The sequence below is a fragment of the Filicampus tigris genome, chromosome 16, assembly GCF_054856515.1.
Source record: "Filicampus tigris isolate MCC_2025a chromosome 16, RoL_Ftig_1.0, whole genome shotgun sequence".
Lineage (NCBI taxonomy): Eukaryota > Metazoa > Chordata > Actinopteri > Syngnathiformes > Syngnathidae > Filicampus > Filicampus tigris.
The window spans coordinates 12,657,461-12,715,272 of NC_141232.1; the positions used below are offsets into that span (position 1 = coordinate 12,657,461).

General features: G+C 38.8%; 3 protein-coding genes across 3 annotated transcripts; 1 reads left to right on the top strand and 2 right to left on the bottom strand.

Annotated features, from left to right (window-relative positions):
- Positions 1–21,795: 21,795 nt before the first annotated feature.
- coa3b (cytochrome C oxidase assembly factor 3b) lies at positions 21,796–23,645 on the bottom strand. Its single transcript, XM_086055934.1, has 2 exons — positions 23,441–23,645; positions 21,796–22,091 (listed from the first exon to the last, which is right to left on the bottom strand). Exons 1-2 carry the CDS (start codon positions 23,607–23,609, stop codon positions 21,985–21,987), a joined length of 276 nt encoding a protein of 91 aa, XP_085912060.1. The 5' UTR covers positions 23,610–23,645; the 3' UTR covers positions 21,796–21,984.
- A 215-nt stretch (positions 23,646–23,860) lies between these two features.
- On the top strand, positions 23,861–27,286 carry LOC147134796 (uncharacterized). Its single transcript, XM_086056165.1, has 3 exons — positions 23,861–24,095; positions 25,071–25,164; positions 25,697–27,286. Exons 2-3 carry the CDS (start codon positions 25,075–25,077, stop codon positions 27,284–27,286), a joined length of 1,680 nt encoding a protein of 559 aa, XP_085912291.1. The 5' UTR covers positions 23,861–24,095; positions 25,071–25,074.
- Positions 27,287–27,324: 38 nt separating this feature from the next.
- nags (N-acetylglutamate synthase) lies at positions 27,325–36,112 on the bottom strand. The gene is made up of 9 exons (XM_086056166.1): positions 36,099–36,112; positions 33,693–34,119; positions 31,588–31,868; positions 30,647–30,860; positions 30,330–30,510; positions 30,139–30,178; positions 29,910–30,041; positions 28,876–29,052; positions 27,325–28,729 (listed from the first exon to the last, which is right to left on the bottom strand). Exons 1-9 carry the CDS (start codon positions 36,110–36,112, stop codon positions 28,561–28,563), a joined length of 1,635 nt encoding a protein of 544 aa, XP_085912292.1. The 3' UTR covers positions 27,325–28,560.
- Positions 36,113–57,812: the final 21,700 nt, after the last annotated feature.

Here is a 57,812-nt window from a genome sequence, read left to right on the forward strand (position 1 = left end):
AACAAGGTATCAAGGTAGCAGGTGACCTATAAATAGCCTTTAGATTTTCTCTTTATTTAGTTTGTCATGTCTTTTGCCAAAATAGGTAATATGTGTGTTTAGTGGGTTTCGCTTGAACAGACTTTGACAAAATGTAGCAATATGTTGATTATGACAATTGTAGAAATCCTCTGTTTGCCCAACTGGATCCGTGCTATGTAAATCAGGCATGTGTTTTATCTATCACTAGGCTCACTGGTGAAAAGGTCACGCACACGTTAACCTGTGAAAAAAAGTGTTAAATAGAAAGCCCACATTTTCTACCTTATTGCTCAGGCAAACAGGCATCTGCCAAAATACTTCATTAAAACTCTGCTAACATTTTAAATATATAATATTAGCTATAGTTTTTGTTGAAGAAAAATTAAAGTATTTAGAAATCTGAAGTAAAAACAAACAAAAAAATTGAGATATGAGTATAAAGTTAAATTGTTCTAATACATTTTTCCTGACAATTTGATTTTCCTTTCTAGCAGAAGTCTGCAGGTTTTTTTTTTTTTGCTAGCGCTCACAGGTATTTGGCACACTTTATAAGCTCTACCTTGTTGAAGGCCGCAGTTCCAGCGAAAGAAAAACAGCCCCAAAGCATGATGCTGCATCACTGTAGGGATGGTGTTCTTTTGGCGATGAGCAGTGTTTTGTTTGTCTCAAACATACCTTTTGGCATTATTGAATTATTGTTTCCTAAAAAATCCAACCTTGGCTTCATGGGACTAAATCACGTTTTTCCGCATGCTGTTGACTTTCCACGCTACCCTATAGCCAAGACATGCGACAAAGACAGGAGATTGTTGTCACATACAAAACAGCCAGTAAATGAAAGGATGTTGAAGAATTAAAACAATATTTGAAATGTTAAATTTAGCTGTTTTTTTCCCTCAAAAAGTGATGAGGACTTAAATGAAGTCCATCAGATTGCTATGGCGGCCATTTTTCTTTTGCTCAGTTTCTCGTCTGTCTCCTGGTTGTGGATATGTTTCACTTTGCAGTTTGTGATGCTTATTCACGATTAAACGGACATCCTATGTCACTGTCAGTCTCTCGTTGAATTCTAATTCTGTTTTATAAACTCATTTGACCTCTGTTTGAAGGAGGGAAAACGAAACGGCATACTGCCCATCCTCGACGTGGCAGAGTGATGTTGCAAAAGCCAGCAGCCAGCTGAGAGAGCGAGCAAGCGAGAGAGAGAGAGACAGTCAGACAGAGAGAGGGGGAGAGAAAGTAAAGGGAGCAGAGAGAAAAGAGGTGGCCTTTTTTTTTCCAGAGTGCATTTCGACTTCAGATGATGATCATTCAAGACTTTATCACTATTGTTTGAATATTTGATGGAGGAATAAGTAAAACACAACACACTCAATATACAGTATTACCGACTATATTATATCCCCCCCTCCCCACCCCCAAAAAAAACAAGCTCAAGAACAAAACATACACCTCTAAAACTGTCTGAAAACACATGTGACATCACTTGCCGTTATCTTATCGGGAGAGCAGGAAATCCTCACTTGGGAGAGGGTGGGGCTTACATGTGCTGCAAGGGGAGAGGAGGTGTGGCCACTGTGACTGGCTGTAATCGGATACCTGTCAATCAAGCACATCTTTCCCGAAAGGTTAACCCTTTGTTACACCCATCACTGATAATTGCAAGAGCCAGTGTCGCCATTGTTACCTTGACAAAGCAACTTATTTACTTTACTGATTACTTGGGTTTAAAGAGGAAGTCAACCCAAACATATTTTTTTTCAAGAATGTGTTCTATGCAAGCCCACTAGTTGAAACAAGGCATTCTGATAAATATTACGTTTGTGGAATATGACTTAAGCAGCAAAATCCACCCGTTTTTAGCCATCTCTGGGGCGGCCATTTTGTCACTTCTGTCAACTGAAAATGACATCACAACTCCTCAGGTCTCAGGTAACAACCAATCACAGTTGACCTGTTTTCTCAAGCTGAGCCGTGATTGGTCGTTACCTGGGCCCTGAGCAGTTGTGATGTCATTTTCAGTCGACAGAAGTGACAAAATGGCCGCCCCGAGAGATGGCTAAAATTTGAGTGCATTTTGCTGCTTAATTTATACAATATTCCACAAACGCAAAATTACTAGCCCACTAGTTGAAACACGGCATTCTGATTAATTTTGCGTTTGTGGAATATCAATCAATAAACCAATCACGGCTGACCTGTTTTCTGGAGCTGAGCCCTGAGTAGTTATGATGTCATTTTCAGGCGACAGAAATGACAAGGCCGCCCCCTGAGATGGCTAAAAATGGGTGAATTTTGCTGCTTAACTCATATACCACAAACACAATCTTAATCAGAATGCCGTATTTCAACTAGTGGCCCACCTTGGAACATTTTCTTGAAAAAAAAATGCTTGGGTTGATTTCCCTCTTTGAAAGCAACTCAGTTACAGTACTGATTACTTGCTTTCTAAAGTAACTTTAGCAGACGCCAGCAACTCCACTTACAATAAAATTGAAAACTGAATAAAGATCTATCTATCCATCTATCCATCTCTCTATCTATCTATCTATCTATCTATCTATCTATCTATCTATCTATCTATCTATCTATCTATCTATCTATATATATATATATATATATATAGATAGATAGATAGATAGATAGATAGATAGATATACAGTATATATGTGTGTGTGTTAAAGTAATTAAGGCAACAATTGTTATAAAACATTTACAGCCTTAGACCAATATTTTTTTAATCAACTTTGGAAATTAAAGCTATATTCAGGTCAATATGCAGTGCACTGACCATCATTGAGTATGACATATTCAAGTTATCTCTACTTATCTGTGGTGTAATATATTGTTCACATATAGAGAAGGTTATTTAGCATATTTTTGTGTTTACATTTTTGTTACCATTTTTGTCCTGTGAACACATCATTATCAGGCATACTGTATCTTATGTTACAATGTAATGCCTCATTTCAGATCTGTATAGGCCTAATGATTAAACAGATATATTTTTAGTTACTAACATGTAGTTTCGTCAAACAGAAATCGTTTTTATATATTATTATTTCACTTTTTTTTAATTGCATGCACATTTACATTTCTCATTGTTTTGTGAATATATGTCTACTTAGAATAATTTTTTGTTTGTTTTAATATGCGCAGTGAGTTAGGATCAACTTTTAACATTTTGAAGGACACTTACAAGGTGTATAACCACATAAAACTTTTAATTTTAACCTAATTTCAGAGAATGATCAAAGCATGTCGAGTCATATTGATAAAGCCGTCGGCATTTGATTTGGTGGTGAGGAAAGTTCTATGGATTGGTGGGCTCTCAACTTAATCGCAAGGCAAAAAAGTGAGTAACATGAGAGATCAGGAAAAAAAGAGTGAGAAAGAGTCTGGGTCAAAAGTGGAAAAAGAACATTCCCTTGCTTTCTCTCCCACTCCGTGGCAGTTTAATCTAACCAGTATGTGTGCGTCTCACACATGAGGGGGAGGAGATGGAGAAAGAGAGAGGCAGAAGGAGCGACAGTGAGAGAGAGAGAGGTTTTGCATTCTTTTCCATTGAGGTCAATTTTTAACTTTAAGTTTTCACCATGTACTGTAAAAAGATGGCAGAATCAAATATTGTTAACTTGGGCCAGATTTAATACTCATGTTGACCAACTCTGCTGTTGTATCTTCAAAATGTCAGTATTCTGCGAAGTGTCCAAAAGCGATGACTTGACCAGATGTCTTTTTTTTGTGTGTGTCTTTGAAGCAAAGCAAGCTGTTGTCTTTCCCCTTATATTCGTTTTGTTTTGGATAACTAAAGCGATTGACATTTTGAATCGTTAAATTGAATGGACTACAACACATCAAAATGAACATTTTACTTTTTTGTCTTCCTTCATTGTCCTTCTTTTTCTCCTCCCATCTGCATCTCATTCTGTCTTTTCTCTCCTCCTCCAATGTCCTCATCTGTTCAATGTGAAACCTTCGCTAATGTTTTCATGATTCAAAACCATCCCCTTTTCTTTCCCCCGAATGAGCCCACGTCATGGGGCTTCACACTGGATTTTCAACAACTTCCTTCCCTTCTTTCCATCACTTCCTTCCTCAATTTCTTGTCCCTCATGTTTACTTGGTCTTTGTACTTACTTCTCTCTTTTAAAAAAAAATCCCAAATGTCCCTTCTACCTGTAATAACTAACTTCCATTTTCCCCTCTCATCTCCACTTCATCTGCTATATTATGTGATTATCCACTTTCCTCTCTGGTGTCAGAGTTTTCTGTGGCATTGGCACAGTGTAGAGTAGGGAGGTTTACCTTGATGCAAAAAACAAAACATGTCTTTTTCCTTTTGACATCTCTTCATTTTTTTCCCCTGCAGCTTCAAAAGACATGCCGAAAGACATTCTGCAAACATTATAACAACAATGCCGTAAAATTGCACACACTGAAACTGGTGACGATTAATCGTGTAAAGAGTTTGGGATAAATTGCCACATTACTCTTCAGTATATTCTGCAACTAGCACCAGCGTATTGCCTCCAGCTCCTTTTGACATTCAGGTTTTCTAAGGGAAAACCGTCTAAAAATGTTTCCAAAGTTAAATGTTACAGAGCCGAAATAATTGTTCCTTTCCTTTTCAAAATGTCCCACAGTATTTGCTACAGTGCTGCTCTTCTGAAAACGACTACATTTCAGGAATGTAGCCCCTTTATGCTCCACGTACAGTATATACAGACTTTTCGGATCCCCAAATAAAGTAAGACACAATCATTACCACACACACATTATTTTTTTTTAATTCAGCTGCCCTATAATTTCACCGTATGTGGTCAGTGTGGATGGAACAAAGAGAGTTAACTTCTCTGCAGACGATTTCTCTGCATTCTGCTTTCTCTCACACTCTCACACACTCACCACTCCCTAACATGAGTTATACGGTCCTCCGCAAGCGTGTGTGTGTGTGTGTGTGCGTGAGCATGTGTGTGACCTTCCAGCTGTTTTTTTGAAGCCTTGTTGGAGTTGACTGTGCTGCCTCTATTTGTTTCTCAGTAATATTGCTGTTGAAATATATTCTATACAATCAATACTGTAGGTGTTCAATTATAAAGAACCACGAATGGGCTTCAAGAGGGAAGATGCAACTATATGTATGCGTCGGCCAGTTGCCTCTGTGCTTGTTTTTTTTCCCCCCTTTCACAGTAAATATCTGGTGGGAGTTTCTTTTTCTTCTTTGTCTCCCATTAAGCGCAGTCTGCCTTTTGACTTTGTGGCTCCTCTCTCTTCCTCTATGCTAAGTCGCTTCACCACGTGACTTCACCTCTCCTCCTTCTTTCTCTGTTTGTTTACTTCTCATTACATCTAAGAGTTTTTAATTCTGCCGCCTCCATCACATTATCAGTCATATTTCATCTGTATGTATTTTATTACATTGAATCAAGCTGACCTGGCAATTTGCAAGAAGTCCTCACCTCTGAATATGGTGAGGCCTACAAAACTGGAGCCAGGCTTTATGAGAGAATTAAAAGTATGTGTGAGACAAGAGGCTGATGGCAAGAAACATGCCGACTCTCAAAACGCTCAAATGTACCTGGAGAGCAGGGTTATAATAGCTTTGGATTTTACTCTGTAGTTAATTTTTATTTTGTTTTGTCTTTTATTCTTTAAATTCACTCAGTTTTAATCAGTGTTTAGAGTTTTGTTCCGAGGTTTTAACTGCAATTCCCAAATGACTTTTTTAATCTTCTTTCTTCTGCACAATAAAACCGAAACAAATACATTTAAAATAAACAACAAAAGCTGAAATTAATGAGAGAATTTTTGCTTTTTAGTTAGTTTTATAAACTTAAAAGGTAGTTTCAGTTAATTATTGTCTTTTAAAGCGATCTTGTTTTTATATTATTTTGTGAAGGAAAATTCAAAATTTCAATTTTAGTATATCGTTGGTTGTTTTGTTTGCTTCCCCTCCTCCTCGCTGAAAAGTATCATGTGATGGGCTCTCACTACTAATTAACTAACACAAATTCAGTGTAACATCCAGTTGTGTTTTTAATCATTTCTTTTCGTCGGTTTCTGTGCTTTTCCATCAAAATATGTCATTATGTGAAACTAGTCTTAAGGCACAAAAAAAGTTTGTGGTTGTGCTGAAAAAAATATCAATAACAGCAGTGCTTACATGATTTTCACTCAACTTTCATCAGATTATCCAGCAGTTGACTATATAAAAAAAATATTTCGACCTGTAAAATGTCCCTTTAATTACTTAATAATACAAGCTTAGCAAAAGATGGCTGGAAAAAGGACGATGGACAGTAAAGTGAATTAAATTGGCTATAGAACAAAATAAGAAAAACAACCATTGACAGACTTTGTATTACATGCTTTAATTTATTACTAAAGCAGAGTTGTAAAAAGTTTGAGGCATCTTCTGGTCAGATAAAGAGGAGCAGTAGAAGATGCAGGAGGCATGTTTAAAATAGGCCTTTGAAGAGGGAAATTTGGAGACAATTTAGATGAGCATCAAGAAAGAAACTTGATTTTTTTTTGTAACAAGTATACACTTCAAAATACATTCCTCAGCACAGTCCTTTGTAAAACCTGAAATTGCATGTTTCCCATCTTCCCTTAACCCCCCCCCCCTACTTTGTGAAAGCAGTTCTTTGACATTGCTGTGTTTTTTCTTGTTGGACCACCTGTATTCATGAAGCAGGTGTTTCCAATGGTGCCTTTTGGTCTGAAATATGTGACATTGTGAAAACAGAGATGGGAAATGAACTATTTGAGGTGTTATGTTCACTATGCCGCTCCACTTATTATTTTCATATATTTAGCTTGACCTGTTTGATAGCAAAAGTGTGTGTGGGTGTGAGGATAAGGTAAGGGGAAACAATACTCAAAATTAATACTTTTTGTCAAATTTGCAGTTTTCATCTCAATAAGGTCAAAAAGAGGCCATCGGTTGAAAGTAAAATTTGCATTGTGCAGTTAAAAAGCAGCAAAGACAGAGGAAGGAGAAACACTCATAGACGGTGAGAGAAAAACTGGCAATGATGATAGCTTTTGAATCGAGACTAGTCTTTTTGCGGGGAGTTATTTTCCTTTTTTTCCTGTGCGGACTTCAGAAAAACACACTTCACAGCAGAGGACATTCAGATGAATGAAAAAAATACATATTTAGCTTAAATGCTTTTTCAATTGCTCCTTATTAGAATTCTAGGAGGGAAAGAATAGGTATGACGGACCCCGGTCCGGATGCAAAGGCAGTTGCCTTTTTATCCTGGCCCAAACCCTGATCCAAATCCTAACTCTAACCCTAATCCTAACCCCAACCCTGCCCCTCTTTCCGGTAACTCTTCTTGTTCATGATTGTATGAACAGTACACCGGAAATATGCAAACCCATTGTGTGTATCAAACTGTTCAGAGAAGCTTTGTGAGTAAAGAGAGTGGGTGTGTGCGAGGCAAACAAGTGGTGCAAGGTCAGAAGTCCAATAGACTGGAAAAGAAATTGTAACTACATTTTTTAATCGGAGATGTAAGGAAAGTGTTTGCGAGGGTTCATTCAATTTCAAACAATTGTCCGATTTGTTTTTGTTTACTTTTTAATTTTTGTTGGTGCCATGTTTGGTGCTTGAGCTTGGAGTTATTTATTGGCAAAATGTGTATCTTGCATAAATAGGTATTTCTGAAGTTAGGGAGCTATTTGATGTTGCATTTTTAAAGTTAAAGTTATGTATTATATGATGTATTATTATTATTATTATGCATATAAATGTATTACTTTATTATTTCTGTTCACTATTTTATTCAACCAATTGCTATTAAACTAAATTCATCAGCCTTTGTGCATGTGAAGAATTAAGAGGATTATCCATCTTTTTTGGGATGTGACTTCAATGAATGAGCTGTCGATCCGTGAGCAGTTTTCACCAGATTCAATATGCAAAATGGCGTTGGCCATCTGTGAAAATTGATAACTCTGATTGGCTGTTAGCTAGCGATTCAGAAATGGAAAGTGACAAATGTGTTAGGCAAGGTTGCTATGCTGGGAATATTCTTTTTTTTGTTTTGTCTTGTTTGATCAGTGGTCGTGTTCTTCAGGATTAAACACAAATCTTGTGATGTTGTGATCATTTGACGCCTTCTGGGATTTGGGGATAAAAGAAAACGAACAGGCATACACGCAGATACAAAGACACTTGCTGGGATCAATGGATCCATCTCAGTGGGTATCTGGTCTTCTATTTCGATTGACATATTTTAGATCCATTTACTTTTACTCTGCCAATATTTTGGAAACTGGCTTTTGAGCTTGAACCCTGTGACTGAAAACTGTCCTCAATCTCGTCATGAAATTTAAAGGACACAAGGAATTCGTGGAATGCTGGAAGCTGGAGGAAAAATCGGAGATACAAATACAATATTAATTCATTTATTCATCTTCATCTTTGTCTTCTAAATCAACATGAAAGCGGTCCTGTCCACTTTCTTTCCTCTGAACTGTGTCATTTTCACTCAGCTGATCCAAACCAAACTGGAGAGAGAAGAAAACACAAACAGATTTATGCACAAAGAATGATTCTTTCTGCCCTCGACTGATTTTAGCGGAGTAAAGGTGAGAACAAGCGACAAGTTATTGTCATTTTAAGCACAACCCACATACTGTACACAATAAATAAACTGAAACAAACAACAGTGGCAGAAATGATATCGAGGGTATGCATTCCACTCCCAGAATGCCGTCTGTCAGTGGACGTAATGGGAAAGCATGTAGGAGCGTGTTCGTCTTAAGAAATGGCAAACAGGAGTAAAACAAAGCAGTTCCTCTTAACCTTGAGTTGTCGGACTCAGCACGGATACTGACAGCATCCAAAGCAATCAACTGTCTGTGAAGTTAAAACGTGTAGCTGAGGTTTCATTTCCACCATCCTATTTGCGGGAAGCAGGATTTTCAGCAATGATGGAGACTGAAACAAAATGACTAAGTAGACTGGACATAAGTAACACACTTCAGGTGCCATTGTGTCCCATTACCCCAAGATGTGACTGGCTTGTTGAAGAGAAACAAGCACAGGACTCCCACTAATTACGACTACTACGGTCATTGTTATGGTGAGTTGAATTTGTAATCTTTTTTTTGGTTTCTATGACGGTTTGTCAAAAATATTGCTTTACATGAAAACGGCCCCTGGTGCAAAATAAGGTTGAAGAAGGCTGAGCTACAGGAAAGAAGGAAGAGGCCTGAGACGCGTAGTGTGTAATCACGCCTCTCCATTTTCCTCCATGCTCTGTGGCGCTCGCCATTCAGGCCACGAAGGCTGCTATAAATACACAGTAAATTAGAGAGTCTCTCCGTGTGTGCGTTTTTGGAAGTTGCCCTTAGAAAGAGTGAACTTTTGAAACGTGTGTGCTGTATTGTTTCACCCATATAAGAGCTCCTTTTCATCCTTCTTTCAGAGCTCACATTTCTATTTCTCTTGACAATGGGATCCAAGCACAAAAAAAAAACATATTTCCATATTATACCAAAACAAATACTTCATAATAATATCCATCCATTTTCAGAAATACTGATAACGACCTGCGAGGTGTCAGAGAGTTCCGATTTCTTCAGTAAATATCTTGCCCCTTCTGACATCCTGTCCATCTTCCGTAAATAAACAAAGTGCATGCGTCCATCAGCACATCGACTTGTCCATCTGATCTGTGATATGCTCTTAACATACTTGGAGTTTGCTAGCAGGTGTTAAGAAGCTCTCAAAAGCCTCCAACCTTTTCATTTAGTTGCACACCCAAGAGACACTGAAGCAACTATTAACATTACTGCCACTGGTTGCCTCGTATTACGGGAAAAGATCTCTAAATCCCTATAACTTTGCTGAAAACAGATGTTGCGTTCATTCCTGCTTGTATTTTGTAGTTTGGTGTAAATATTTCAACACATCAAATCGATCAGCTGGAAATCCCACAAGAGCATGGAGTTTTTAAGGCTTGAGGTTATATACTCATATCTGTTAGTTTAGTTTGTAAAGGAGCCTTAACTCCCTGAGATCCTGCTGATAATCGGACGATCCTATTACCTTTTTCTTTGTGCTGCTAAATGGTGATGATGCTCATTTGCCTTCTGATGACGCAGCATCAGGAGCAACTGGGGGTTTCGTATCTTGCTCAAAGATAATTCGACACGGTCGTAATGGCCGGGGATCGAACCCACAACCTCTGGGTTGGGAGGCGACCACTCTACCACTGATCCATGCCGCCCCTGCATATATACTGATATATATCCTTTGATTTGATGAATGGTATGAAAATCATATGCCCAACATGGACTGCAGCGACACACTCGCAAAATCTGCGGACCAGCTGAAGCACAACAAAGCCTGGTAAAGGCCCTAAAGAGGCTCATTTCTCCTTGACATTAATAAAGCTATTCATTCTTCTAATTGGCTCACTTTTCATCCATTAAAATGTGTTGAAAATGATTTTACTGCTCCAGTGTGCATACGTGTGCGCACAGACTCTCACTGTGCCTAGTGGCCCGGGAGGCAATTGTTTTTACACAGCAAAAGATCAAGGGGGATAAGCAGAGAACCTGGTGGGATACCTGGTGGGTTTACTGCTTCCTTAGAAACCAGAAACACATACTGGGATTTTACTGTGTGTTTGTGTAAAGTCAGCGAGAAAGAGTGACAGATTACTGGAATTCGAACAACAAAACTATTTCAATCAATTATTATTTGTCAACCTCAATACCTTGTCAACATTTTCCAACGGGGTAAAGACGCGAAACGGCAAATTGATCGTTGCCATCAAGTGCAAGAGGTCTTCGTGGTATGCGGTGCAACCCTAAAATTCGCTGCACAAAGTCTTTGGGTACAAAATTGCCTCAAAAGCTTGGACCAGAACTTGAAGGTTGAACTGTCATCATGAATGACGTCATACATGCCTCCAAGCATATAATGTGAACCCTGAGTTGTATCCAAAGGATTAAACACACACGTTTTGCTTTTTAATTGGCTTTTATATGTCTATTATGTTACTGGAGAAGGTTATCAGTCACAGCAAAGTGGAAAAATGTGATGACGAACCCTAAAACTACAAATATAACTTAAAAACAGTCGTGGTCATATGCGTCCTAATTGCATCATAGCGCTCGTGTTCCATCCACCCGCCTGCTTTTACAATATCATTGCTGCATAATTTTGTGTTGGCTTTTTGAAGAGAATTCACATTTTGTCATTGGATGTCAGTGACAATAGTGTAGTGATCATTTGATACAAACGGACATTGCAATAACAGCACATTGTAACGGAGCGAGGTTATTCTTTCCCTTTCTTGCCACGCAACAAGAAAATCATGATCACGAATTCTTCTCATGTTTACCTGCTACCCAAATACCTAGTTGCAACGCTGGCATCTATAACCTCCTAAATGTCTTTATGGAGTAGTTTTAAAATCCCCCCCCCCCCCTCTAGCATTTTCCAGCATGGCATCAGGGGGCCACAAGTCACCTCTTCCTCTCCTTTCTTCTCCTCTTTTCATGCCCCTCCTTCTTTTGCTCTCAGCAATTTTTAAACAGTCCTTTCCATATTAGTGGCTCAGGAAGCCTGTTAATGTACGACGACCACCATACCCCCCCCCCCCCCCCACACACACACACAGTCGTACATCTCTAAAACTTCTGGTTCCTGTTAGCACTTAGCCACGTTAGCAGGGGGGCTTATGGATGGAGAGGTAGAACTGCTTACATTGAGCCCTGCATTGTTTTGAAGTTTTATGGTGGTCTTTTAAATTGGACTTGTGGAGCTTTCCTTACAAAATGCTTAGGTTAAAGCTTTTCCATTCTAAAATGTTCATGATGAGGTAATATGATTTTGCTGTAGCCTCTGTTTGGAGTTGGCAAAGAGTTTGATATTCAGGGTTAACAAAACCATACGATGTACCATTCAGGAATTATGTTTGACACATGATGTGGTATGCATTGGATCACTGATGTCCTTCCCCATATTTTCTACATTCGTCATTGTAATACAAGTTGACCTTGCTTTTTTCTATCCAAAGAATCCATTTTGAGAAAATTGGAGGCTCTTTTCAAGTGTTTTATGGTGAATTTTGTTCTGGTGTTCCAGGTCTTAAATGTTTCCAATCGTTTGTACTTTGTTGTAAACCCTCTGCATTTATATTTATGAAGTTGTCTCTTGATTGTGTATTCTAAGATCACTTTTCTTCTTTAGGCCAAACTCTAGGGTTTGACTATCTCTCTTAAGTGTGTTGTTTATTCCACCAAATTATGGCCTCCACCTTTTTACCGCTTTATTTGTGTTGATGTGACAAAGCAATGGAGTGCATCGATCTTTTTAAACACGTGTGATGTAATTGGCTGAGTACTACTGAGTTCCTCAATATAGAGGTACTCTGCATAGAATTCCTAAATGGTAAATGTCAAACTTCAGTGGAATATCTTAAATTCAAGGCAATTGCATCTTGATTGTTTTATTTCAAATTCACTGTGGCAGTGCGTTAAAGCAACATAAATAAATAGCTAAATAAATAAATAAATAAATGAATAGATAAATAAATAAATAAATAAATAAATGAATAAATAAAACTCTGTTGTTGTCCAGTGACTTCTGGGCATAAGGGTAGATACAAAATCTAAAATCACAGTTTTTATGCCAGTTTAATGAAAGTTCTATTTATGTCTAATGGATCTCATTCACTCTTTCAATTTCAGTGAGCTATCAACATTTTAGTGTTTTAAGAAGAGCGAAAGTTCAAATTGCATTCAGTTTTTTAGACGCAAATCACTTTGTTTCACTCAGTCAGATAAAACATTCAATACTAAAACATTTTCCTTTTCTGGAATGCATGTAAATAAGTAGAATTTGACATGTTGATCAGTAAATATGGAGACTATCTTTAAAAATGTATGAAAACAATACTTATATTTTGGCTTTGAAAATATGATTTCGGTTAGAGGACATACACACTTCGGTTTATTAACTGTTCCAGAAACATGGAATGACGTTGGTAACGGTGTTAATTTAGGGCAGCTGTGACATAAACGTGATATTGGACGGAGGTCTCTTGAGCACTGTAGGAGATGGGGTACCTAAAGTTGTGGCCAATTAGTTCTTTAAGAGCATCAGACGGATGTACTGGAACAGGGACAGGCAAGAAAAAGCACCATATGACAACCCAAAGCTCATTATAACAGATTCTACTGGATGTTAACGTAAAACTGTGAGGGTGACTATTAAAAAGTCAACAGGACATTAGAGTCATTATTGGGGAAGTCTCAGGGCACCGGAATTCCCTCTGAGCAACATTACATTGCTGCCACGACAGGCACCTTAGAGCCACAGCTCCGGTCCACCGCCTCAACAATGGCGGCACGGAAGATGGTCCACTAGGACTCAATGTCTCCCCTCTCCCTTAGAACGGGGGTGAAGTTGACTCGATCATTGAACTGTGGCCTACAGATCTTAGCTTTTCAGTATTGCGCCCTCCTGCACGGAGATGTCGGATGTTGTTCCTGATATCTGCCATAACCGTCTACCAAGTAACCCCCTAATTACTGCCCCAGTGCCTTGATTACGACTGGCACCACTGTTGCCTTTACCCTCCACATTTTCTCTTGTTCTTCCTTCAGTACTTGGTATTTCTCCAGCTTTTCGTATCGCTGCAAATCGGGATTGCTACATACATCACAGCTACTCTCTTCTGATGTTTATCCACCACCACTATGTCAGGCTGGTTGGCTATCACCAGTTTGTCAGTCTGGATCTGAAAGTCCCACAGGATCTTGACCTGGCTGTGGTGTCTGCCATCTTGATTCTGGGAACCTATAGTCTATATTTGGTACACATATTCCGGTACTCTATTCCTACTACCTGGTTATGCCGCTCCATGTATGCTTTTCCTGCCAGCATCTTACACCCTTGCTGTTATATGGTGCACCACCTCTGGGGATGCACCCGAGGTCCTGTCTGATGTGGTAGACCCAGTTTCTATTGGTCTTGTGTCTAGGGCTTGTTCTTGTGCTGCCATGATTACTGCCTCCGTGCTGTCTTTCAGTCCAGCATTTTCCAGCCAGCTTATTATAAATTGGTGGTTCTCCAAAGGTATGGGCCAGGAGTGTGACATGATAGTTCAAGTTGTCCTATTCGCTAGGTTGACCGACTTTACTTAGGCTCCCCTTTATGGTACCTAAAAACATCCAGCCGGGATGTCAAAATGTCCTGGAATCGCCAGTGTGTTTGTGTTCTGCTTTCCTGCATTGGTCAGTGAATGTCAATGGTTGTTCTATATGCAAATCATTACTATTTGGCATTTATATTTTCAAGAAACCTTTGTGCCTTCTAATGCCACTTGTTATACTTAACTGTGAATATTGCTACTGTACATTGCATTCCTTCATGGCTCCAAGATGTGAGCTTGAGAAAACAAATGGCTCTTGCAAGCTATTCAGAAACATATCCAATGGAAAGCTCACTTTCTGCAACAGCCCTCAGCAAAAAAAAAAAAAAAAAAAAGTGTCAAGGCCCCATATGATTTAAGCCTGGTTCTTGCAGTCATTTGTGGGTGGAGCACAATGAAATAGGTGGGCTCATCCAATTTCTGAAGTGGTGATTGGTTGATGCTATTTCGGCTGTACGCTATTGGCTGCTGTGGTGTTGGGTCACAGTCAGAGCTGCTGGAATTGTAGCTATGATGAGTTCTGCAGAGGATGAAAACCCCAAGTCACATAGATCCACATCATGGAAGGCCTGCACTGGAATACGTTTATAGTCTCTCACTGCTCTACCTCTTCATTGTTTATTCATCCGCAGTTGATTTTCCAAGTGTCACTATGACAGTGCAGATTTTGTGGCAATCAGATTGGGACAAGTAGCGCTTAAAGTCCATTCTAGTTCTTTCTCTAAAATGAAGTCAGTTTCAAAGCCGTTGCACATATTCAATTTTAAGAGGGAGCACTCTGTGGAATCTCTCATTGTCTGATGTCACATCCTGAAGATTTATAATAAACAGCATTGAGCATCTATCAGCTCTGCCTTCAAAAGCGGTTGAGCAGTTTGCATTGCCGTAAACAGGAAATGGAGAGGAGAGCATTTTAAATGGTCCTCGCTGCTGTGTTGGATCTCAAAAGGAGATAAAATTTGGCCCATTTTCGACAAGACTTATATCAGCCACACTCTGTTCTCTGAAACAGTAAGTTGATGTTGATGGACAGATCTTCCACATAAACCAAGATTTAAGGTCACCATGTTGTTAAGTTGTTTTATTCCGTTCATCTAAACTTTAAAGGAGCAATGCAACAACCACATTTACCTCCCCAAAAATCTTCCTTTAAACGTTTTGGACGGCGCTTCTATTTTTGGAGGAGCATGCGTGCATTCCCAGGTTTCAGTTTGAGAGGAACCAATCGTCGTAGCGGCCTCTGGTGGTCAAACTAAATAATTTCCTTCCCACAACCAGAACTCCCTGTCGCACATACAGGTCCTGTTGCTCATCCATGCCGAAGAGTAAATTAGAATGAATGAGTACTTGTCTTGATGACGAATGACTTTACTGCTGAAGTAGTATGACAAGATAATACATTAGATAACAATTAACAATCACTTTAAGGACACGTGCTGATATGAGGTGTCAGTAAAGAGGGAGGGGAAAGGAAGGGCAACTGATGGCAGGGTTGTGGACTGAACACGGGGGTGTGGTTTATAATAGGGCGGTGTTAAGAAATGATGGACTGTCTCCAAGCTAAGCAAAACACTCCAAGCTGTAGCCAGATGTGCCATTTTGTTTTGTGATGTAAAATGACCTGTAGCAGAAGCTAAAGTCACTCCAATGAAGCAGGCAGATTTTTCACTAATTTACTTTCTAAAACATTCATGGCAATGTCTCAGAGCACCAAGGACCTGCGGCTCTATTTTCGTAGACCGCGCATTTGCGGATCCAGATTTTTGTATCTGCGCAAGGCTCGCTACGCATTTGCCTATTTGGCAGGCCAGACTTGGCCAAGCTGGGCGGGCCAGTGCAGCAGAGGGAGTGTAATAGGAGATGCGCCTGGCGAAGAGACAACTTGGTGGCTGGCAGAAATTCGATCTAGACACTACACCCGCTCAGACCACGTCATGGGCTAATGTGATATACTTCATTCAGAAATACGTGAACAGCGGGCATCAAATCCTCGCAACCAATTCGTTGAACGCATTTTTATTTTTATTATTTTAACATTATGGCTTTGACATGATGCAGGGGAAACCATGATAGCGTTTCTCTGGATGTCACTTGAAAGTGGCTCTGGATCTTCATCCAGCATCATGTCATGGGTGGAGAAACTCTGTGTAAGGGTGGTTATTATGTAAATTAGCCCAACTGTTACGCAACAGTGGAGTGGAAGTGCAAAACGGCTTGCTCAGTGACATATTATCAGAATCAGAATCAAGCACAACCAAAATAATTATGTGGGGTGTTTTTTATTTCACATGTGACAGGTGGGCAGACACTCCAGAGACCCAACTATTTCTATATAAATTATTGAAAAGTAAATTCTCCATAATACTTCCCTTTAATGGATAATGATGACAGTCATCTCTGTTTATATCCTCCTATTTATTCTGAATATTTGACTTACCGTCCCTACTTTTACAATTATATTGGCACCAGCACAAAACCAATCTGTTTTGTATTAATAACACTCATTCATCCTGAGGCTTACAGTCTTTCCAGTCATTCAGTGAGATGGACACAAATAGACAAAAACAACACACAATCACACTCACGTTCGACAGATGGAGACTTCAAATAAAATACCAAACCTTTACTTTTACTGTTGGAGGAGAGGAAAAGATACAGGGAGATATAGACTAGGAACATTAAAATTAAATAATTCATTTTCATTTCTCCCATAATTCGAGACATGGATGTACTGCATTTATCGCGTGTTTTAACCCTTGTCCCGCATCACTCATGTATGATGATTGCCATGTTTTTTTTTGTTGTAAGCACCTTGAGGTACAATAGCTTACACTGTTACTTCTTTCTTTATTGCTAATTCACACTTCTCTGCTAATAACAATAAAAGGGTACAGCGTTATTTTTTTCTGATTTTTCATTGTATATATATATATATATATATATATATATATATATATATATATATATATATATATATATATATATATATATATATATATATATATATATATATATACACACACACACACACACACACACACAGTCTGCTATTGATGCAGATTAGCAAGCAACAACATCGGCACACCAGATGTGTGTGTGTGTGTGTGTATTTGCATGAAGAGGGTGGAGTTGAAGGAACTGGAAGACCTCTGAGTGGACGTGTTTGGATGACGTTGCGATTCACTGAGGTGTGCTTTTGGCATTAAATATTCCTCTGCTGCGTTCATCCCCTCTATGATTTTCCTCTCCCCATTTGCTCTTGTCAGGCATGTGTGGGTGAGCGGACACACTCAACACACACGCTCCTCCTCCATCTGTCCACGCTGAATGGAAAAAGCAGATTCACTCAGTGAAATGCTTTTTGTGGAGGTCCCTTTCTCTCCATTTTTGGATGGAATGACAGATAAAAAGTGTGTGAAGTACTTTATTTTGCTTTTTTCATTGGGTGATGATAATGTAAAGAGGGCTTTTATACAGGGACCTGCCACAAAGGCATGACCATTTCATACTTTACTGTATAATGAAAGGTGTGAAAAAAATAGTTGTTTAACCAGGGTTAAGGGTTTCTTATCAAAAGCATGACTATTAACAAATTTCAGGAACTGACAACACTTCACAAAAAAGCCGCAGGCTGTTACAGGTGCAAAATCTGTGTGAATGACAATAGTGAATTAGAAACAATACTTTCAATTTCCTCCCTTTCCTCCAACATGTTGATTGCATTAGCTTCCCTCCAAAAGTCTTTATTGGGGTTATCGATTATAGTTATAGACTGAAAATATTTAGTTTTGCTTGACATCAAAAGTTGAATTTGAGACAAATGCAAAGATGGACGAGTGGCTTTCAACAACTAAAGCATTAAGAGGTTCAAAAGAGCCATGATGAAAATCTTTGCTCCATATGACAGCTGATTAAAACCATTGATTAGGCTAACAAATGTTTCCCTTCTTTGTAGCTCCTCAAATATTGATTCAGTTAAATGACCACAGGGGGGCTGTTCAGTACTATAACACTAATTAGTATGGGTCTTTAAATATACATATTTCATGGCAAAAGTACACAAACTCTGTAGAAGTACAGATTGATATACTCAAAAGAGATTGTGGTAAAAGTAGAAGTACTGATTCAACAAAAGGTACAAACTCTAAAAGGTACTTAAATATATACATTGTGGTGCTATTACTATATTTTATTCATTCAATGAAATTAGTTCTGATGATTCTGAGTGATTTTCCCACGCTGTTTATGCATATGTTTATGAATGAAACACAATAACCACCATCACATGACTCTGTGGATGTCTGCCTGCTCCTTGATCAAATACACCAAAATTACGTTCAACCACCTGCGCTACCACTTAGACCTGCTTTTAGATTTCACCTACCTTTTCCTCACCAAATTGTCAGATGTGCCAGGTGAGCGTAATTAGAAAATGCCCTCAGTCCACCGGGTATACCAAATTCACAAACACACTAAACTAGACGTCACTCGACACAAAAATGGAGACGGGCCCCTTTTTAATGCTGAGCGCAATCTACTTTCTGTGACCAAATTGTCAGGTGCCCAGGGGGCGCGGTAACTCCATGAACTGGAACAACCAGTAAGGCGCAAGGCCGAATGCTAAGTTACATAATAATAACAACTGGAAAATACACCTTACTTGTATGTATTATTTCAGATTATGCAGAGAATTTTGGAACATCAGAAGCTGGTGGTTTTTAGACTATTAAAACAAAACGCATTCGTCGCAAATCATTCTCACAGCCAACAACATCAAACAATTTTCTTAAATAAGGCCACAGTTGGGGAATAGCTTGCTTCTCTGAATATGTTGTCATTGTTTTTAATGTTTCTGGTATTACTTTGTGCCACTGCTATCCCTGTTCATACTGACCACTCAGACCCCAAATCTTAATCCTGGTTGAACAAAATAACACGCCTATTTTGACAAAGTAAGTAGGGAGTACGGACATCTACTTTCAAATGTCACCACACAAACACAATATACAATAATAATCATACAAATCTCTTTTAATACTGAAGTACAGATACCTGAAAAATCCATTTGAGTACAGTATTGAAGTATTTATCATTTACTACTTCCAAACTCTGCTCTATATACACACATGCTTTGAGACACATGAAGTGATGCATATTTGACCATTGGCTATACAAAGAGACAAGCCAGTACAGGCCTACATACACAGTTATAAGCACAGCTCCACTCATTCACAGGGGGGGGGGGGGGAGTTTGAGCTGCTAGCTATGACCTTGTTTGTGGGAGGCGGGCAATACGAAGATCGAATTGTGATCCAAACAACAAGAAGTTGACCCACCATTCGGACAATTGAGACATGAGAGTACATTCAGTGAAATTATTGATTAGCAGCTACTGTATGTTAGCAAGAATAAGAAATAATGTAGTCAGAAAGTGCAAACAGGAGATACTCCCCAGAAGTTACTCTTTGGATTTTAAAAGCGTGTTCATTTATAATCAGGGTACACCTGAGAACTAGCTGGGTGGCCGTAGCTTTGCACTGGTCACTCTGATTCAGAGTGCTTGCTAGGCGGCCGTGAGGTCACGTGGTGTCACCATGGAGATGGATTTAAAAAGGAGGAAAAAGTCAGGAAAATTTAAATGGCAAAAACTGTCACACACGATATCTCCAGAACTGAGTAGCTACTACATAGTTCCACATGTTTTCTAAACATGCATAAGATATTTAGGCACAGCATTCTGAATTCACTTTACAGGGTCTTTAACAACATCAAATAATTTGCCTCAATAATGCCATGAATGGAGAATATCTTGCTTCTCTGAATCTGTTACACCATCAAAGTTACCATTCCTCGGTTTACTCTGTTTACCTTTATCTGTTTACAGCTTTATTAGTTCACTTTCATTTAGCAGTTTGAAAAATAAATATAGAGTCTATTTTAACAAAGTAAGGACTAGAAAGAATAGATTAAAGATAGATCGATGTGTTTTTCAGGGCTGATACCGGTACTAATTATTAGTAGTCAAGAAGGCAGCTAACCGATATTAGGAGCTGATATTAATTTTCAGTAAAAGGCAAATATAGTAGTCATAATTAAAAAATAAATTTAAAAAAACAATTAAAACGTTTTTTTTCCAACATTTAAAAAAAACTGAAATGTTGAACTTATCTGTTTGAATGAAAACTAAAAACAAAGGATGTAACGAGTTTTCAGGGTCAGCAGCATCTCTTATAAAAATTAACGGGAAATTTAAATGAATACCCTGAAGTTAACAGTTTTAAATTAATCTCTTATCGGCCATTAGATTCTTAAAAAAAAAAAAAAAGTCCAAGCCGATAATCGGTTTATCCCTAGTACAGACACAGTATCTGTTTTCCAATGTAGGAGGTAAAAGTACCATTAAGTCATCCGAACAAAACTCATGTAAACAGTTACGTGAAAAATCTCCTAAAGTACAGTAACTAAGTCTTTTTTATTTGTTACTTTCCACGACAGGAATTGAAATGTTTTATCTTTGTAAATGTTGATGTTTTGGATCTCATTGAATTGTTCTGATTTATCAAGTAAAGTGTTGTGAGCTGTGCGTGTGGATGGCTTCGTCCTTTCACATCTAAATTTGATCGATGCAAAAATGAGTGCTCTTGCCATGAGCGAGTGAGAGGAAAACTCACTAGTTGTCTTTGCACATTTGATTGGAGCTTCACGGAGCCACATATGCACATCTGTCAGTGGGTGGATCTTAAAAGTTGGATCACTCAAGTAAAAGCGCACTCTAGTGGATTCATAGAGGAAACAAGTTAGAATTTACACGTGTACGGATTTCTCTAGTCTTGCCAGATTTGGAGAAAGTTTGTGGCCGTCTTGCGGTGTGGTCAAGACGCTTAAGGCAAAGCTGTGCATTATGGGAGTTAGTTTGACCAATCCGGTCACTCGACTTAAAATGACACGCAATTTTAATTGGACGTTTTTGCTGTTGACCTCGGTTACCTAGGGTGGATTTTCAAGCATGTTTCACTGTCTTGCGCCCACACAGGCAGAAACACGCGACTGTATTATCTCCATTTTGTCTTATATATACAGAATATCTAAATTTGGGATGAAGTGCCCTTAAATGACATCCTGGCACATCACTTACTATCGCCTTTCTATGCTATTGTATCTTTGTTGTATTTTTTTCATGCCGACCATTGGTGCGTCAATCGATTCATCAATCAACCTACGACCATCCTTGCATTATAATTTCTAGGCTCGTATCGCCCCCAAGCGGACATTTTGGAAAATTCACTGGAGAGGAGCGAGGCAGGTAGTGGATAATTTCATACAAAACCAGTTTGATTCTAAAATAAATTAAACAAACTAACAGAAGATGCCTTATTTTTAATAGACAGGTGCTTTTATTCCACGATACATTGCATTTCATAGGCCTGACACCAACGACAAAAATTTCACCAACTCACAAAGTAAATGTTAGTTCATTGATACATTTGGAGTTACCTACTTGACCGATGTTCATGAACTGTTTCATCAGTTTCTACATTTCAGCAAAAAAACATATAGGATGACTCAGTAATAACTCTGCTCTACATGGTTTCAGACACTCAATAATTTATTTTGAATGGAACTTTATCTCACAACAGACTTGGCAAAAAACTTGTCTGCTTGGAAAGCTTGGAAGCCACCAAACAGCCTCATCAGCCATTAATGATGTCACCGTGGAATGACAGATGTCCTCCATGACAAAAGACAAGATCCCTGCGAGGCAAGGAGTTCACATTCAAGAGTTGGCACCAGTCCGTGGACCTCTGATGATATGGCTCCTGGCTTCATCATCGATTTCATCCAGGATTCTCTCCTGTTTTACAGACAGGATGGTGTAACTAACTGGAGGACTACAAGTTAAAGGAAAACATTTGAAGGTGAAGAGAAGACCTGCAAATGAAAAGTTTTAGTTAGTTACCATAGCAAATCTGTGGGATGATTTTGTGGATTTTCAAACAGGTAAATACTGGTTCTTTCATAACCAAGCACATCTAATTTCGCATTTTTAAAAAGGGAGGGGATCTTACACCTCATGTTTTTGGCTTTTCAGGGATATGTCCTGAAATAAGGAAGCATTTGTTAAAGCAAGGTGGTGACGAGTGCTTAAAGAAACACTAAATATTAAAGACCCATAATACAGTAATATAATTATAATTACATAATCGGAACAGTAGCACGGTCTGCCTCATTTTGAGCCAGGAAAACCCTTGAGTTGTTAACCATTTTTTCCCGCTAGTTAGTGCTATCAACATCCTGATTTTTCCCTGGTGGATGGTGCAAACAGGTAAATATTGCCTGTATGGCAGGCAAAATCAGCCACTACTTTAAAAAACGAACTCGCCAGTAGCAAAGTCAGTGGTTGAGGTGAAAAAGAACAGAGAAATTAACATAATAGACAGTTAAAATGTTGGTAAATTGCAATCATCGTGATGACTTTTAATCTCGTCATAACTTTAAAAGTCATCATGATCACTTTAAAAGTCATCATGATGATTTTTAATCTAGTCTTTTTCTTGTTGGGTGACACTAATACACAGTCATACATAACAATGCAAAGCCAACGTGTATGTGATTGAAACATTATTTTTGATTGGCTTTGACAAGCAGTGGCTAAATCAATTTACCTGGCTATTAAAAGATGGAAGTATTTAAAAACACTCAACTAAGAAAGTTACTAAAACACAATATTGTACCAGTAGTTTTGATTAAGAAATATTTGTTTGTTTGTTTGTTTTTAGCACTATATGATGATAGTCAGATACTTCTTGGAACTCTTAATTGGTTTTGACAGAATACATACACGTCACGTCGGGATGGTATCACCTCTGCCTCAATTTGAGCCAGGAAACCCCCTGCTACAGTTCTTACAGCATTTAACGTTATAGACGTATGATTCTTGAAAGAACACATCACATGAAACCATCCATCTGCTGACCATCACCAAAATATCTCTCATCAATTCAACTATGTATGTGTTGAGTTGAGTAGTCCAAATAAACTATTTGGGCTGAGTTTTAAACAGGATATAACATGCGACGTTAAAAAGAGCATAAGTCGTTTCACAAAAAATGATCACTTAGTATATCTTTTTTTTTTATCATTATCTAGAGTATTTCTGACGTTTGCTATTCCATTACATCTGGCGTTACATCCCAACAGAATGAAGGGCAGTTCGTCCACAAGAAGGATACACATGGCGACCACAAATGCCCCAATACACAAGCCGGTCACAAGGTTCCTGCTGCGGATTCGCGTTGCATTTTTCTTCCAGTAGTCCAGCTCCTGTCGTCGGCGAAGGAGCTGCTTCTCCGCCGTTGTTAAAGTCCGTTCAGCCAATTTCGCTGCGTCTTGCTTCTCCATGACTCGTTTGGGTGACTGCGCATGGTGATGACGTCATCAACCGCACACATTTATGATTCGCTGAACGAGGACGAGCTCATGGCGATTGGCTAGGCGAGAGAACAAAAGTTGTGATTGGCTATTCAGGCGAGCAATGCTGATGGTCGGGTACATGAATTATAGCGCCCCCTTCTGAGAGATTAAAGGATGCGGCTTTTCGAATTACTGTGCTGCACCTATTCATTGGGGTCAGTGTTGGTCTATCAGCGAGTGGCAGATGACGAAATGTAAAGTCGTCATGACGACATTAAAATCAGAAACGACGTGATTTATAGTCAAGGTGATAAGATTAAAGTCGTCACGGTAAATTTCAAAGTAATTATAATTGGATTTATAAAGTCGTTTTGATGAGATTTAATTAACAATTGACGAGAGGATCCTGGTTAAAGTCTTAGCATTCTGCGGTCACATAGAACTCGGTTGCTCCAAGATTCACACACTCCTGTTGTAAGTTGCACTTTTGTTATTTAACTTTATTCGAAATTTCCTCTAATAGTCAAGGTTACAGTTTCCAATAGTTTGCTTTCGTACGTACTTTTATAGTTGTGGTAGTGGTGGTTATAATAGCGAGCATTAAAGATAACCAGGCAGAGGTAGCTGAACTCCCCTCAGGTAACTGTAATCTTTATCCGACATTAGAATAAATAAATAAACAAACACATAAAGAAATAAATGAATAAATATATTTTAAAAAATATGATCTATAGAGGTGGCAAATGCAGGTCCAGAAAGTAAAAACCTGTCACAAGACCACAAATGCAGGTCCAGAAAGTAAAAACCTGTCACAAAACCTGTACCAAAGTCGTGTTTCCCTATACAGCCGAGTGTATGCGGTATTGTTATCAGAAGCTCACCGTTGTAGACTGGAGGGTTAGACCTTGGGATAGTGACTTTAGACTGATTTAACAACATTTATTGTCATATTAACATAAGTGCTCTCAAATAAGTATACAGTGTGTTGCTGCTGTATTGCATGCATGCATATTTTCATTTGATTATTTTTGCTTTGTAATAATATTCTTACATCTTCCACACTGACTCACGACCTGAAATAAGTAGTAGCACTCTGCCGACAGTTGTCTTCATTGTATTTTTTTTCCTTCTACTTGATCACTAACAATTATTTTTACATGTATTAAAAATGGACCTACATAATCCAAAGCAATTGCTAAATGACTGCCGGGCGACTCCAATTAAGTCATTTTGATAGGATGCTAAAATATCCAGTGCATTTTGAGATTCACCTAGTCCAAGCAAAGAGCTCTATTTGGTATAAATAATTCGGATTGCTTCGGATATGTAATAATAAAGTTTTTATTCAAAACTATTTTTCAAATATTTGTGGAAACTCTGGAGTTTCTCTTGTACAGGCAGCCTGTATAGTTTATAGTAACCACACTGTTTTGCTTTTTATCCTGTCAGATCCATGATGGCGGACTATTCAACAGACCTTGTGATGTTTTTGAGAAGTCGGGACATCTCAGAAGACACTATCAACTTGTTTGAAGAGCAAAAGGTATTGTTCTTAACTTAAGATGAATTAGCCACACTGTCATCTTAATTATGTATCTCTGAAAGACGTCCTTAAAAAAACTGTATTTCTTTACTACGGGGTCAACTAATTTTGTAATAATATACAATTGTATGTTGTTGTTTTTAAAACTAAACTAGTATTATAATTGAGACCTATTTGCCACCGGACTGCAATTACAGTACACTATATTATTTTGATGATGTGATTAATTTAGACTTAGTGTACTGCAAACTGCAGCCATTTTGTTTCTCGGTACAATGAGGTCTTTGGTAAAGTTGGGATGTTCCATTGCAAAAGAGTCCATGTGCTTCATTGACTGAATGTCACCCACTGAAAATGTTCTTCAAAAAAATCCGAATCTATTTCTATTTCTTACTTATGTCTCAACTTTTGGGAGAGAGTTGTGGTCCAGCTACATAAGGTAGCTTCGTTTTATTAGAATCATTTTTTCCCCACATGGTTTGTTGTCCTTTCACTAATCAAATTAATGGACATATCTCTTCCATTTTCATAGGTTGACAGAGACGTCATCCTGCTAATGGAGGATGCACAGCTGGCAAATTACCTTCCATCATTTGGTGACAGGGTTGCTGTGTTCAGTTTTTGCAAGACTAAGACAAGTTCATTAAAACGAAAACAGGGTGTTTTTGAAAAACTAAGAGAGAAGCTCAAACAAAGAAGAATCGAAAATAACAGTACAGTGGAATTTTTAGATTCATCCAACAACACAGGAAGCAAAAAAAAAGTGGTGACACGAATCATTGAAATTGGATGGATTCACAATGAGAATCAAATGTCAAAACAAGTCAGAGCAAAGCAAGGCGGGGGAACAAGGAAGGTCCCAATGAATACCCGGGCAGAGTTTGATGATATTTTAAAACAAGGAAAGGCTCTTTTCTTTCCAGAAGGACGATCTAGTAAAGGTGATGTATCTGATTTTGAATTTGATGTCTGGGACTTCAAGAAAAATAGTTTCCCTAAGGGTGTTACGATTGAAAACATATACAATAGTGTCAAGCTCGCACATTTGCGCTTCTATTTAGCTACTCAACCAAAATCAATGTTGACTGAGGACGACATCAGCTGCATTAGCAATAAATCTGATCCAGATCTACTGCCAGCTCGTGGAGGGTTAACATCAGCTATGCACAGAAACGATCAGTTAGAAGTTGCAGATGTTCCTCAAGAAGATATCACTATTTATGAAGAAAGCATTGATGAATCTTCAGAGACCAGACAAACAGTTGCTAGCTCAAGTCGTTCTGTCAGCAATTTTGTCAACACGGTCAGTGATCCGATCCTTTTGAATGATAAAAACAATTCTGATCCTGTGATACGACCTGGTCCAAAACAAACTGTCGATGGTGACCTGCTCGGTGACACACTGGTCTATCGACGTGATGAGGTCCCCAAAAGAGCTTTTCGTATTTTGCCTGAAGTAAATGTAGTCTTACACCACTTGAACAGCTTCAGTGAACTGATAGAGGCCTTTTCTGATTCTGATGTCATGAGCAAAACCTTGAATGTTAGACGACTACTCCATGACAAATCTGTAGAAAGAGTTAGTGGCTCTGGCGTATTACAAGATGTCTATAGTAGTTTCTGGTTAGAGTTTTATGAACGCTGTACCGTTGGAACAACTTTCAAAGTGCCTTTTCTCAGACACGATTTCCGTGAAGCGACATGGAAAGCAATTGGACGAATTCTTCTCAAAGGATTTCAAGATTGTCGGTTCTTTCCCACCAAATTAGCCCCACCTTTTGTTGAAGAAATACTTTTTGGTTCGGTGCACAGTAACCTGACGACAAGTTTTCTTCGGTTTGTGAGCAGTCACGAGAAAGATGTCCTCCAACAGGCTCTTGATGATTTTTCATCTGTTGATGTTGACGACCTTCTTGAATTGTTGGGCTCATTTGAATGTCGAAAAAATGTCAAAGCTGCTAATCTGCCAGTTATACTGGAGGAAATATCACACAAGGAACTTGTACAGACACCCATGTTCGTGATCCACTGCTGGAGGGAGATCATTCAACCACACATGCATCTTAGTTCTGGGGAACTGACCAACATGTACAATGATCTGTGTCTGAAAATAAATCCTTGATACAGTATAAAGTACAGAACATGTATTAGTCAGCGTTGTTTTATTACTCTTTTTTTTTAAGGAGACAAATCATGTTACCAACTGTTATTTTATTGCTCTTTACTGCATCTTTAATTAGTTCACATGAAAAAGTTTACCTGTACAAACATTTTATATTTTACAATAAAACATATATAAAAGCCAGAGTTGTTGTCTTCATTTTAGGATTCTGTCTACATATTAGTTTGAAACAAATTACATTTATGATACAAAGTAGTAGTTTAAACACCAGTGTTGAGCACTCTAAAATTATGTAAGCTATTAAGCTTTGTTCAAATGTGCAAGTAATTTCTTCAGCAAGTACTGGTTTGAGTTTGTCCGCCGCCGCAGAGAGGTCTTGATCCTTTTCAGTGTGTATTCTGTGTGCTCACAAATTAGTGTTGTTCATAATGTGTGCTAAGTATCCAGTTAAAAAGGAAGTCAACCCAAACTTATTTTTCCAGAATATGTACTATGCAGGCCCACTAGTTGACACAAGGTATTCTGATTAATATTGTGTTTGTGCAATATGAGCAATCCACCCATTTTTAGTTATATCAGGGGGGCGGCCATTTTGTCACTTCTGTCAACTGAAAATAACATCACAGTTGCTCAAGGCTCAGGTAACAACCAATCATGGCTTGAGCTGTGATTGGATTCAATCAAAGACACATTTATATGTGACCAGGACACATATAATCTTGTCTTTTGAATCCTCCGCATTACAAGCACACAACTGTCATGTCATGTCATTTTCCAAACCGCTTATCCTATACAGGGTCGCGGGGAGTTGCTGGAGCCTATCCCAGCTGTCAACGGGCGAAGGCAGACTACACCCCGGACTGGTCGCCAGCCAGTCGCAGAGCACACAACTGCTAGAAGAGAATTGGCGTTGGCTGATTCGGACTGTGACTTTGGTCATATGCACATTCATCAAGAGTTAACCAACATTTCAAGTAAAATTGATACAAAGTAGCCCATCAGGAAAAAAATAGCATTTCCTCATCATATAAATCCTTCCCTTTGCCTTGAGAGCTAAGCGGATCACTGAGGAAAAGCCCGCTAAAAATAGGAAATAATTTATAGCTGTCCCAATTCTCAAGACCTCAAGTTCAGATTTCAGTATGCTCGATAAGAAAACTCAAGGGAACTTTTTAAAAAGAAAATCCAGTAACTCTGTTTTTATGCCAACAATCTTAAAGTGAAAAGGAACCCACTGTGTAAAGAAGGTAAGATCAATCAGTTGCAGAAGTGTTTCATGATGCCTTCAGAATTTGGGTTGGTGAGAGAGGGGCCGTTTGAAAAGAGTCAGGAAGATTCTTAGCATACTCCACGAGCTCATATGACTCCCGAATGTCTGTAAGGCCGCACCAGAACACGATCCATTCCCCATTCGCAAAGCTCCCTTCACAATGTTTGAAGTACCTGGACAGACAGACAGAAAGAAAGACAATTGTGAACGCCAGGAAATGGTCAACCATCCGTCTTTGAAGACAATCTTGAAATATGTAATTAGAGCTGTATCAACACACACTTTGTCATTATGAGTAGCTTTTTTTTGTATGTTTTACCAGGGATTCACTTTGTTGTTGGTTTTGGACCTCCAGAAGAGTTTCCCCAGGTCTTGTCTGATACACTCCCACATGATGTGGCCGGTGCCCTGGCCCTGCTCAGTGCTGCTCACCACCAGTTTATCCAGATAGGGCGTGTTCGCCACTTCCATGGTGACAATGGCCGCAGCTGTGTAGCTGAACACAAACAAAGACTGAGATTTCTGTCTTGACAAATGTTCTGCAGTTGCGTTCCTTTACTTAACCATCTCAAACTTTTAAAGCCTCCTACTAAGATGAAATGTTCACTGCACACTTGCACTTGTGCACAACGGGAGCTCGACAAAACTTAAAAAGTGCACTTTTTATAAATATTGTGCTTTGCTGTTTCTGGTTGACCCTTTGCAAATGTTTGCTGTGCATTAAGGCATATTTTTTTTCTTTGTGTCATTATCTTTGCCCAATGTGTGTCTATTGGCAGTAAATCACACACATTATGGCTCGTTGGACCCATCATGGACATACACATGTGTTTTTTGCCATAAAAGTGAAATATATCAATATACAAGTATACTTTTCAGTTCTTATGTATTTTTCTAAGCTAAACTAATGAATTACTACCAATCAAGCCACACATGTTAACTTAGCCTTTCTTTAATGTATCGAAAGAAACGTATAGAAAACTATTCATGTTGGTGTAAATATACTGTAATGTTCCCATAGTTGGTTACCAAATGTCTTGGTAAGATTATTAATTGTGACTAATGGAGAAGTAATGGTTCTGTAAATTTGATCGAGACCTTTATATCGTCACTGTCCTGTGAAAAACACTTATCTCCAATTTTGGAAACTTTTTAAATTTTCACTTTAATGTGATTTCTGTAATATATGATGGGAAACGTGATTCAGGTAAAAATAAGAAAATGAAAAAAAAATGGAGATATGTGTTTTTCACATGACAGCGACGATATAGAGCTTGTATTACAGAAAATATGGGAATGAAGGTCCCCCTTAATTTCCATACATAATTGGGATACTAAAAAAGTATCACTCACCCTTCAGAGAGATAAACCGAATGCAGCCGCCCTCTGAGAGAGTCAATGTAATCTCGCTTCAGAGTTTTGTCAAATGTTTTGTTGATGAGAGCTAAAAGACGATCCACATCAATCCCATCAAAGGAAGTGTACCTGCAAAAAATTAAAAAAAAAAAACACTCAATGCAAATATGCGTCATAGAAATTGTGATTTTTTTTCAACTGGACAAACATCCTATGAGCTTTTTACCGGTTTATGGGGTCTCTGTTTTTAAATAGTGATCCGGATCCTAAAATAGAAGGACATTGACACTCAGACACAGTATACAGCAATTTAAAAGTGACTAGAGGGAGGAGTAACTAAAATAACCAGTCTCAGTATGCATGTGAGCACTGTGCACGTGTTAAAAAAAAAAACAACAACTGTGAGCCAGTCAGCACCTCTGTGACTGAACAGCTCTGTCAGCAGTGTGTCAGCAGACGTGATCACTGCAGAGGACTCGGTAGGCAGACGGTTAAGCAGTTTGGCTATACCAGCCACTCTGTGACGCTCTTTTGCACTTAGCCATGGTACCATGGACAGATGAGGCAAGTCGCCAGGCAACGACACCGTACCCAATACCTGTGAAACAAACAGTCTCCGGTAACGTCAAGTCATATGTCAGGACTCTTAACTTTTTCCACACCACACTAATTAAATTTATAACAAGTAGAGTATATAACAAAAGAAGCTTAATGGGAAAGGTTTACAGTCATGCCTTGTTTTGCTGGTTCCGCAGGCCTCCCATGTTGGTCAAGAACATGACTTTGTGGGGCTGCAAAGCATGAGAAATGGCCGCCGTAACTTCCATTGAGTCCAAAACGACAGCGCGACCTTGCTCGTCCCTCCCCACCGGGCAAACCAAAGGAATCATCCCACAGTTGAGACTCCACTGGAGGAGGCTGGTATCGACGGAAAGGGATGGCAGAGCACTGCAATGACAGAAGGGTTAGGGATGAGATTGGCAAGAAAAATCATTCATTGTCAACATAGTCAATTAATTATTAACTCATTCACTACTATTGACGTATTTATTTGTCTTTTCACAGTCAGCCATTCAATCCTAGGAACTTATTTATATTTTTTTCAATTTTTTTAATTGAGCAAAAGAGGGTCTGAAAATGTCTGGCAGTGATTTAATTATTATTATGGCTACATTTTTTTTATACATCACTGGTTATCTAACATTACTGTGGATTCTTAAAAACTTACTGGTGTGCTCATGTGACTTTGACAAATCAAAAAGAGCCGAGAGGTAAAGCTAATGCCATAAGGCAAACAACAGCGGCTTGGAATCGCTTTTCAGACTGAGCTAAATCTCCATTTATCCATCCATCCATCCATCCATCCATCCATCCATCCATCCATCCATCCATCCATCCATCCATCCATTTTCTATGCCGCTTTTCCAAAATAGGGTTGCGACCTCTGCAACTGTCTTTCAACTGAAGTTTGTGAAGCTGCTTCCTTGGATATAAAAACCAAAAATCCTTCAGCATGATCTGTTTACTAGAATGCCCCTTTACTATGCATTCCTGGGTTCGTTCATTCATTCATCATTCCTTTTTGTTAAAACCTTTCCAGTTTGCCTCTACTCAAACTGGCACCAAATAGAAATGTTACTACCTAATGGACTTTGAAGAACCTATTTTTCCTCACCCGCTTCCACGTGGAGCTTTTTGCAGCATTAAGAAGGCTTCAGCTGAGAAAAATGGTAGAACAGTTGCCGACTGTTGTTGCAAAGCCTCCGTCAGTTGCTGACTTTGCTCCACAAGTCCCCTGGAATTCGGAGACTCCCCAGCTGGTCGGGCGTCCTCGGTTGTGTCACACCGTGACATGCCCATAACCACTACAGGCTTCATGTCCATTCGCTGTAGGAATGAGAGCCCAAAGGCCAGACTGTGAACCTTTTCCGTGCTGTCAAACACTGAACTGTCCACCTAGAAGAGAGAGAGTATTTTTTAAATCATCTGGAAATACAACATTATTATTTGATATACATTTATGTTATATAGTGTTTCGACAAAGGGTTTAGTGATTATTTATCGTGGTAATGAGTGAATGTCCTTAAACTTCTGGTGTTGGTCCATGATTTTCTGGTAGATTTTGGACCTTAAACTGTGACGTCACCATAGAATGAGGAACATCATCTCATGTCACTCGACCTCATTTCAACCAGCATTACAGGATTAATTCTTGCTTGTTTGTTTTGTTTTATGTAAGAAGGATGGGATAAAGAAACGCTGCCCACGTAGTTACTATGAAGCAAGCAGTTTTAAATGTTGCTGATGTTCATGTTGCCTACTATTTATTATAATTTTTATCTTAACTCATTCACTGCCAAAAACATTTTTACACGTTTTTTTTACAGTCCAGCCTTTCAATCCCAGGAATTTATTTATATTTTTTCCTATTTTTTTTTTTTCAAACATTAAGGTAAAAGAGGAGAGAAAAGGCCTGGTAGTTATATTAAAAATGAAAGACCAGTTGACATACAACATGTCCCCATAGTTTTCACGTTTGACTTGAAGGCTGCAAAAGCTAATTAGTGTCGCAGACCAAAAGTATGATGTCTGAACACATTCCAAAGAAACGCCTTACAGTTTTTCTTGATTGATTGTTGCAGAGCAATTTTGTTTTGTTCAAGAGACTCATGTAGAAACAAATTAAACTCAGAACAAATGAATGAAATGTATTACGTATTATACCTTTGCATGTATGAAATATATGTATTTATATAACATGTATGACAGGTTTGTGCTTACACAAAACGCAACCACAACCCTGACTTTATTGTTGTATATTGTGTAAAAATGTTCACTTTTCGAATAGCATAACAATGTTCAAGTAATCAACTTATTCAATGATTTCTCATTTGTAAAAAAAAAAAAAAAAATTGTAAGAACGATATTGCCAGTTTCACAAGCTTCAATTGTGGAATTGAATGAACTAAAGCTATTTTTTAAAAAATATTATTTTCAGTCTTTTTCTTAGTTTGCGCATTGATTATGCAATGTAGAGAATATGTTTTAATTACAGATTTCATCCAGCATTCATGCCATGATGGTTGGAGATAATCACCGGTCACCATTTGAATGACCAAGCAGAAGTCCTGTTCTGTTGAGTGAGATTTGGTGCTATTTATGGATTTATTTTGGCAGCGTTCTAAATCCACACACCAAAATAAATAAAAATAATACATTAGGCCTACTCATATTGTTGTAGTATAGGGAAGTATAAGACCCTGTGTAACTGCAACTAAGATATGTCTGCCATTTAGTGGCGATTGGTGATATTACAACTTAAAACAGTGGACTCCTGCAAATTCACAGATTTTTTTTCAATATTTTTTCATATTTGGGATATTTCCTAGTTTTCATGTAATTTTCTTGACATTTAGAATGGGCTGTCAGCGGAAGTGGTTACGTGTGTTTCCTCATGTGCACCACGTGCCGGTGCATTTTTATAGCAGGGGAATACTGTAATTACTCAACTGTTACATAGTACATAATCATCCGATTGTTGTTAGACGAATGTACAGGTAACAGCACTAATTATATCTCATTAAGTCTGATCAATGTTCGCGCTTCTCATTCAATTATGTATAATTCAAGTAAAGCAGATTCAGTTCAAGTGTCACTCAAACAATCATCTGGTAATTGGCACAACCTCATATCATCATGTCATTTTCATTCATTTCGTCTGCACTTTCTCTGGTCTAATTGGATGATTATTAGACACACGCCACGCGTACGGCAGCACACCTCCATAACTGCAAAAGGAGACGAAGTCGCTCTCTGGAATTGGGTCAGCCAGTACCGGGCTTCCCTGGGGTCTCCACCAACTTGGCTGAGAAAAGCCTTCACATCCCGGTATATCACGTTGTCTTTGGCCCGGCCTGAGTCGAAGAAATGACGAGCCGCGTTCTTTCCTGTCACGCCGGACGCGCTGGAGGTCGACGCACGCCGCGGGGAACCCATCCCCCTCGGTCGCAAGCCTTTTGTCATTGCCAGGGGGGGCGTTTTTGATAGGAATTTACCAGCCATGGACACTACTCGGCATCCGGACTGTGCTCTCCTCTCTTTACGTTGGCCGTGCAGTTTGATGGTGGGAGATTTCCTGGGGCCGCCCACTGGCAAGCGCCCACGGACGTACTTGGGTGGGGGTGAATGGCGCTTTGTCCAAAAGAAGCTGTCAAATAAAGACACATTATAGTGCGTGGGAGCTGAGTCAGCGCACCATTGTCATTTGCTCCTCACGCATGTTTCGAGAAAAAAGGTCGGGATCAATCGCTTGTAAACGGTGTCCTCGATTTACGTACGAACGTTTCGAAGGTACGAACGGCGCGCAATGAGCAAGTTCGCGCACAAAAAGGCGCGGTCAGCTACCTTTGTACTTATTGTTTTTCATTGGATTTTTTTATAATGATTTCCTAGGTGTGTTTTGCTAACATATTTACTTTAATTACAGGGTTTGATGCCTTTCTTTAGGGCACCTCTGTAGTCTTCGGCAAGCCATCCAGCGCCATAAGTCCAGCCTTTACTAAACTTCACTTACCCACACAGTGCCTTGACCTCAGCCTGCAAGAGTTGAAACTGTAAGCTATTCTTTTTTTGTTGTTGTTGTTGTTGTTGAGAAAAAATATCTATAGGCCTATGTAATATTCCATGTGTAGGCCTACTTTGTGTTTTCCACTTTTTCCCCCCTATCGCTGTCTGTCATCTGCACAGACATCTGCCCCTGAGACATCATCCACATGTGGCTGCGCACACTCTCACGTACACAATCTTCAGGAAGTCATTAGGGCACGTGGGATCAAAGAACTTTTATTTAGTCATTATTTTTTATTTATTTTTATTTTTTTATGTTTTTATTATTATTATTTTTTTTCAAAAACGAAAAAAAAATGCAAACGTCCCGTGGAACATACAATATAGGTCTCGTGATACAAAAGTGACTCTGACAGCACTTCTGCAGCATTCCAAAATTATTTTTATTATTTTAGGATACTGTTGATTTGTTTACACGAAAACGCTTTAAGTGTGTCATTTATGTTAGATTATTTTCACGAACTTTGTTGTTGTTCCTATCTATCAACACACCTATTGCCTGCGATCTGAATTTGTGTTTGGAAAAAAAAGGTAAGTGATCTGTAGAGGGCAGTAGACACCTTTGGGCTCGTTACGTAAATGTGGGTATGGGCTTGTTTTGGGAATGTTTAATAAATGCGTAATGCCAGACACAGGGGGTTAACAGTATTCGCCTTCTGTGGCTAAATAGAAGTACTATGAATACTGCTAAAAATGGAAATATTGACTCGACTCCTGTTCTGAAGTTTTAAAAAAGGTACCTATAAGTACAAATATAAAAATTCAAAATGTTTTCCCTGTCAGTTATACGCAATACCAGTTTTGATAGCTTGGCACAACATCAAAAAACCTCTAAAACAAAGTATTTCTTTTGCTTTGCCAACATTGTGAACTGAGTAACACAACGTTGTTAGATTAGTTAATCATAACAGCTGGTACAAGAACACCAAGCTCAAGGTTTTTAGGCTTGGCACATGCATTTCCTACGAATCATTGTTGGAGCCAACAACATGAATAAAAATATCTTAAAGTGGGAATCAACCCAAATATATTTTTTTCAACAATATGTTCTATGCTGGCCCGCTAGTAGAAACAAGCCATTCTAATAAATGTGTTTGTAGAGTAAGAGTTAATCCACCCGTTTTAGCCATCTCTGGGGGCGGCCATTTTGTCACTTCTGTCGACTGAAAATGACATCACAGTTGCTCAGGGCTCAGGTAACGACCAATCACAGCTTACCTGGTTTCTGAAGCTGAGCCATGATTGCTCGTTACCTGAGCCCTGAGCAACTTCTATGTTATTGTCAGTCGACACGAGTGACAAAATGGCTGCCCCCAGAGATGGCTAAAAACAGGTGGATGAACTCTTACTCCAAAAATGCAATATTTATCAGAATGCTGTGTTTCAACTAGTAGAACATATTCTTGAAAAAAAATGTTTGTTTTGACTTCCACTTTAAATAAGGTCATGGATGGGGATAGCTAGCTTCTCTGAATCTGTTCATGTTCCTCCATGTTGCTGTTTTTACTGTCTTCTAAGACCACAAGATCTCCATCATTCAAGATCTCAACCTGACTTTACCTCAGGTGTGTCATCGTCCTTGGAGGTTGATAAAAGTGACAAACCAATTTTGACAAGTAGAATAAGGAGTAGAGAGGAGGTGAAAGTACAGCTCTATTTTCAAACGTAGGGAATATTAAAAGTAAAAAGTCATCTGAAGAATAAATACTCAAGTAAAGTACAGATACTTTTAAAACTTAAGTAAAGTAACGAGGCATTCCACCACCACTGCAGCATCACATTTCATAATCAAGTACCATTTACTAGACTGAATGTTATTTTGTTTACTTTAATTTTATAAATGAGGTAGTTGAAAAACAAACTTTCCTTACCAAAATTAGAATGGCCGACCACTTTACTTTTTCTTTTCTTTTGCTTCCAAACTGTGATATTTATGATAACTGAAATCAGTAATGAAAGCAAAAAGGTCTCCTTGGTAACTTACCATGAATACTATAATTTTGGCATCCAAGTGAACAAAGGAAAGTACCTAGGATGTCAGTCCAATGTAATCTTCAGTTCAACAATGTGGTTTATTTAGTAACGCCAATAAAATTAAAGACAACATGTTGAGCAAATATAGGTGTGAATGTAAAATGTTGCATTTTTCACTAAACATGACAACATGGCTGACAGCTGGCATCTGCATAGACCCTCGGCAGTGCCACCGTGCCAGTCTGGTGCAACACGGAGCCTTGAAACGTGCAATTAAGTCAGCCACAATGAAAGATTTGGACTAAGAATCAGAAATTGTGTGTGGGGTGGAGATGAAACTTTTATTTTGCTGATTTGGTGGGCTACTTATGAGTGTGGTCAATGTGTGTGTTTACACCTGCTAATGTTGCACAAAGAATTGACTGTAAATATCAGAATAACAGAAGTTTTATAATGACAGCAGTCCTTGAAAAAAAAAAAATGTTTCTGTTTTCATTGCATACCATGGGAGGGAAGTGTTTTAAAGACAAACTTGTTTGAGGTCAGCCAGTGTCCTGGAGCAAATTGTTCCTTTGCACTATTATATCCAGTATGTCGAAGTTATATGTGCAAGCTTACTGCAGAATTGCTTGAAGGTTCAAAGAACAGTCGCTTCTGTCATAAGACCATTTGGAGTCAGTTTATATTGCTTAAATTATAGATTCAATTTAGTTTTTAAAATGAAGGACAGCTGATATACACACACCATATTCACATGTTATTCACGTTTGACTTTGCACGTTGGAAGTGTCACCAGCCAACGGTATGGTGTCTGAACACATTCCGAACAAAATGCGGCATTAGAGTTTTTCTTGATTGATTGTTGTAGAGCAAGTTTGTTTTGCTCAAGGGACTCATGCGGACATAAATATAGGCTAACTCACATAGAAAGAATGAAATTGATGACATATTGTGCGTACCTATGCATGTATAGAGTGACAGGTTTGCGCTTGCATTTTGTGCTTGTGCTTGCTTTCATGCAAGGTGTTGCAGGTCCATGTTGAAAGTGAGTCTTAGGGTCATTAAAGCTGTTTTTCACCTTGTGAATAATTTGCTAATCTACAGCATTTCCTATGGAAATTTGAATTCAAAACTCCAAAGTCATCAACCCCCGTGACAAATTGTCCCAGCCTTAAAAGGTTGCACGGTGGATTCCTCGTCAGTCTCTGAACCACATATTTTCTGTACCAAAGCTCCAGTGACATTTCAACAGGAAGCAAAGGAGCAGCAGAAAGACGAAGGAAAAACACGCAATTTATTTCTGTGCTCAGATCTTCAGAGTTTCTGAGCAGCAATTACAGGAAGTGTTACCAGATGTTTTTGACACTGACAGAGCAAAATGTAAACATATCTGCACAAAGTCTCCCTGTGTTTTAGTTTTTTTTTTTTTTTTGTATTTTTGTTTCTCGGTGAAAACGTTTGATACAGATTTTAAATAAACTAATAATCACTCAGAGAGGAAAAAAAACAGAAGTGTGCCTGATTATTTGAGAATTGCAAGTTTGTTTTTGTCGATTTTATCTTCTGCCTGAGAGTCTTTGGCTGGTTTCACACCGAAGGCAAATGCGACCAAGATCGGATTTTTTTTTTTTGCCTGTATGCGACCTGTTATCTGAGTGTTTTATGACAGTCTGAACAGCTCAATTCTGATTTTTGGAAATCAGACCTAGGCCACTTTCAAATGGTCCTAGAACGGATACGTGTTGAATTTTTGCAATGCGACCGCAGTCTGAGCGGCCTGGTCGCATATATCCAACGAGGTCATCCCGAGCCCAAAATGTGCTCCGTGTGTTCGTGGGAGAGTTCTAGGAGCTGGGAGATCGAATCAGCAAAGTTGTTTTGAGTAACAGTATTGACTTCATATTTTACTTTAATTCAATCCCACTTGAATAATTGAGTAATTCAGCCACGTAGATCAGTCCATTTTTTACATGCGGCAATGATGTCATCTTTAGTGACGTCTCCTTGAAATGAGATCGAAAAGCCTCGCCTCATCTTTTTCTCCAAATACTGTATATTTTACCTAAAAAAATTTGAGAACATCTGACCCAGGCAAAACATATCCGTGGAATCAATTCAACATATTAATTAGAATACAATAACTTTTCAAAATTGCCACTTATTTCTTAAATACATATTAAATACATATTTCCTAAGAGGAAGCGGGTGACAAATACAAAGAAAAGTTAGTGATTAGTGATTTTATGGGACACTAGTGACATACATACTGTACTGTACCAACCCACATCTAATTGCAGTTTGAGCCTGCATATTAAAACGCAAAATAGTATTCAGTATCAAACTTGGACTACGTGAAGAATCAAGGTGTCAACAAAAAGGTTAATTACAGTATTTGAGCATACAACACTGGGTGTGTCAGTGATGACTAAACTAATGAGTGCGACAATAGAAACTGTACGAACTGTGTGGGAAAAATATGCGCTCAGCGATGCTCCTCTCAAGTGACTGAGACTGGAGATGCAGGACATGATTAGCAGGTTGAGCAAAATCTTCATGAATGGAGTTCAACGTAGAGTATATGTGGGCAACAAAGTGGGCATGGGTGAAATACCATAAATTGTGACAGCAAAGTTTGGAGCAACTTTTCACGGATACATCTTTTCGAAAAAAAATAGACGAGCAATCCAATGCATTGAACACCACATTACTGCATAATACAATCAGAAAATGAAGAGGATATGTTATGAATATTTCGTGTGTACAAATTGGAGTCTCTGGAGTGTCTTCCCAACCACTGAGTGTGAAATGAAACAACCATGTAAACGAAAATAAAAGTTGCCTTAAGAAATTTCATTTAACTGTGATGTCACACTGCATAATATTGTCCCCACACCGAGTTTCTCACCCACACCTTCGCAGCTTACATTTTCACGCATTAGCTGGAGTTCAGCCACCAGACTCGGTTAGCACAGATCACTAATAACATTATCAGCGTTATCTAGTTCTGATAGTGGCCGACTTAGCTGCTGGTTGGATGTTGAGAACTACCTAACAGTTGTAATTGAATTATGGATTTTTTTTTGCTCCAACATGCCCGCGACCCAAGTGAGGATAAGCAGTTCGGAAAATGAATGAATCGACATTATTGTTACTAATAAGTATTTTCAATTTTTCAGCCAAAAAAAGCCATTGAATTACTAATCCTGATCATAATAATCATCATAATAACTTTTATGTAATATTTCAAGGGCCCCTTGGTATAATAAAAGAAATCATCCATCCATCCATCACCATTTATGCTAATTCTTGACTGGATGTTCTTCTATTATCCACTCATTCATTTCAATCTCTTATCCTGGTGTTCAGTTCAAGCTGAGGCTTACCCAGCTGACAGATCACATTCATAATCACAGGGCACATATCCATATTCATGTGTTCACACCAGTGGAACATTTCCAGGTTTCAGTAAAGCCGCAATGCTTGTGTTTGGAATGTGGATGGAAACCAGAGTACTCGGAGAACATTCACAAGCACGTGGAGAACGTGCAAATTCTACACAGAAAGATTCATGGCCCAAAATACCCTTTTTGACTCTGAGGTAGCTGAGTCTGATGTGCAACGTTCTATTACACCAATTATAATCGTTTATTTAAATATGACACTTCATGATGATGATGATCTTGATTGTCTTTATTCATTTTAGTCACATGTGATTTTATGGCTATGATTATTGTTTTATTGTTATTATTATTATTATTATCAAACTAGAAAATGAGGTATACATTCAACTCATTCACTGCCAGACATTTTTAGACCCTCTTTTACCCCAACTTTTGAAAAAAAAAGGAGAAAAAAAAAGCATCAACATTTCTACATGCATGGAAATGCAATCGTAGATGTTTGTTATGATAGTGGTAAATACTGGAGGGCCCAAAAGCAAGGAGGCTAGGCGGGAGTGCTCCAAAAATATAAATGTATGAATGTAAAAAGAATAAATAAAGAACAAAAACAGAAACGCACAGGGAGGAATCAAAAATGAAATGAACAAAATCGAAAAATGAGATTCAAACAACAAACCAAAATTGGGCATAAGGAAAAGGTTACGTTGCAAGTATCTTGCAAAATTGGTTCAGCGTTGTCCTGTCCGTTGAAGACGAATGTACGGTAAGCTTCTTTGGTAAATGTTATGAAAGTCAACATGTCGCAATGCATGATGACAACAGTACAATTTACAGTTGGGTTTTAGTTTCATTTCACTTTCATTTCACAGTTTGATGAACATTCGATTGAACATAGTTGTCCTGTAGTTGCAGAATTACAACAATGTTTTCTGTGCTCAGAGCAACTGCCTTAAACTGTTGCGACACTTCCTACAACACTCACCCTTTAACCGCAAACTTCATATTTCTTGTTTGAAGCATTACCTGATGAAATATTTTAAATTTGCTTGCTCAAGATGAGTAAAGAAGCTGACTCAGCAGTTGTAGCTGAGTGCTTCTAAAATCATTCATCTTTACTGAAGGAAGCTCAGAGCTTCAAATTTTGAAGTAAAGTGACTTTGTATTGGTATCTTTGACCTGGAAACAAAAAAGAATGTGAAAAAGATAGTAAGTGAGATAGATGAAAAATAATTCAGTAATTCCATTTTTCGGGGTAGTTTTTGCATAGCATCTTGAAAATTATTCATACTCCTGATCTTATTGCACAATTTTTATCTTTTGCGTCATTCGAAAGGAAGCTAGTCACTTGGATTTTCTTAAATAATTAATGTCAGTCACTACATCTTACAGTAATTTCGGTACCATTTGCATCACCAAAGACATATACTTGGACTCTCTCTCTCTCTCTCTCTCTCTCTCACTCTCTCTCTCTATATATATATATATATATATATATATATTTATATATAAAAAACTTCTAATGTGCCATTGTGTACTCGCTTACGGGGACTTCCATTTTCAGCAAACAACATCTTTCCAAACTCTTTTTCAAAGGTCTTAGAGCCATGAGTGATGCAATTAATAAATTACGCAAAACAGGTTTACTCAAATGTATCTAACCTAACTATTGTCTAAAAAACAACCAGGCTCTCAATCATGAGGTGGCAGTCATGGTCTGCAGCTTGAGGGAAGCGGAGGAATTTCGCAACACTTCTCAGACAGTTGAGCATTCAAGAGTGTTCATAAAATTGTTGTCAACCTATTTTCAGCACTTCTATCATAAGTAATAGTTAATAATCCCTATAAATAATCGACGATGTGGAGACACTCCAATAGTATAGCACTTACAAAATACATCACTCTCTGCAATCTGTCAACCATCACAGTTCAAAGAAGTGCCCTGCTAGCAGGTAACTCTCCAGTGGCACTTTGATGTATCTTCCGGTTTGCAGCTGATATTGATTTTTCTCAAAATAGCACCCCCTTATGTTGATTCATTATTCTGTTTAATTCTTATTCTTCACATTAAATGTTAATCAGAGTACCGTATTTTGACTAGTGTTGGAACATGCAACCTAGGTTTGCTTTTCCAATTTAGGAGTTTAGTTTCCCCGGTGTGAAAAAAAAAATTGGATCACATTGAAATCCAAATCATCAAACCCGTTGAAGACTATACAGGTATCAAATGACCCAAGAGTGACATGCTGAGTGTCTGTTGAACAGGAAAGTATTTGTCATCTCACCCACACAGTGATACAGTATAACTGTAAACCGTCAATTTTACGGGATTGTCCGGGTGGCTAAAGAGGGAGTGGTATAAACATTGTTTTCAATTAATTACATTGAGTTTCCGTTTCTACCTTCCTTTTGTATTTTAAAGGTAAACTGACACGCAATGGTAGCAGAAGAGACCCCCTAATAGTCAATCCGCATATGGCTGCAATTGACCAACGCTGTGGGTGGATAAATGGCAGCCGGCCAACCGGGGGTGTAATTATCTGACCAGCCTCTTTATGTAGCCATAAATAGCAGTTTTGTTTGCACTCAAAATAAACGGTCATTTCAGCCACTAACATTTGACCCTTGACACCAGACCCTGTACCAGAAAGGACAGAGGTTAGCCATCTTGGACTTGGGGCTAAAATAGCAGCACCTTGAACCTGAACCAAAATAAGTAATCATTCATTTTAATGAATTGTAGTAACTTACAAGTTTCCAAAAATAGTAAGAATATAACTAATACTTGTAACAATACCAACAATAATAATAAAACAGTGCAAAAAATGTTTTGAAAGTGTGTTCTTGTTATTTGTGCGAGTTTTAATAATCCTGCTAACAAATAAACAAAGCAATGACAGTCAAAACAGTGACTGTCATGCTTGCGCTGTTGTGCTTGACAGGTAAATATCGGTGCCATGTTTTGATGACAATAAAAGCTTTATGCAAACATTTCCAATCTCACAAGTTGAGAGGAACATTATTACCGAAAGATATTAATGACTTGAACATTAAGGTATTTCACTTGAGTTGAGGGTTGAGTTAAGGTACTTCCACATCTTAACGTGGAAATGCAAGGAAGCAGGAGAAGCAAGGCAGGAGTGCAAGGTGGACCGAACAAAACAATTTCACAAAAACAAAAATGCTAGCAAGGGTATCCATCCATCCATTATCCAAAGTGCTTATCCTCACTTCAAAATCAACAAAGTCCTATAAAAAAAAAAAAAATTAAATAATAATAAATTAAAATAATAAAGAAACACCAGCAAACAAAACACTCACAACTACAAGTATCAATGACAAGACAAGGTTACATAACTTATGACTTTTTTTTTTTTTTGTGCTGGATGAATAAAATTGACTTTGAATGGTGTGCTTTCATTAAACTTTTTTGTTGTTGTGACCTTAGATGTCCTTTTTTGGTGTTTTATTCTACTGTAACCAAATGTGTTGTACACACTCTCCTCGTGTCTTGAAGCACGATTTGCCACCTGTTCACCCACCCAACACCCGCTCTCACTGTGTCCCAGGCAGAAAAGAGCTAATGACCCTGACCTGTGATTAGGATAGCCTGTGGGGTTCACCTGCAGATCTGACTCAAGCTTACACACAAAGCGGATGCAGAGGCTAGAGACTATTGACCTATGTAATAACACACGCATCCAGATGTGGTGTCAACTCATAGGCACACATCAGCCTAACACATGCGGTACCTCTGTGCAGCTAACGAACGTCCGCATGAAATAGAAAGGTAACCCGGGTTGAAAATATCATGACTTTATCATGACAGCACAGCAATTAGCGAAGTTGATCTTTGAAGAACCAGTTCTTACTAAAACTAGAGTCACAAGTCGCAAATTATTTGAGGTCTGCGGAGCTTTCGGCCTGAGGCAAAAATAAGAAGCAGGCAGGGAGTGCCCACTTAGTGTATATTCTCCCAAACTTCCTATTACTATGTTGTTATTGAATGATTCACAGTGTTTTTCACACAGGTGAACAGTCCAAGATCCTAAAATGTATGCCGGTATCTAAAGTTAGAAAACTGACCCTGCAAGATTTAAGATTCATACGCAGTACATTCCCCAGAAATTTTCTGTCTTTAAATTTTACAAAATCCTAATGGACAATAGTTTTAAATTAGTGTGCATGGAAGCCTCACAGCAGCCGGACTAAATTCGTTTCCTTTTAGTACCCAGAAACTGTCAAAAAGACTTGTCCGCGGCCAATGACAAAGCGGAAGCCTCGCCGCGTAAATAGACGATTGACGATTACCGGTACACAGAAGGAAAAATATGAGCTTCCGACTATGCTTGGCCCATCTATTTTTTTTTTAATTTCCCATCTATCGTTTATCGCCTACAAAATAGGCATCCGTTATAGGCGGATAAACTGCCTGGTCTGTCTTTTAGGTGAAATGCCCAGCTCTGGCAGAAATAATGTCATGTGACTCCCGTTCAGAAGAGCCACAACACCGCTGGTCTGTTCACTTTACAGACTACGAAAAGATGTCATCAACTGTCACCTGTTTCTCCCTAAAAATGTCCGCATTTCTGCCTACAAGAACTCCATCTCGAATGTGTGCCGTTTCACAAGGAAACAAGGAAAGTTAATTTAGTAATTAATTATAGACCATCATAGCTAAATTTGCTTCAATTTGTTATATTGTTCGAGCAATTTTTTTGTTATTTTTGTTTTTTTGCTGTCTAATTTTGATTCAGATTCAGATTCAAATTTATTGTCATTACAACAAGTGCAACGAAAAGTAAAGTGCAGGCCCTTTCAGTGCAAAGACTAAAAACATATACACTTCTGCACACATACACATACATATACACACACATATGCATGTAAATATACACATTCACACTTTTACCATGTATACATGTACACCCACACATAAATAAATAAATAATAATTGAGGTTGAGGTGCTCTGATTTAAGTGACTCTCTAGTTACTCATTGTTTGAGTATTTTATTTCACTAAATACTTTTGCACAAGTTATTATTTGGAGATTATTTTGACAACTTTACTTTGACTTGAGTCATTATTCCAAAGTAACAGTACGCTTATAAGACAAAACAGTGGGGAGCTAGAGAGCTGCTGGTGTCCCGTTTGCCCTGGTGCTCTTGGAATTCTTAACTTTTCATCGAACATGAGGTTGGAAAGAATTACAGATCCAGGCACTTATTTGGACAACATAAATGTAAAAAGCTGATACGTTTTAGGCCTGATAGATAAAAAATACCAATGCGTATCAGCCCGTGGAAACCAACTCTGTTACGGTGTGAACATGAGTCTGGATGATTGTCTGTCTCTCTATACGTGCCCTGAGATCACCTGCATTCACTCTGCTTTTCCCCCAAAGTCAAATGCGAAAGACTGCAGCCAGAAAATGGCTGCCACAAATTCACTAATATAATTTCAACTATTCTCTTCCCTAACCAAAATGATATCAGCCATATCCATTGATTGGAAAATCTGTAAATCCGAACAGAACTCACTTCAGACACACCTCAGGACAGATATCAGGAAGATATTACAGAGAAAGCCAAAGAGTTAAGGAAGCTATGGTGACAATCTAATTCCCCTGTTTAGCAATTATCAACCATTCCATCCTGCACAGAGGCTCATTATTTCCAGGCCCGCGAGGACATTTGGAAACAGTTGAAAGGGGCCCCTTCAACTTTGTTGTTATTTATATTATTGCCTGTGTTGAGAGCAGCCAATTAGCACACACTCTACTTCTGCTTCCCACCACCTGCAATGCCTTGTCACACATTCTTGGTGACTTTATAAGTTTCATTTTGGCTGTAGGAAACATTTTTTTAATGTATTTGTGTTTGTAAAGCAATATTAATAATGCACCATAAACTGATGGCAATGTCAAATGAGCATCTGAGAGGCAGACCTTGTAGTCATTGTAAATATGCTTGTGTGTTATGTGGTTGTCAAATTCATGCTATAAACGTTCCCCATAAAGCTACTTGTATATATATCTATCCATCATTGTGTATAGCTCTAATAAACAATATTTACCAATAAATTAAGTCTTGGGGATTTTTTGGATTGGATGGATAAATTGTACTACTGTAAGATTGTTACGGTAATGATATTGATTTATTTGCAGTCTGATCAACATCTTCTTTGGATGGAGTCTCCGAGTTTCCAGAACTCTCCAATATTGCAACAAAATGTTGCTTGATTTGTTGCAAGTTACATTTTTGAATAATAGTTGCTTGACACAATAGAAAAGACACTAAGTTAGCAAGGAGATCTGCTTCCTAGCAATGCCATAGTCAGCATTTGCAGACATCGATATTAAATGTGCAGCAATTCTTTATGCTTTGTGTATTTTGACAAAAGAATGTCAGAGACATTTTATTAAGACACATAGGATATTTTCAAAATATGAAAAAAAATAAACACATCCTTTAATTTATAGTTGAACCAATGTCCAGCACATTTTAATCCACACTGGTCAACCTCCATTTTGTTCATATTTGAACATCCTTTCTGTCCCTGTTATCCAGTTCGGCTTTGGAGCCGTCGCAGTATTTTAAAAGTACTGGCGAACATCCAGGATACAGTCATTTGCTCTTTGCCTTTTGATTCAAAGATAAATGGGTGCGAGATGTTTACTGATCCTCTTTTTCAAGCAGATCACCGATCCATTCAACCAATCACAGACAATATATTCCAAGCAAATAAAACAGCATGAGCATATACAATTAGATACAATATGTATGACACAGATTCAGTTCCTGCCCTGTGATTGGCCGGCAACCAGTCAAGGGCGTAAGTTGCCTCTTGCCCAAAACTCAGCTGAGATAGGCTCCAACTCACACTCGACCCTAAGAGGATGAGCAATATAGAAAATGAATGGACAGACACAAATACCACTGGAAGTAAGACCATCTCTGCAATTTGACCCTTTTATAAACAACTTGAGTAGCGTATTGTATCCATGGAGGGGAACCAGAGTCTACCAGGTTTCACAGACTCTTTTATGAGAGGAAGTGACAAAGTTTCCCGCAAGCTCTTTCTGCTGATGGTTAAACACTGTGCCAAGAATTAACACTCACATCAGGTCTGAATTTTATACTTTGTGAGGAGCAAACTGTTCTCACAGCCAGCATGAGCTCTACCTTCTTATAGAGGAAGTCAACTCAAACATATTTTTTTCAAGAATAGGTTCTATGCAAACCCACTAGTTGAAACAAGGCATCCTGATGAATATTGTGTTTGTGGAATAAGACTTAATCCACTCATTTTTAGCCGGTGAGAGAAGTGACAAGGAGATGGCTAAAAACGGATGGATTTTGCATCTTAATTCATATTCCACAAACGCAATACTGATCAGAATACCGTGTTTCAACTAGTGGGCCTGCTGGGAAAATATTCTTGAAAAAAATATGTTTGGGTTGATTTCACTTTGAGCAAAGTTTACTGATGATGACATACCTGTATTTACTGCAGTAATACTGTAGCGCATCACACTGATAGAACTGAAAGAACTCATTGCTGTACGTTGGTTAGGAACATCAACATTTGATGTGCCATGTGCCAAGTTCCGTGCTACAATTATAACTACGTTCACACCGCAGGGCATAATGCCCAATTCTGATGTTTTTGTTAAATCTGATCTTTTTATGTAGTCGTCGGCCATTCGATCCGATTCAAAACTTCCACTTGTGACAAAGCAATGCCTTTCTTCCAAGTTGGACTTGAACCATGTTAGGACTGTTCCATTTAATGCCATCCAAGTTTCCAACCTGATCAACAGTATATTATGATCAACTGTATAAAATGCCACGCTGCTATCCAATAAAACTAGCACCAATACCTTCCCTGCGTCGGTCTTCAATCTTATGTCATTCAGTACTTTTACAAGGGCTGTTTCTGTACTGTTTACTACCGTAAACATGATTGGAATTTATCAAAAAGGGCCAAGAAATACGTTGACGGATAGGTGGCCGTTTGCTGAGTCTTGGCGAAGTCAGACAATTGATAGATTATTGGGGTGGGCGTGGTCGAACGAAGAGCAGGATTTAGGGGTGAGAACGTGGGGGATGGAAGTGATATGAGTTGAATTCCAATATTGACAAGGTTTTTCATCTTGTCAGTGAAATCCAGGAGGGAGTCGTTTATCACATCCATAGAGTGCTGGAGATTGTTGCAAGAGAGCAAAAGAACACTCTGGCAAATAATGAAGTGAGCAGGAGAGGCTGATTGCTGATTTGAAGCACCTGTATGCCCAGGTGAGCAGTGTGGTTAATAAGGTGGGCGTGGCTGACTGAAAGAGTGAAGCACCGAGAGGTTAGTTTCGATTTATTAAATATGATCTCTTTGCACTAAATTGCTATGCTTTCAATAATTTAGTGACAGTTTTAATTACAGTATTACACATTACAAGAAATATCCGGTTATATTGTCGTTTACCCAAGTTGAATTGATACAAAAAAATAAAATATGTAATTTTGAGAACATTTACAGCGTAGGACTCAAAAGTCAAAATGAAAACTCATCACTATATTGTGCAAAAAAAACAAAGACCATTGCTGATAGGATAGATATTAAGTACTATGAATGCATACAGTTTTAATCTTAGAGGCCCCTCCATCTTGGCTGACGGTATGCAATCACGTATTAATTCATTTCCAGTTTTCGGACTGTACTGTGTGTGGCTGTGCATTATATTGTCTCTCTACAGACATATTAATTTGCTATCCATGGTTACTCTCCGCTCTAATGAAAGTTCCATCGAGGCTGACTAACTGACTAACTGGGGATACATTTCTGACGGAGCCCCCTGGGCCCAGTGTAGCGGCATCCCTGCCGCCGAATAGCTCTACCGCCCAGTGGAATGATTTGAAAAGTATGATTAGATGATTCGGAGGTGTTGATGCCTGCCGTTCACATAATTATGAATGAACTATGCCACGTTACACCAGCTGTCTGCCCTGCACCAGTGTTAGACATGGTCTGAGCGGTTGTAAGGTTTAGATCAACTTTCTGCCACCAAATTGTCACTACATCTCCAACACTCTCCTTCCTCTGCACCGGCCCGCCCAGCTTGGCGGAAACCAGTCTGTCAAATGAGCAAACACACGCAGCGACTCTTGCGCGGATATGCAAATCAGGATCCGTTGGCATTTTCAGGTTCACCGTCTACGAAAATGGAGGCCTAAAATTCGAATGATCGCTCATACTGTACTTTCTTTGGTATGAGAACAATGATAGGATTTAAACTTAAAGGTCTAAGTTAACAATGACAATGTGCTTTTGTCCTTTAAAAATAGGAGCATAGGAAACGAAATACTGTACAGTAGGATCTCCCACGTCGAATGCCCAAAAGTTGTGCAATTTGGACCTCGAGCAAAGTCAAACAAACGTCATGATGTATGACTGCTCAACATTTGCCAGAGAACACACATTATGAGCCGTCAATACGTCTGCATGTCGTTGAGTGTTAATTGGGATAATTATTACCTCATAAGAATGTGTTTAAGAAAAATAACACATATTGTTGTCAAATCATTGCAATCCGATGCATTTTGATGATTGACAAATGGCTTGTGGTCTAAATATTTGTCAATGAATGGACCCCATTCACTAAAGTTAATAGAAGATATAAATGAAATCCAGACACTATCGACTGCTATTTTAACATGAGCCAAAACAGCTTGAAGGTCCCTGATCTGAAATGTGTCGCCAACCTCGCGTGAGTTGCAAATATGCTAAAGGAATCTGAAAGGACTTGCTCTTCCCGCCAGTCACAACTAATTGTTAGCATAAAGCTCTTTCAGATGAGACAGATGCAATTGGTATGTTTTAATAGCGCCCTAGTTTTTGTCACCATAAGTGACAGGTGTGAGGCGGCCATGTAACAAGCTGTAATTAAAATTACATGCATTTGACTTTGATATTTTCTGTGATATACTGTGTTCTTGGACAAAATATCCAGGGGTATTTTATCTTACTTAAATTCTAAATGGTTTCTGGAGGGGTCCAAGATTGTCAACAATGGTGCTGATCCAGTAAAGGTTCGCTCAACATAGTTGCATTCTGAGTCATGTTAGGTTTTAGAAATTCTTCCATGTTACTGTATTTTCTCCTTCTGGCATGCGGGTGCATGGATTAGTTCATATTTTGACCGCGTGTTTACTGATGTGATTGAGGCTGTTTACTCAAGCAAGCTGACAAGTTGAAGATTGTCAAACTTGTTAATTATCGTGATAATTATCATTATCATAATTATCTGAACTTACTACAGTTACATAGTATATAATTAGAATTAGCTTCTATAATGCTTTTTGTTGGCTTTGCATGAATAACTAAAACCCTGAAACCTTGTCAAAAGACATCTCTAAAATCATCTCTGTTCCAATGTGCCACTGATCGTGTGTGTTTCGCTGTGTTTTTACAACTAGCACAGGTTCAATGCAGATTTTAAGTAACCCCCCCTATGCACCAATTTGTGGTGATTACAATTTGTGAATGGGAATACTGTAGCTTTTTATGCATACATTTTCACACCACCGGGTCAATAGGCGCTAGAGCCTCTTACCAATGATGGCCCACACAATACATCATCATTGACTATGTGGAACAATATATGGCTATATTTTCCTCATGCAAAGCACAACTGCCTTAGTGTAAATATTCCACCTCAGAATTATATGCATCGTTTGTTTTTGCCCCATCATCGGACCAGAGATGGGCACGTTACCGTATTTTGCCTGTCCGTCCTCCGTCCTGCGTCGGCGACCTTGGCGCCCTTTTGTCATCGTCACTCCGTCCTTATTCTTAAAAATAATCGTCCTCCGACCGCATCCATTCTCGCCCTTTTAAAGTGCTTCCAGTCTTACGTTTCCCACAAAAAAAAAAGTTTCCGTGCATGACGCTGTGGGAGAACGGCAGAGGTTTCATAATTGATAAACAGGGCAGACGATGCCTCTGAGTATTCCTGTGAGGACAGACTGTGCCTGTGAGTATGGTATCGCAGAAGAGAACAGTGGTCTTTCTTTTTAAAAGAGCCCAACACAACACATCAGTCGGTACTTGACCCGGTTAGCGACGATTACACGGACACATGAAAATCCACTTCTGTCCTTGCTTAGTCCGTCCTTTTTCAAAAACTTCTCATCCCCCATCCTCCAAATGGGCCGTTCCGTCCCTGGGACAGAATGACCATCTCTGCATAGGACACTGAGCTATGGGATGTCTAGTTTATATCTTCAAGCCAATTGAAGTGTATAATTTTGAGGTATTGATGTGGATCCGGAGCAATATTATAAAGTTTGATTAATATCTGATGATCCCATTTTTGTTTCTAGTCTTGTATTTGGCAAAACAATCCCCCTAGTTAATTTTAATGCCAGGCGCCATGTTAGGAATGGATGTGATGCCAAGCTTTGATTCGGCTGTCCCTTCGCACCCACCAGGTGCTATTGATACAGATCGCTCGCCTATGGATGTAAATCCGTCTTGTCTTGTTTTTTGTTTTTCTTGCCGTGAACGCGGCATCCAAATTCTGATATTTATTTATTCATTTTCAGATAAAGGATGTAACCTGACCCGCCGACAGGTACATTTAATTCATCCTGGTCCTAAAAAAGAGACACACATTTCAGACATCTGTAGTTCATTCTTCATGGAATAGAATGAACACATCCATGATACATCAACTGATTAACCTGAAGTAAATGCATACACAGAAACCTAGAGACATTGACGCAAACAACTATTGGTCAATCCTATATGTCAAAACATGAGTGAGAAAATGAACCTTTCTAGTAGACGCAAGGCATTCCTTTCATCTCAACATGCAAGAAAAACAAGCCTGCATGGGAAAGTATGCATGCTTGCATTCAATATCGCGATTCCAACGTCAAGTCATTATTAAAATGTCACCCAAAGCCTTCAGGCATTGGCGGAAATGTGACTGCTACTTCCTTATCCTTTTTATTTTACATCTCCTCAATTAAAGAACATTGTAAAATCGCATTTCATCACTATATCATGCATTTCCGGGTTGCAAAAGCCAAAGCGATTCCCAAGGCAATACCTAACTTAACTTGACATTATTTATAAAGCACCAACAACCGCCACTGCATACAAAATGCTGTACATGGAACAAAAATGTGTCATACAGCAACAAAGACTATGAAAAGAATAAATTAATAACATAAAAACAGTAAAGCACTAACAAAACATTAAAACAATACAGACTATCATGCTTAGTCAAATGCCAAAGAACAGAAATGTGTTTTGAGACGAGTTTTAAAGAAGGGCATTTTTAAAGGGAGGTCGTTCCAAAAAGAGGGAGCGGCAACGGAAAAAGCCTTGATCCCCTCTGATGTTCCGCTAAAGCCCGGTTCACACGGCAGGATAATCGGCCCGATTTTACAAAGTAGAATTTAAGAAATCGGTAACATACAACTTTTTCTAGGACTTTGCCCGAGAATGGCAGGTTTGATTTGGTCCAGTCACCATTCAGTACTGTGTCATGAATACTGATCTTCCTTCCATTGATTAGATATGTGAGTTGTGGTAACTGCTCAGTACGGAATTTAGAAGTTTACAGGTTAACCCATCACGACATCACGTCGATGGGCTCGGATAGATTATCTCTTCGACATTTTTGTCAGTGACAGGTTTGAAAGGTGCTGCAGAGTTATTATTTGTGCACTTTTAGTAGCTTGTATAATGCCTTTGTCGTTAAAGAAAAATGCAAACACATTGCACTTAATGTAGATGTAGAAGTCCAGGTCAGTTAAAAAGGCTTTGTTAATCTGTTTATTGTGGCAAATGTATGCGATGTATAAATATGTGACACAAGCGTTACTGCAGTTTGTGGTGATTTCAGAAAAAATATCTCTCCCTTGTTTTAGGCAAAGTCTGACTGAACATGACTTGATATTTTTCTTCAAACTTCATGTTGAAATTGGGGCCTTGATTTGCACCATTTCCAGGTGGCTCTCTTCCACGCCCTTTTCTGTTCCCTGACTGAGTCTTCTTTTCTCCTTGACACCTACTTTTAACTATTCTAATCTTGACAAGAGGAATGGTATCCAAAACATTTGAAAACACTTGCTCGATGGGACCCATAAGACAGTCACAAGCCCGCACCTTCACCAGGGCCCCAAGGGGACAGAGATTAGCAAATCTAAGCCGAAGGGCCCCACCATCCAGGGCTTGTGTACTAATTTATACCCTTGCCAAGCAGCACATTATGCAACAGAGAGGACAAAAACCACCACACAGCCCAAACAAAACAACAGCATCACCCTTGGTCACCCCATGGTAAGCAACCGCAGACCCCAGTAGGTTGCCAGATTGCCGTTTTAATTTCTCATTCCCCCTCAGTCCTCTTAAAGTATCAGTGAGGACCATACTTAAAGCCTAAACTGCTCCCGAAGATTTGTGATGTATTGTCAATGGTAAGGATAAAGGTCAAGATCTATTTTTCTGCTGTTGTTGTAACAACACAAATAATCACATCTAATTGAGAAACACTACTACATGTCTGACCTCAAGCAACTCAAATACATGTGGAATGCCACCCTCAAATTTACAGTCTGCCTTTTCCTTTTTTGATAAATCGTAGGCACTGGAAATTGCAGCAACTGTGTTCGCATTCACACAGGAACACGGGTCGAGGTCCGTGATGTACTTCGGATCTCGTTAGAGATGAGCAAATTATTTTCTAGTTCGCTTACTGCTCCATTTTAAACAGCGGGAAAATGAATGGATACAAAAACTTGAGCACTTTAATATGCCAGAAAATGAGTAGATACAATGTGCGGGATACTTGACATTCCATAAAATGGTGGATGGATCAAAAGAGCAATTTTTTTGCACCGGATTGAGTCATAATAGTGAAATAATCTTCCACCATTTTCCAAATGTCATCCGAGCTCAGTGGAACCGCAGGAGAGAGTATGTAGTTTCATAGTACACTATTTAGCAGAAATTTCAGCAAGGATCAAATTCATTGCACTGCTATGGGCGGATGGCTTCAAGTCACAAACGCCGTATCTTTGTTGCTTGAATTGAACATGTCATTTCTTGCCCTTCTGACACCCCCTCAGCCTCTGAAAATAAATAATGTGATGTGTACAGTATTACAATTCACGTCAGAGGGCTACATTGCTATCAACACAGCAGGGCATGAGAAAGTCAATGTCGAGTGTCAAACTTCATTCAACCGGTCCTGGCATTGCAGCATTCCCTTTACACCACTCACCACTAAAGGAAAGTCTTGTTTCTTGCTAAATTGTTACAGTTGCAACTACAATCTTGGGGTAATTGTGTAGTTGTAATTATATGATGAAGTGACTATACACTTGTATGAATTACAAAGTCATCATGGCCCTATGTGGGGGGAAAAAATGATCCTTATATGGTCTGTGACGAAAAAGAGTTTGACACCAGAGTGAGGACTCTCATCGGATTCGGTCACAAATTTTTGTGTCAGTGAAGTGTAAAATGAACAGCGATCTGCGGGTGACGCACTTCCACTCGGGTTGTGCCTGTATGCACCCTTGGAGAGGTGAGGCTAGGTGTTGGGTAAATCCGTAAAGACTGTAATTATGCTGTGCCATTATGAAGTGCACAACAAAAGCAAGCCCTGCAGGAGCCTAAGAGGAGTGGATATACTGCTGTCTCTTTTCACAGCACAGTTAATAACAATACTGCAGCAGCAGCAGACAGTCTGGCGTCAAACCCTCCAACACATCTACTTGTGTGTGTAATAGATGGCAGGTAGGGAGGGTAGAATTGTTTTGTTTGTTTTATGTTGGTATATGTTGGATACAGGGTTTAACATTGACTTTTTTTTTCCCTCTCACCTGCAATTGTGGCTGGTGGTTCCTATAGTTACTTGCCACTAAACATTTTCACTAGCCACAATTTATTGTTGGGATAATAGGGGGTAATGCGCAACTAATTTCCGCATTTGGTAAAACAAGTCCAATCACCTCCTTCCAGTTCAGGCGTTGGCAGAGCACTATGACATTAGACTATGACAAAGCAGCTGTAGAAATTTGAAATGTCTCCACTGTTTTTGTTCTACAAAAGCGGCCCTGTTTTCGTAGACACACATGGACACACGATCGGGGGTGCAAGGTGGTCTCCAATCGTCCATGTCACATGTTACCATTTTTAAGTAATGACACTACAGTATAGTCAGGCCCGGCTTGCCTGGGCTCGAGCCCAGCGGCCAACAGTAGTCAAGGGCCAATCAGAATTAAAAAAAATACAATAATAATTGTTGATTTTTTTTTTTTTTTTTTGTCAGTCACTTTACATTCAGTAATTATAGCGTATGCCAAGAGAGGGCCTATCAGAAGTCTTAATAGTTTCAAATTATTCCACATTATTCTGCAAGTTGTTTATTTATTAGTTAATCATATCATTGCGGCATTGCGACAAATCACACACCCGTGTAATAGAACTACGACAATTTTCAGCCAATCCTGGTGCACAACAGCTGTCTGTCATTGCCAAAATGTGGCGTTTCCTTAAATTACCGACATGTTTTCTACCCTGCCACAATGTCATTGTTTACATTTGGCACAGTACATTGTGGGATGCGTGTCATCAATGTCTGGCGCTGTATCATGTTTTGTATGTTTTTATACTTAGTTTATTAATTTTGAAATACTATTTGCTTGACCTTAGCAAGTAGGTTGTGTTGTAGGGGGCTGGCGTATATGCTCTGCACCCACACCCAAAAAAGAAAGACAAAGTTGGATTGTTTTATTTGGGGGGGGGGGCTGAATGTGAGTTGAATTGTACTTTGAGGACACTGTTAGATTTACTGCATAGCCATGATAGTCAACATAAGAGTTCTGAAGAATTTGACCAAAGGGTAGCATATACAGGCTGAACAAAAGGGGTTCAAGATCTGTACCTTGAGGGACCCCATATGTGTGCTTTGAGTTTTGTCCCGCTGTGTGATTGAGTGTGACAACCCTGGCCTAAGCTAACTTCAAGCAAAACAAGCCTGCATCATTATCCCTCTCACACCAAAAATATGACACAATGCAGTCAGGCAGGTAACGTTCTCTTTGCATTCGCCAAACCCACGCCTGTCCATCACACCGCCGGATTGTTAAACGGGATTCAACATCCCTCAGCACGTTTTTACGAATCTAGGCACCACTGCTTACATCCGGTGGTTCAAAACACTGCTGACCCCCCACCCCCACCCACCCTTTTACAGGTGTTTCCAATTGCTAACACACTAAACTGACACCCATAGCACAATTATTGAAACTGACACACACAGCGCAAAATCTGTTGGCAAGTCCCTAAACATTTGCTTTGCACATATTTTACAATTCCAAATTTTTCAATCTTATTAGATACACTGAGCACAGTTCTCTGCATTATAAGACGCAGCAATAAGACATACAGTAAAGTCACGTTTGCCATTTCAAAACAATGCTTTTCAAAATGCCACATGACTCATGATCTTATTGGCCTTGCGATATTTTATGTGCTACCCGGCCAAACATCTCAGCGGTTAATTGTTGCCACTTCAATCAGGAAGTAAGCACTTTGAAAACAGGTGAGCATTTTTTGGCAGAAGAGAGGAAGCGGAAAAGAGAAAGTGATAATAAGACGAGTGAGAGGATTTTTGAGGTATTTTGCAGTTTTCATTTGGAGTTTTGTGAAATTGTGTTATGTATTATGATCCCCTAACACCCCCCACCCGCCGCCCACCCACCCTCCCAAAAAATTATATAGCTAAATTGTGTTTTCGCACTGGAAAAAAAAGAACACATTAATTCAGATGTTGGCTATGTTGTTTTGTTTAAATCTCATCCCATTGTCCTTGATTTCACAACATAACACACCTTCTGACCAAATATCTTCACCGATATCATTGCCACTCCTTTTCCTTTTCCCCACAATGTCAATGGGCCTACATGTTACTACAAAAGACTTCATCAAGTCTGGACAGTTACTCATCCTGCTTCACAAATGACTACAAATTGCAGCTTGACAAATTAATGGGATTTGGCCATGAGCTATTTTTAACTCTGCTGTCAAAATTTTGCCTTTAAATATTTCATGGTCCATGATATTTTAGTATGACACCTTGGGAAGTAAACTTAAAGCAGTTGAAACTCGAATTAGTTTAAGAATGACAACTAAAAGCGCATCACTCCACGGTCCTGCCAGCTGACTTTTTCACCTTTGCCCAGTGTATCACGAAAAACTGAGAAGAGAAAAAGCATGACTTTGCCACTAAATCCCAGCATTGACACGGCAAGGAGGGTGTGTCCCATCGTCAGTAAAGAGAAGAATGTTGGAAGCAGATGAAAGCAAGAGCGCTGCCTTGGATGTACTGTACAATAGCTCTGCTTACATCAGCCTGGTTTGCATCAGAATCAAAAGGCAAGAACAAAAAACAAGGAAGAAACACCCCAAACCGTCTCATTCAGATTTTTAACGTGTCTTGAAATATATTATTTGTTCATTTTCTGTATTATAACTGACAACTCAAAACATGCGGTCACTGTGGGCGCAGTTCATGTATTCGATTATACGAATTGAACCCAGAAAATTGGGAAATTTAAAAAAGCATGTTCTCTGTCATATACTTGTTTTCTTTTTGTTTTCAGCCATTGGCTTCACGCACTTTAAGTAGACGCGCTCGCACACGAACTCGCACACTGAGCTCGATAAGATATGAAAGTAATATTTGAAATATCATTGGGTAAAGTGTAGAAGTTAAATTACGAAAAAGGCAAAAAAAATTGAAAAGAGAAACATTTCTTTTAAAGAAAAAGTGACGCATTTAGCATTGAATGGAATAAAGAAGTCTACTCTCTTAATTTGCAATTTTGA

Coding starts and splice junctions, on each gene's coding strand:
- coa3b (XM_086055934.1), bottom strand. CDS start 23,609: ATGGAGAAGCAAGACGCAGCGAAATTGGCTGAACGGACTTTAACAACG. Junction 22,092..23,440: donor GGCATTTGTGGTCGCCATGT/GTATCCTTCTTG, acceptor GTAGTCCTCCAG/TTAGTTACACCATCCTGTCT.
- LOC147134796 (XM_086056165.1), top strand. CDS start 25,075: ATGATGGCGGACTATTCAACAGACCTTGTGATGTTTTTGAGAAGTCGG. Junction 25,165..25,696: donor ACTTGTTTGAAGAGCAAAAG/GTATTGTTCTTA, acceptor CCATTTTCATAG/GTTGACAGAGACGTCATCCT.
- nags (XM_086056166.1), bottom strand. Junction 31,869..33,692: donor CTCCTTTTGCAGTTATGGAG/GTGTGCTGCCGT, acceptor TCTCTCTTCTAG/GTGGACAGTTCAGTGTTTGA. Junction 30,861..31,587: donor AAAGCTCCACGTGGAAGCGG/GTGAGGAAAAAT, acceptor CTGTCATTGCAG/TGCTCTGCCATCCCTTTCCG.